The sequence below is a fragment of the Lissotriton helveticus genome, chromosome 4_1 (genome assembly GCF_964261635.1).
Source record: "Lissotriton helveticus chromosome 4_1, aLisHel1.1, whole genome shotgun sequence".
Taxonomy (NCBI): Eukaryota; Metazoa; Chordata; class Amphibia; order Caudata; family Salamandridae; genus Lissotriton; species Lissotriton helveticus.
The window spans coordinates 40,916,307-40,988,395 of record NC_136063.1 but is presented as its reverse complement, the minus strand read 5'-3'; positions in this window follow the sequence as shown (position 1 = coordinate 40,988,395).

The following is a 72,089-nucleotide window of genomic DNA, read 5'->3' as shown; positions in this document are numbered from 1 at the left end:
AATGCAACTGGTGCTCTGTAAAGCGCCCTTTTACCCAATACTGTTGGGTCAAGATCGCGCGATATAAAACTTCTTAAAATAAAAAAAATCAATCTATAATTTTTCGCCCACCATCCACCTCAGTTTGAACCCAACAATCTGCAGATCAGTCTTGCCCCTGTTCCAATGGGAATTGGGGACAGTCCAGCCAAAACTGCTGTGCCAGGCCAACCTTGTACTAGGCACAAGGCACCGAGGACTGGTTTTGCCTTTCTCAGTCCTCATCAGCTGGGTATAGCTTTGTTTTAGTGGTATAGAAAACAGGAGACCTCTCATCTCCAGTTCCATTGGGCAGCCAAGATGTAGCAAAATCTGAACTCTACTCTTCAAGGTTTCAGTTTAACCTTTTAGTTTAGCCATTAGCTTGAGAATGGAAACAAGAAGTCAATACTCGTTGGATGCCAAGGCTATTAAATAGGGATTTCCAAAATTTAGGGATGTACCAAGGACCGCGGTCAGAGACAATTTACACACCTAATCCATGAGGTCTGAATATGTTATAATAGAGGATCTCAGTCATTTCTTAGCCTGTTGTGGTGTTGGGTTCAAATCAGGCCTACATACTCTGCTAAACTCTCGAACGCCTTAGTATAGAAGTTGGCACGGACACTGGAAAAGGTAAAAGACAAGTTTATTAAGACCCCATGGGGTGGTGATACATTCCTACAGCACCCTTCGGCAGTGTAAGAAGTAGCACACCGAACATTGGTGTGCGACCTCTTTTATACAGTTTAATAGCAATAAAAAGATAGGCGGTTACAAGTTACACATTTTAGGTACATATAAGGTCATTTTTGGAACACAGCCAGCACGTGGGAGGAGTTCAACGGCACTGGTCAGTTAGTGTGAACATTCCTAAAGAGTGACCAGTTGATGCATAGTGCGCATGTGCGCTTGACCAGTACTAAAAATAGCCTGTTGCCGAGCAGAATAGTGACCATGGGTATCGAGAAAGGACGAAAGGGCACACTGACCACGAGGCAGCGTGTTCATAGGAAACGGAAGTCAGAGGGATTCAAAATGGCCCCCGTTCGTTTTGGTCAAGTTAACAGAAAAGACCGTGTAGCTGTGCTAAACGCTAACTCAGGAGCTGCCAAAACACGACAGACAGCCCTTTTAGCGTTTAGCAAAAGCTACCTCATAGTGGACGTAGTCAGAATGTTCATCTTCAATGTTAATAGCCATTATTTTCAATACTTCATCATTGATCAGTTTCTCTTGCTTATCAATAGCTCGTTTGGACGGAATACAGGCTGTGATACATACAGAACATAACGTAGGGCCACATTGAATACATAGACAAAGGAAAAATAGTACTCCAATAAAAACACAGAGAATCGTTAATAATTTCCAACCCCAAGTACTAAGCAGGGTCCAGAACCAACCAGAAAAGGTCCATGTTCCATTTTCTGGGTGGATCTCAGCAGCTATCTTATGTAATTTTGTAATCGAATCATATACAGAAGGTGAGTTATCTGGTACGTACACGCAACAACTACTTCCGATGACGCGGCATGCTCCGCCCCTGTCAGCTAGTATCACATCTAGAACCATTCGATTCTGGAGCGCCACAATTCTGGTAATTTGCAATTCCTCAGTAATATTCCCTAAAGCGGAGGCAGTTTCGTTAGCGACTGCTTCCACCACACGCGTAAGCCGCCTTATCTTCCTGCTATTCAGTGCAGCTCCTACGAATGAGAATAACCCCAAATTGAAATCTACATATTGTTGTAAAGTGGTATCAGTCTGGTCTATTTCATCAAGATCTACTGTTCGTTTGACCCTGTTTAGTATGAAATCATGGTACAGAACGTAATCATTGTGGTACATGGGAGGAGCAATAAATACAGGTGGTAATACAAAAGCTATATAACACGTTCCCAACCATCCCAATGGTAGACGATGGTATCCCTTATTTCCACAAATGAAATATGTGTTATGTGAAGCTACAAATGCAATTCCAATTGGTGTATCAAAGGTAAGTGTAATATTACATTCACTGCGGCCTACAGGGTTTGTACCTTTATTTCTAATACACAAATCTGCTTTTGTATCAATGACTGTTATCATATGCGAGCTCGTCACATTTATAAGTCTTTGATTCGTATATACATGAGGTGTAGAAACATTGTCCGGACGGTACTCTTCCCATTCAAACTTAGTTCCTTCAGCGTGTGGATAGCCGTCTTTGTCGTTATAACATATTTTATTCAACCGAAAAAAAAAGTAGTCCACCTTTCGTTGGCCATCGCAGAGTAAAAAGAAGAGTGTACCAAGCATGACAAGAACCATTATGAGAAAACGGGAGAGGAATGAGTGGTGTTCCTCCCTTCTTCTGATGTCCGGGCAACATTCCACATACCCAACAATTGGACGTGTTGGTCATGTTATGAGTATGATGCAAAATCTTAATAAAGCTGTTATTCAAATAAGTCTGCCTATGTCTTTCTTCGTGAAAAGGCAGAGTGAAATGAAAATGTTCAGATGGACTTGGAGTGGTGGGCAGCAAATGTTCTCGTACAGGAAACAACAGTTCTATAGTCCAAGCTAATACTGCGATCACCACTACGGTCAAGACAAACAAAACAACACCAAGAATTCTCCCTCTTCGTGTCGAAGGAGATGCCATAGTTCCCAAAACAATACTCTTCAAGAAAACAACACTAAGCGGGAAAAATAAAAACGATGGTTCTGAACCGAGGCTGCCGTTGATTTGTTCTCCGGGATTCAAGACGGGTGTCGCTACACTGGGCAGAACTGATCCCCCCCCCTTGATATTCCCGGCTTCCGTTTCACAAACCTCAGAGCGGTTACCAACCAGTTTCAAAAACACAAAAGGAATCTTATTTCCTGGGGCGTAGATTGTACTTCACTTTATCAGAAACAACGTGGTCCGGGAAGGCTCCCTCCAATTCATCAGGCGTGACAGCTGGGCTCTTTTCTGTATCCAAAATCTTTCTGTAGTCGGATAGCACCACAGGGCTCACCAGATCCGGAGAGACACGTCGGCAGTGCGTTGAATGTATCCACCGCTTCTTGTTAGTGACTCTCACAGCAGTTCGCGTAGCCAGCAGCACTTGCTCAGGGCCATGCCATCTCGGTTCCAAACTGCTGGATCGCTCAAATACTTTGACCATCACGTGGTCCCCAGGGCGGAGATCGTGAGCCTCACCAGTGGAGTTATCAGGGAGCGCCTCTCGAACCTGTTGATGGATAGAAAGCAAATCATTTGTTAATCGTGCCAAATAATCGTTCATCATTATACAAGGCATATCATGTATCAAACGAGGTTTTGGAACTCCCCAAATATTCATAGGCCTTCCAAACACCACTTCGTAGGGTGTGAGGCCAGATCGAGAATGTGGCACTGACCGAATGGACAGCAATGCCAGAGGCAAAGCGTCCGGCCATTTCAGAGATGTAGATGCCACTATCTTTGCTAGCTTCAGCTTCAGAGTTGCATTGTATCTCTCTACTAAACCTGCTGATTGCGGATGAAAGACAGCATGGAATCTTTGCTTGATTCCCAATCCTTTCAGGACGTATTCCACTACCTTTCCAATGAAATGAGGGCCATTATCACTCCACATAAGTTTACAAACACCGTAGCGCGGGAAGTACTCCTTGAGTAACACCTTACCTGTTGTCAATGCTGTATTGTCTTTCGTAGGGTAAGCCTCAATCCATTTGCTGAAGGCACACACCACTACTAGGACATACTTGAGATTATTACAGCGTTCCAGCTGGATGTAATCCATTTGTAGTACTTCGAATGGTGCAGTAGGTGGAACAAACCCTCCTTTAGGAGTATGAGTCCCTTGTCCAGGATTGTGCTGCAAACATATCAGACAGGTCTGCACTACTCTCTTAGCCGTGCTAGCAATGTCAGCATTTTCCCAAACTCGTGTAAGCAATTTAGTAATTGCGAGAGCTCCAATGTGTGCCAGCCCGTGTGTCATTTGCACCATTGTTTGTAAATAGGCCATGGGTAGTTTCCATCTCTCCATATCTTTACTACGCCAGCAACCCTCATCATCCAATACTCCTTCAGTGGCCCATTTCATACGTTCTGCCTCAGATGCTGACTTCTGTATATCTAGTATTTCTTCTCTAGCATCATGCCACCGCTCAGCTTGTGACTTCACCACATACATGGGGAAATTATTTTGCAGCATAGCGGTCTCTCTCGCAATGCGGTCTGCGAAAGCATTGCCTTGCCCTATTTTGTCCGTCACCTTTTTGTGTGCACTACACTTGACTATTGCAACTTTCTTTGGGCATAACAGTGCATTCAGGAGATCGCGTACCAACTCTCCATGCATGATGTGTACTCCGTGTGAAGTCAGGAATCCTCGTTCCTTCCAAAGTAGGCCAAAATCATGCACTACTCCAAAAGCGTAACGACTATCCGTGTAAATGTTCACACATAGCTCAGCACTTAACTCACATGCTTTCGTTAAGGCTATCAATTCAGCTGCTTGAGCCGATTTCTGGGGTATTCGTGCTGCTTCTACCACGGTCTTAAGTGTCGTGATCGCATAAGCTGCGGAAGTCGTACCATCTGGTAACCTCACACACGATCCATCAACCCACAGTTCCCCATCTACATCTGGGAATGGCGTATCCTGTAAATCGATACGACCCTTTGTCTGTTCCTCAGTCAGAAAAACACAATCATGTTGTTCTTCCTTCTGGGTCTCAGCAACAGGATCCGGCAGTAAAGTAGCAGGATTTAGTGTCGCACATCGCTTTAGTGTGATGTGCGGCGCCAACAATGTTAGCTCATATCCTGTCAAACGGGCACTGGTTAGATGCTGCGTTTTTGTTTGATTCAGTAACGCATCTACCGCATGGGGAACTAGCACCAACAATTTGTGTGACAAAACTATTCCCTCACTTTGTCGTATCGCAACTGCTGTTGCTGCAACTGCTCGAAAACATCCAGGCAATCCTCGAGCCACAGGGTCGAGTACCGCCGAGAAGCATGCACAAGGCCTCTGTTTGTCTCCGTGTGTCTGCACTAACATTGACAATGCGCACCCATCCTTCTCGTGTACATATAATGTAAAGATCTTCGTGTAATCAGGTGTACCCAACACTGGTGCAGAACAAAGAGCTTGTCTCAATTGCTCAAAAGCATTCTGACATTCATCCGTCCATTCAATGGGAATCGGTGTATCTTTAGACAACAATGCCAACAATGGTTTAACGATATGTGAAAAACCCAATATCCATTGCCTACAAAAAGACGTCAAACCTATAAAGGCGCGAACATCCTTCTGAGTGCGAGGGACTGGAGTATCTAGGATTGCTTGAATTCGATCTGGTGTCAATGCACGGCCCTCCTTAGACAAAAGATGACCGAGGTAGGTCACCTTTGGTCTACAATATTGTAGCTTTTTCTTCGAAACTTTATGATTATGTTTGGCCAGGAAGGAAAGCAAAGAAAAGGTACTCTTCTCACATTGTTCTGGCGTGTCTGCAGCAAGTAAGATATCGTCTACATATTGAATGAGAACCACTCCCTCTTGTAAGTCAAAGGAATCAAGCTGTCTTTTTAATGCCTGACTATAAATGCTAGGACTTTCAGTATAGCCTTGAGGAATTCGACAGAATCTGTACGATCTATTATTTAATGTAAAGCCGAATAGATATCGACTGTCAGGATGTACAGGGATCGAAAAGAAGGCATTCTTCAAATCGATGACTGTAAAAGTAGTTGCCGTCGATGGAACCAACGTAAGCAACGTGGTGATGTCAGACACCACCGGGTACTGAGGCACTACTATCTTGTTTATTTCCCTCAAATCAATAATGAAACGGTAAACCTTAGCATCTGTATCTCTTTTAAGAATCGGTAAAATTGGGCTATTGCAAACATTGTAGGGGACTTCCTCAACTACTCCTGCCAAAATCAAATCGTTCACAATGTGCATCAAAGCAAGTTCTCCTTCTCTGGAAATCTTATATTGTGGGACACGTGGTAGAGATACTCCTTCCTTTACAGTAATACGTACTGGAGGGATTAACATCTGCCCCACATCCGTGTCAGAAGTGGCCCACAACGTGTTTGGTAAGGAGGCCAATACTTCAGATTCATGGAGAAAACACACTCGCTCAAAGTCTGGGTAATTCTCATTCAACACAACTCGCACTCCTTCTGGGGCACAGCGAATAGTAGCTCGAAAGTGTTTTAACATATCGAGTCCAATAATATTATCTGGTGTATTTGGAGACAACAAAAAGGGACATGGGGCAGCAAATTTATCAACATGAAATGCAACTGGTTGAGACAATGGGCTAGAAGTAGGTGTTCCATCGAACCCTATTGCTGTAATTATCTCGCCAGACAGGGGAGCCCTTGGAACCAAGTATTTGGACAAAGCGCTACGAGTAGCTCCTGTATCGACCAGAAATTGATCAGTGGAACCCAGAACATGTGCTTCTATGTATGGACCCCTTTGATCAACTGGTACCTCAACCGATTCCACACCCCATCCTACGCAATCCTATGCATAATGCTCATCCCGTGGTTCAGCAGGACCACCCTCATTTATCTGATATTGATTGCGGTTATCAAACGTATTATAATCAGACTGACCACGACCCCTTGCTCCATATCCTCCACGATCATTCGTACCATAGCCTCCTCGATCATTCGTGCCATAACCTCCTCTTGACCCTCCATAATAATTCCTAGACCTTCCACTTCCTCGTCCCCTCAAATTACGCTGCTCTCGAAACACCGGACAGTCTGCAATCCAATGCCCAAACTGTTTGCAGTATGCACATTGATTCACAGAAATGTCAGAACGAGGGGGAGGAGCATTACTGTATGATCCTCGCCCTCCTCTGTTATTTCCTCTCGTAGCCTGAACCTGGGCTAACATTACCTTCGTCTTCAAATCCTTTGCTTTCTTTTCACTACTTTCTTTTGCCTCTAATTCCTGTCTTTCATAATATTGAGCCATAGTCAATAAAGAAGCAGGGGTTGCTGTGGTCCATGAACTTTCACTCGCTTTCAATCATTTCGCAATCTCCGGTAGGAGATTAGCCACATACTTATCAACGAATAAATGCCTGCCAGTATCTTCTGTCAATAATTGACCACTATAATCATGGAACGCTTCCTCGAAGCGAGAGAAAAAATCGGAAACTGATTCATCCGCTTTCTGCTTACAAGAGGCTAATATAGTCCAATCAATCTTTTTAGCGGGAGCAAGAGTCTTTAGTTTCGTTAGTATGGCCCCTGGAAGGTCTAATATTAATTGACACGGCTTACATGCTGGTTCTCTATCTAAATCAGCCTGAACAAGATCTTTCCAAGTGGCCCCGAGAGTCGTGAGGTCATCAAACCTACGAATCGCTCTCCACATATCAGGGGGCAATATCAACCCGAAAAATAGATCAATATCAACTAACGTCATGATACATGAAGAAATTGCACTTTCAACATTTTCATAAAAAGCCGCAGGGTTTTTACGGGGATCAGGTAAAGCATTCTTAAGCGCCATGACATCTGCTCTATTCCAAGGCGTATAAACCCAATTATATACAAAATACCCTTTCGCGTCTTTGGATCTTTTATCATCATCTGTGCCATCCCCTTTATGAGGGACATATAAAGGCGCAGCTTCTCGCATAGGTCTAACATTAATCGCAGCGATCTTATCTGTTTCAAAGATAGGGCATTCTTTGGATATCCCCGTCGCTCCGGACGTAGACGAATTCTTCGACTTTTCCAACTCCCGTAGTCGTGTCGCCTCATTACGCAGTTCAATCAAACGTTTGAAGAAGTCGTCCGCATCTGAAAGAACAAAAAGACCTTTACGAAAATTCTCACGACCCTTGGATATCTCCTTTGGTTCTAACTCGAGAGAATATTTTCTATACCGCTCAACAACTTCATCTCCAAAATGATCTAAAAAATACAGTCGTTCCTTATCAGGCCACTGTTCCATTTTTTCAGTAACGTCAGAAACAGTAACAGTATTAATATTTAGTTTTCGTGCAAATGAACGTAATTCCGCAGCTCGTTCCGCATGTAACCTGGTACGCTGTGTTCGATCACTATCCTCGTCCGAGTCCTCGTTCGGAGCCGTAGGTACGACGTACGGAGGCGGACAACGATCTAGTAATGAAAAATCATCTGTTTCATTAGTAAGGACTGGATAAAGAGGACGCCTGATAGGAAATTGACCATTAACCTGTAAATTGCGTTCTCGTCTCTCCCTCACTTTCTTTTCCTGTAATTCCTTCTCCTGTAGCTGTAAAGCTTTGTCATGTGCAGCCTTCCGCTGCACTTTCTCCGCCAAGGCTTCCTCACGCTTCGCTCGTTCACGCACCTCTTTCTCCCACATACGCACACAATCAAACATATCTTGTCTAGACCTTCGCTGAAACAAACACTGCTCTACATACTGTACCTTTCGAAGGTCAAACGACCCATATAGCGGCCACTGTAACTCACGATTAGTCTTAGTATACTTATGCCATAATGTACTATACATTATAGGTGGAATACCGAATTTGACATACATTTCACGATTGGGAGTCCCCTCTGGGGGAGCCGGCTGCTTTTCACTTAATCGATAATTGGTACCATTTTCAGAACAGCACATCCTACGGAGTGTGCTAAAAACAGGCATGTTCCAAAAAAGTACCACGAAAATGTGATACTACAAAATGTCACCTAACGCGGTGTACCGTTCAAATCAAATAAATCAGAGAAATATCCCTACATGCCTGCCTATGTGAGGTGCACTTCACATATTCAAATTCAAATTCAAAGATTCAAAACATCAGCTAACAAATTTCAAATTCAAATTCAAAGTTTCAAAAAGCCACAGTAAGTGTCAGTAGACTACCTCACCGCTCAAAAGCTTACCAAATATTTTCAAACGTCCAAAGTCCAACTGCCAAGTTCTGTGGTCAAATCAGCCAAAACGGCACATCACGACAATCCAAGATCAGAATCTCAGTCGAGGACCGGCGCCACCTGGAAGGTCAGATCGGAAGGAGGGGAAAACACACCGTGGGTGCCAAGACTCGGGTCACTCAGTGGCAGCGTACGCGTCCATGGCGAGTTTCCTGACCTTCGTCACGACCTCTCCTTCGGGCATCCGAGTCGCCGATGAGTCCCTTCGTGGTCGCCAATTGTGGTGTTGGGTTCAAATCAGGCCTACATACTCTGCTAAACTCTCGAACGCCTTAGTATAGAAGTTGGCACGGACACTGGAAAAGGTAAAAGACAAGTTTATTAAGACCCCATGGGGTGGTGATACATTCCTACAGCACCCTTCGGCAGTGTAAGAAGTAGCACACCAAACATTGGTGTGCGACCTCTTTTATACAGTTTAATAGCAATAAAAAGATAGGCGGTTACAAGTTACACATTTTAGGTACATATAAGGTCATTTTTGGAACACAGCCAGCACGTGGGAGGAGTTCAACGGCACTGGTCAGTTAGTGTGAACATTCCTAAAGAGTGACCAGTTGATGCATAGTGCGCATGTGCGCTTGACCAGTACTAAAAATAGCCTGTTGCCGAGCAGAATAGTGACCATGGGTATCGAGAAAGGACGAAAGGGCACACTGACCACGAGGCAGCGTGTTCATAGGAAACGGAAGTCAGAGGGATTCAAAATGGCCCCCGTTCGTTTTGGTCAAGTTAACAGAAAAGACCGTGTAGCTGTGCTAAACGCTAACTCAGGAGCTGCCAAAACACGACACTGTGGGTAGTTTGGGAAGAGTGGTGAAATTTTGAGATGGGTTAAATCCATAATAAATCAGTAAACATTCTTTCCCAAGAGGGATTTTTGGGTGTCATTATCAATCCTGCTTTTCTTTGTGTTACAGATACATTTTGGGCATAGACCTCATCAGATTGGACAGAGCTTGTGACATCATGATGCAAAGTTGGTCATTGGAGCCTTCAGTATATAAGTCTTCATCTTCCTCATCTCTGCATTCTTCCTGACCTCGTTTCAACCCTTCTACTCCTACTTTTACTCCATACCATGCTGCCTTCCACCCTTTTCCATTTTGCTTCTATTTCTTCACTTCACCTCCCTTCTCCATTCTCCTTTGGGGATTCTTTTTTCCACTGTAACTCCATCTACCTTCCTTCCCGTTTCTCTTCTTGTCTTTTTTACGTTCCCTCTTCTGCCCTGTATATATTTACTGTCCTATACTCTGCCTCATTCTTCCAGTATGTCTTTGTCTTTCCTTGTTTTCCCCTCCATTTGCTTCCTTTGTGTCTCGCCACTTGACACCTTCTATTATCCCCACATGCACACCTTACTCCCTCTATCTTCCACTGATTGTCCCATTCTATGCTGCATTTACTCCTTCCCCTCTCTTACTTCTCCTTATCAATTTTTTATTTTCGTATTTCTCCCCAGCACATTTGTATCCATTTACATCTAGTTAAATTTACTTTTGAATCTGGCCTCTGTCTCTCAAATCTCTAGGCTGTTATTTGTCATTTAACAGTCTTCATGTATACATTCATGTGGTAAGACAGAATATTGGAAATAAAAATAATGTGAGACAAAATGTTGTGTTAAGAATATCAAGGACTAAAATATTGTGAAGTTAAGTTTCTATAGGTAGGCAAAAGTTAACTATACTTTACTCTGCATTTATGTACCTTGATGATATATATATCTTCAAGGTACGCAGAATTAGAGTTAAAAACAGTAAATCAATACTTACCTATTCGCGCTTTCTTTCTTCATATTTTGGTCTTTGATTTTTTTTGACACACTATTCTGTCCACACAATATTTTTGTTTCTGATATTCAGTCGGTTATCCTTGATTTCACATTACCATCCTTCTCCCTTACCCATCCTATGCAAAACTCTACGCTCAATGTTTCATGCTCCATCCAGTCTCTGTTCTACTGTTTCTCACCAATCTTACCTTTACTGATTATCATACATTCCTCCACTTTGTCTTCCCTTTCCCTTTCCAACACTATCCCCCCCAATAAGGCTCAACCATAAGAGAGTAATTTCTTCCAGCTTTTACTTTGCATTCTGGTACTTGTAGTTGTGTTCATCCCATAATAAAATCGGGTATTAAAGTCCCAGAATTCAAGAAAAGCAAAACCCTGGACTTGCTATGCTAGTCATGTATGGCCACTTAGGAGCTCTGTAATTTCATGTTCTATCAATATCCATTAGTTGCTGCCAAGATTTTGTGAATCTTCTTCACAGTGCTGTGATTTTCAGGGCATAATTTATGTGGCCCTATAGCACTTTTTCGCCACCGGAACTTCACTTTTTTGACGTTCCGGTGCCATGGCATATTCACAATGCTACGTAAAGCCACTTTATGTGGCTTTTCATGGCCTTGTAATTATGTGCCCCTTTCATGCAGAACACTTCATGAAAAGGCCATTCCATGGGTTTTGCTGTGGGGTTCCCACGCAACACCCATGGAATCTGTAGCATTTCCATATTTATGAGAACTTGTAAACTTGAGAATGCCTCAAAATCTAAAGCCAACCCAAGGGTGGTGTTAGGGAGGTGCAACAATAAAAAATGTCTTCATTTCTCCTCGTTTTTTCCTTTTTCCATGTTTTCTGCATTTTACAGTTTCCATAGAAGAAGGAAACTCCCTGAATTCATTTATTTTGTGCAGGAAGGTGTCCCTTCGTGAAGAAAATCAATCAGACCCACAACGCAAGCAACTTTGCACCATGGTTCAAGAGTGCAGGGGAAAAGGAGAGGAATGTGCGGTATCTCATAGATATGCTGCATTCCTGCCCTTTTGACGTAGTGCAGCACAGAAAGATTCCTTGTGGTGTTGCCCTGCAACAAAACCTCACCTTTCAAAAGTGTGTCCTCATAGGGCCTCCGCTGCATGCTTTAACTTTTAATGTCCGAATCACCTGTCCTCCCATCTCTTCCCTGCACAGTGACTCCAGCACCCAGTGACAGCTCCTCAGCAGTGGAAATAAGGGAAAAAGAAATTATTATCATTTTATTTGTTCCTGCTGAGGCAGATTGGCGGGGCGGGGCTGCTCTGCTCTCCTGAGCAGAGAGAGGATTGGTAGGCACTCTGTAAAGTGCGCATGAATGTTTGGCCCGCCGTCTCGGGCTGGTCAAACGGGTCATGGGAATTTTGCATGTTCCCCACCGAGGCTGCATCACAGCCTGGGTCGAGAACATGCTCATGCTCCCATTCCCTTGTTGAGCATTAAACCTTCTTGTTGAACGATTTTGGGGTTTGTAGACGGAGGCGGTGGCTGTCCTGACATTAACCACTAGAACAGCAGTGGATCATCATTCACTGTGCTTCCATTTGTCCTCTTCGAAAGTATGTCTATCACAGGCAGGTTAATTGATCCTGTAAGTTTGCATTACGCATAATTATTGATACAGTAACCCTTCTCATACGCTTTACTTTCTCCCCCTTTTTTATTCCCCTTTTGTAGCACCCTTCCAGTGAATTTTATGGTAGAGCCTGATCTCTTTGTTTTCTCCTGCCTTCAGGTATATTGCATGCTTCCTTTTTTCATAAGTATTGTGTCCTTTCAGACACTGCAGCGCCCCATTGATCATTGATTCAATGTTCAATTGTGGTCTCATTTATTTCTCCACTCAGGAATATATTCTGAGTTATCCGGCTAGGCTTACCACATCTGGTTTTAAGAGCCGTCTCACTAGACAACATGGTTCAATAATATCATGGTGCCTGGCAACTACTAGATGTAATATACAGAAGGCTTAACATTAAAACCATCTCAGTATTACTGAGACCAGTAAAACCTTGCCGCGTAGGGTCTTTCAATGTCATAGTAATTTTACTGACACACTGTATCCCTTGCCTCCATCTATGGGACCTCACATTTTTTACGTCCTTTGGCCATCCAAGTGCGAATCTTGTGAAACCCTCAGCCATATCAAGTCATCATTACTCACTCTAGAGTATTGTTCTCCAATTGAAGGTAAACATCTAATGTATATTCTAGCATCTATTCGATTTGTTACAAGTAATGACATATTACCTAATTACATGTGGTATTATTCAGAGAACGAGGGGGCACGCAGAACTCAAACATTTCTATTCACGAAGTATCGTAGTACGGAGACTTCACTTTGAGCAATCCCTTAAACCGGTCACTCACTTAACCTCTTTCTCCCTCCTGGGGTACACTATAGGGTTTGACTACAGAGCTACCCCAAGAGGCTGAACGGTCCCCTGGGATAAGGTTACTCTCCGCAGTTTGGGTAAGAGAATATGTATTTATGTTTTTATGAGTGCAAACAGTACTTTTACAATGGCAGTCACAGCCTTGGAATTTTAAACCTCGCAATGGATATTGCAGATGTGATGACAGAGATTAATATATGGTTTTCTACACTTTGTAACACGCTCACTCTGGCATGCAGTTAGTGTCAGCATGCAAGCAAAATCGCCGCCACACAATAATCTGTCACGTAGCAATATTATGTACAGATATAGATGTATGTGGCACATGTTTGGACGAGATTGAACACTTCCACTTTGCACATTCACTGGGCATATGTTGGATCTGTCGCCATTCAAGGCACGTACATGGGAAACAGCATCATGGAAATACCACAATATGCTCATACAATGTTGTATGTTGTTTTTCTTGGTTCTCTTCACAAATGGAGAACCACAAAAGACAGATGAACTATCTTTCAAACACATAAGGAGCAGTTTCTCTCCCCTTTACTCACTGACAGGAAAGGGAACCCCCCTCTCAGTCCCCCAGGGTCGATGACCATTGCCCTGAAGAAAGTCCAGGACCTTCAAGGCAGCATATGGACCGAAACATGTTGGCACTAGGGCCATAGGATCATAATACTCCCATTTACCCATTTGTAAGATTTGTTTACTAACCCTGACAGACCCAAGAATAAAGGGAGAGCGGGGATATGTCAGAGGTTTTTTATCTTTAATGTCCCCCTGGTCTTGAACTATTCCAAATAGCTCCCAACACTATGATTCAGTCCATCCCGACTTATAGGCATCGGGGTGATCCGATGATGAAGCATGACAACACTAGGGTGTGTGAGGGTAACTAAACAAAAAGGAATTGCTTCCTTGCTCACCTTATGGTGAAGTTATAAACCTATCCTCATACTTCATACTTCGCCGCTACCCATTTAAGTGCAATTTGATTGACCACTATGTGGTCAGCTGGAGTAAGTTTTTGTGGTCTAATTATTCAGGAGAATCCATCAATTGTCGTGATTAGAAGTTTTATACGTCCCTTGAACATTGTCTTGACCCCCTCTTTTTTAGAAACATCACTCGACTCATTTGAGGTTCTTCGTCAAACATACAAGATAAGACCTTGACCGTCTAATATTTTTTTGACTATGTTCTTTATGGCCCTGTTACTTACACGGATAATTGTAGGATCTCTCTATATATCATTTAACTAGATAGCTTGGTATATCGAACTTATAGATAGTCCTCATGCATTGTATTTATGGAATCATCAGTACTACAGAACTGTTAAATAATATATGTATATCGGTCACAAGTGTGTCTCATTAGTAGAGACTTTGGATCCACCATCAATATCTGTTAGAAACGGGTAGCGTGGTGCAGTGGGCGGGCCAAACTCCGGAGGAAATGTGTAAAAAATCTGCGCAGCACACACAGGCGACACGCAAGGCACACTACAAAAAGAGGCTCCACGCCAGGTTAGGTGAAAAACAGTATGTGTATTGTAAAATAAACACATAAGAAGGGAATCACAGGTGCAGATAAATTGTGCCAGCTGGCACCGGATAAAAATTCACATGGGACTATTTAAAAGGCAGGAGCAATCGGGCCGCTGCTAGGATTATCACAAGGTACACAGATAAGTATAAGGAATAAATGTAAAGTCCATCAGCTTTAGATAAGTAACCGCCAGTAGCTACTGGCAAACCCAGGCATGTAGCATAAATTGTTTTAGGCCTATGTCAAATTCGCATTAGGCATGGAACGAAAACATCTCTGCCCCTCAGTTGGCATAAAACATATCTGGGTAAGAGTCATAAACTTAGACCATCATATCTAGACATTCGGCATAGAACGGAACATCACAGCCTGGTATCAGGCACCCACACATTTACCCCAAGCCTGAAATGGATACATCATGGCATGAATACATTAATAGCATGAAAGCATCATCTCAGGCTTCTACTTAGGGTAACAAGAGAACGTTATGCATAACCGTATTACCATAAATCACGTGGACATAAACATGAAGCACCATAACATCAGTATTCAGCATCAATCACCTTTGCCGTAGGCCTTGAAGGAAAACCAGCATGGCATAACATTAGGCAAGGTCACAAGCATTAGGCCTAAGTAACATTAACAGTACACTTTATGTAAATACACCTGGAATAGCTGCACCAAGGTTGCAGATTCGCTGCTGGCGCTACAGCGCATGGGGAGCCCCTACTCGGGGCTCTCAAATTATCAATGGCCCAAAATCAGGACTGCAAACCGGAGGGAAAAGCATTAGGTATCATCCTAGGTACAAATGCATTATGCAAGAAATCATATGGGGCAATAGGCCTAACCAGCATAAACATAGTTTACCCCAATCGAGGGCACAACACTATGAAACTTGCCCCAGGCCAATTGGCATCGCTCTGGGACTCAAATGCCTTATGTCCCGCAAAGTCAGAGCTGCCTGCAAAAACAGCAGAAGCAAAGTGCGTAAAGCACTGGGGGAGGGCAGGAGTGTCACACTCCTCTCTCTCTTCTCCTGAGGAGTACAATGCCCCCCAACCAGTGCTGAGCTTCCCACCCCTTGACAGTGACACCAGTGCCGAGCTTCCCATCCCCTGACAGTGACACCAGTGTTAAGCTTCCCATACCCTGACAGTGACACCAGTGCCAAGCTTCCCATCCACTGACAGTGACACCAGTGCTGAGCTTACCATCCCCTGACAGTGACACCAGTGCCAAGCTTCCCATCTCATGACAGTGACACCAGTGCCGAGCTTCCCACCCCCTGACAGTGACACCAGTGCCAAGCCTCCCATCCCCTGACAGTGACACCAGTGCCGAGCTTTCCATCCACTGACAATGACACCAGTGCCGAGCTTCCCATCCCCTGACAGTGACACCAGTGCCGAGCTTCCCATCCCCTGGAAGTGACACCAGTGCTGAGCTTCCCATCCCCTGACAGTGACACCAGTGCCAAGCTTCCCATCCTCTGACAGTGACACCAGTGCCGAGCTTCCCATCCCCTGACAGTGACACCAGTGCTGAGCTTCTCATCCCTGACAGTGACACCAGTGCTGAGCTTCCCACCCCGGACAGTGACACCAGTACCGAGCTCCCCATCCACTGACAATGACACCACTGCTGAGCATCCCGTCTCCTGACAGTGACACCAGTGCTGAGCTTCCCATCTCCTGTCAGTGACACCAGTACCGAGCTTCCCATCCACTTACAGTGACACCAGTGCTGAGCTTCCCATCTCCTGACAGTGACACTAGTACCGAGCTTCCCATCCACTGACAGTTACACCAGTGCTGAGCGTCCCATCTCCTGACAGTGACACCAGTGCTGAGCTTCCCATCCCCTGAGAGTGACACCAGTGCCGAGCTTCCCACCCGTGACAGTGACATCAGTGCCAAGCTTCTTATCCCTGACAGTGACACAAGTGCCGAGCTTCCCATCCCCTGATAGTGACACCAGCGCTCAGCTTTCCATCCTCTGACAGTGACACCAGTGCAGCGCTTCTCATCCCCTGACAGTGACACCAGTGCCGAGCTTCCCACCCCTGACAGTGACACCAGTACTGAGCTTCCCATCCACTGACAGTGACACCAGTGCTGAGCTTCCCATCTCCTGACAGTGACACCAGTACTGAGCTTCCCATCCACTGACAGTGACACCAGTGCTGAGCTTCCCATCTCCTGACAGTGACACCAGTACCAAGCTTCCCACCCCCTGACAGTGACACCAGTGCCAAGCTTTCCATCCGCTGATACTGACACCCGTGCCGAGCTTCCCATCCACTGACAATGACACCAGTGCCGAGCTTCCCATCCCCTGACAGTGACACCAGTGCCGAGCTTCCCATCCCCTGACAGTGACACCAGTGCTGAGCTTCCCATCCTCTGACAGTGACACCAGTGCCAAACTTCCTATCCTCTGACAGTGACACCAGTGCCGAGCTTCCCATCCCCTGACAGTGACACCAGTGCTGAGCTTCTCATCCACTGACAGTGACACCACTGCTGAGCGTCCCGTCTCCTGACAGTGACACCAGTGACGAGCATCCCACCCCGGACAGTGACACCAGTACCGAGCTCCCCATCCACTGACAGTGACACCACTGCCGAGCGTCCCGTCTCCTGACAGTGACACCAGTGCAGAGCTTCCCATCTCCTGACAGTGACACTAGTACCGAGCTTCCCATCCACTAACAGTGACACCAGTGCTGAGCTTCCCATCTCCTGACAGTGACACTAGTACCGAGCTTCCCATCCACTGACAGTGACACCAGTGCTGAGCGTCCCATCTCCTGACAGTGACACCAGTGCTGAGCTTCCCATCCCCTGAGAGTGACACCAGTGCCGAGCTTCCCACCCGTGACAGTGACATCAGTGCCAAGCTTCCCATCCCTGACAGTGACACCAGTGCCGAGCTTCCCATCCCCTGATAGTGACACCAGCGCTCAGCTTTCCATCCTCTGACAGTGACACCAGTGCAGCGCTTATCATCCCTGACAGTGACACCAGTGCCGAGCTTCCCACCCCTGACAGTGACACCAATACTGAGCTTCCCATCCACTGACAGTGGCACCAGTGCTGAGCTTCCCATCTCCTGACAGTGACACCAGTACTGAGCTTCCCATCCACTGACAGTGACACCAGTGCTGAGCTTCCCATCTCCTGACAGTGACACCAGTACCGAGCTTCCCACCCCCTGACAGTGACACCAGTGCCAAGCTTCCCATCCACTGACAATGACACCAGTGCCCAGCTTCCCATCCCCTGACAGTGACACCAGTGCCGAGCTTCCCATCCCCTGACAGTGACACCAGTGCTGAGCTTCCCATCCCCTGACAGTGACACCAGTGCCAAGCTTCCCATCCTCTGACAGTGACACCAGTGCCGAGCTTCCCATCCCCTGACAGTGACACCAGTGCTGAGCTTCTCATCCCTGACAGTGACACCAGTGCCGAGCTTCCCACCCCGGACAGTGACACCAGTACCGAGCTCCCCATCCACTGACAGTGACACCACTGCTGAGCGTCCCGTCTCCTGACAGTGGCACCAGTGCTGAGCTTCCCATCTCCTGACAGTGACACCAGTACCGAGCTTCCCATCCACTAACAGTGACACCAGTGCTGAGCTTCCCATCTCCTGACAGTGAGAGTAGTACCGAGCTTCCCATCCACTGACAGTGACACCAGTACCAAGCTTCCCACCCCCTGACAGTGACACCAGTGCCAAGCTTTCCATCCCCTGATACTGACACCCGTGCCGAGCTTCCCATCCACTGACAATGACACCAGTGCCGAGCTTCCCATCCCCTGACAGTGACACCAGTGCCGAGCTTCCCATCCCCTGACAGTGACACCAGTGCTGAGCTTCCCATCCTCTGACAGTGACACCAGTGCCAAACTTCCTATCCTCTGACAGTGACACCAGTGCCGAGCTTCCCATCCCCTGACAGTGACACCAGTGCTGAGCTTCTCATCCACTGACAGTGACACCACTGCTGAGCGTCCCGTCTCCTGACAGTGACACCAGTGACGAGCATCCCACCCCGGACAGTGACACCAGTACCGAGCTCCCCATCCACTGACAATGACACCACTGCTGAGCATCCCGTCTCCTGACAGTGACACCAGTGCTGAGCTTCCCATCTCCTGACAGTGACACCCGTACCGAGCTTCCCATCAACTTACAGTGACACCAGTGCTGAGCTTCCCATCTCCTGACAGTGACACTAGTACCGAGCTTCCCATCCACTGACAGTTACACCAGTGCTGAGCGTCCCATCTACTGACAGTGACACCAGTGCTGAGCTTCCCATCCCCTGAGAGTGACACCAGTGCCGAGCTTCCCACCCGTGACAGTGACATCAGTGCCAAGCTTCTCATCCCTGACAGTGACACAAGTGCCGAGCTTCCCATCCCCTGATAGTGACACCAGCGCTCAGCTTTCCATCCTCTGACAGTGACACCAGTGCAGCGCTTCTCATCCCCTGACAGTGACACCAGTGCCGAGCTTCCCACCCCTGACAGTGACCCCAGTACTGAGCTTCCAATCCACTGACAGTGACACCAGTGCTGAGCTTCCCATCTCCTGCCAGTGACACCAGTACTGAGCTTCCCATCCACTGACAGTGACACCAGTGCTGAGCTTCCCATCTCGTGACAGTGACACCAGTACCAAGCTTCCCACCCCCTGACAGTGACACCAGTGCCAAGCTTTCCATCCCCTGATACTGACACCCGTGCCGAGCTTCCCATCCACTGACAATGACACCAGTGCCGAGCTTCCCATCCCCTGACAGTGACACCAGTGCCGAACTTCCCATCCCCTGACAGTGACACCAGTGCTGAGCTTCCCATCCTCTGACAGTGACACCAGTGCCAAACTTCCCATCCTCTGACAGTGACACCAGTGCCGAGCTTCCCATCCCCTGACAGTGACACCAGTGCTGAGCTTCTCATCCCTGACAGTGACACCTGTGCCGAGCATCCCACCCCGGACAGTGACACCAGTACCGAGCTCCCCATCCACTGACAGTGACACCACTGCTGAGCGTCCCGTCTCCTGACAGTGACACCAGTGCTGAGCTTCCCATCTCCTGACAGTGACACCAGTACCGAGCTTCCCATCCACTAACAGTGACACCAGTGCTGAGCTTCCCATCTCCTGACAGTGACACTAGTACCGAGCTTCCCATCCACTGACAGTGACACCAGTGCTGAGCGTCCCATCTCCTGACAGTGACACCAGTGCTGAGCTTCCCATCCCCTGAGAGTGACACCAGTGCCGAGCTTCCCACCCGTGACAGTGACATCAGTGCCAAGCTTCCCATCCCTGACAGTGACACCAGTGCCGAGCTTCCCATCCCCTGATAGTGACACCAGCGCTCAGCTTTCCATCCTCTGACAGTGACACCAGTGCAGCGCTTCTCATCCCTGACAGTGACACCAGTGCCGAGCTTCCCACCCCTGACAGTGACACCAATACTGAGCTTCCCATCCACTGACAGTGACACCAGTGCTGAGCTACCCATCTCCTGACAGTGACACCTGTACTGAGCTTCCCATCCACTGACAGTGACACAAGTGCTGAGCTTCCCATCTCCTGACAGTGACACCAGTACCGAGCTTCCCACCCCCTGACAGTGACACCAGTGCCAAGCTTTCCATCCCCTGATACTGACACCCGTGCCGAGCTTCCCATCCACTGACAATGACACCAGTGCCGAGCTTCCCATCCCCTGACAGTGACTCCAGTGCCGAGCTTCCCATCCCCTGACAGTGACACCAGTGCTGAGCTTCCCATCCCCTGACAGTGACACAAGTGCCAAGCTTCCCATCCTCTGAAAGTGACACCAGTGCCGAGCTTCCCATCCCCTGACAGTGACACCAGTGCTGAGCTTCTCATCCCTGACAGTGACACCAGTGCCGAGCTTCCCACCCCGGACAGTGACACCAGTACCGAGCTCCCCATCCACTGACAGTGACACCACTGCTGAGCGTCCCATCTCCTGACAGTGACACCAGTGCTGAGCTTCCCATCTCCTGACAGTGACACCAGTACCGAGCTTCCCATCCACTAACAGTGACACCAGTGCTGAGCTTCCCATCTCCTGACAGTGACAGTAGTACCGAGCTTCCCATCCACTGACAGTGACACCAGTGCTGAGCGTCCCATCTCCTGACAGAGACACCAGTGCTGAGCTTCCCATACCCTGACAGTGACACCAGTGCCGAGCTTCCCACCCGTGACAGTGACACCAGTGCTGAGCTTCCCATCCCTGACAGTGACACCAGTGCCGAGCTTCCCATCCCCAGATAGTGACACCAGTGCTGAGCTTTCCATCCTCTGACAGTGACACCAGTGCATCGCTTCTCATCCCCTGACAGTGACACCAGTGCCGAGCTTCCCACCCCTGACAGTGACAACAGTACTGAGCTTGCCATCCACTGACAGTGACACCAGTGCTGAGCTTCCCATCTCCTGACAGTGACACCAGTACCGAGCTCCCCATCCACTGACAGTGACACCACTGCTGAGCGTCCCGTCTCCTGACAGTGACACCAGTGCTGAGCTTCCCATCTCCTGACAGTGACACCAGTACCGAGCTTCCCATCCATTAACAGTGACACCAGTGCTGAGCTTCCCATCTCCTGACAGTGACACTAGTACCGAGCTTCCCATCCACTGACAGTGACACCAGTGCTGAGCGTCCTATCTCCTGACAGTGACACCAGTGCTGAGCTTCCCATCCCCTGACAGTGACACCAGTGCCGAGCTTCCCACCCGTGACAGTGACACCAGTGCCGAGCTTCCCATCGATGACAGTGACACCAGTGCCGAGCTTCCCATCCCCTGATAGTGACACCAGTGATGAGCTTTCCATCCTCTGACAGTGACACCAGTGCAGCGCTTCTCATCCCCTGACAGTGACACCAGTGCCGAGCTTCCCATCCCCTGACAGTGACACCAGTGCCGAGCTTCCCATCCCCTGGAAGTGACACCAGTGCTGAGCTTCCCATCCCCTGACAGTGACACCAGTGCCAAGCTTCCCATCCTCTGACAGTGACACCAGTGCCAAGCTTCCCATCCCCTGACAGTGACACCAGTGCTGAGCTTCTCATCCATGACAGTGACACCAGTGCTGAGCTTCCCACCCCGGACAGTGACACCAGTACCGAGCTCCCCATCCACTGACAATGACACCACTGCTGAGCATCCCGTCTCCTGACAGTGACACCAGTGCTGAGCTTCCCATCTCCTGACAGTGACACCAGTACCGAGCTTCCGATCCACTTACAGTGACACCAGTGCTGAGCTTCCCATCTCCTGACAGTGACACTAGTACCGAGCTTCCCATCCACTGACAGTTACACCAGTGCTGAGCGTCCCATCTCCTGACAGTGACACCAGTGCTGAGCTTCCCATCCCCTGAGAGTGACACCAGTGCCGAGCTTCCCACCCGTGACAGTGACATCAGTGCCAAGCTTCTCATCCCTGACAGTGACACAAGTGCCGAGCTTCCCATCCCCTGATAGTGACACCAGCGCTCAGCTTTCCATCCTATGACAGTGACACCAGTGCAGCACTTCTCATCCCCTGACAGTGACACCAGTGCCGAGCTTCCCACCCCTGACAGTGACACCAGTACTGAGCTTCCCAACCACTGACAGTGACACCAGTGCTGAGCTTCCCATCTCCTGACAGTGACACCAGTACTGAGCTTCCCATCCACTGACAGTGACACCAGTGCTGAGCTTCCCATCTCGTGACAGTGACACCAGTACCAAGCTTCCCACCCCCTGACAGTGACACCAGTGCCAAGCTTTCCATCCCCTGATACTGACACCCGTGCCGAGCTTCCCATCCACTGACAATGACACCAGTGCCGAGCTTCCCATTCCCTGACAGTGACACCAGTGCCGAGCTTCCCATCCCCTGACAGTGACACCAGTGCTGAGCTTCCCATCCTCTGACAGTGACACCAGTGCCAAACTTCCCATCCTCTGACAGTGACACCAGTGCCGAGCTTCCCATCCCCTGACAGTGACACCAGTGCTGAGCTTCTCATCCCTGACAGTGACACCAGTGCCGAGCATCCAACCCCGGACAGTGACACCAGTACCGAGCTCCCCATCCACTGACAGTGACACCACTGCTGAGCGTCCCGTCTCCTGACAGTGACACCAGTGCTGAGCTTCCCATCTCCTGACAGTGACACCAGTACCGAGCTTCCCATCCACTAACAGTGACACCAGTGCTGAGCTTCCCATCTCCTGACAGTGACACTAGTACCGAGCTTCCCATCCACTGACAGTGACACCAGTGCTGAGCGTCCCATCTCCTGACAGTGACACCAGTGCTGAGCTTCCCATCCCCTGAGAGTGACACCAGTGCCGAGCTTCCCACCCGTGACAGTGACATCAGTGCCAAGCTTCCCATCCCTGACAGTGACACCAGTGCCGAGCTTCCCATCCCCTGATAGTGACACCAGCGCTCAGCTTTCCATCCTCTGACAGTGACACCAGTGCAGCGCTTCTCATCCCTGACAGTGACACCAGTGCCGAGCTTCCCACCCCTGACAGTGACACCAATACTGAGCTTCCCATCCACTGACAGTGACACCAGTGCTGAGCTTCCCATCTCCTGACAGTGACACCAGTACTGAGCTTCCCATCCACTGACAGTGACACCAGTGCTGAGCTTCCCATCTCCTGACAGTGACACCAGTACCGAGCTTCCCACCCCCTGACAGTGACACCAGTGCCAAGCTTTCCATCCCCTGATACTGACACCCGTGCCGAGCTTCCCATCCACTGACAATGACACCAGTGCCGAGCTTCCCATCCCCTGACAGTGACACCAGTGCTGAGCTTCCCATCCCCTGAGAGTGACACCAGTGCCGAGCTTCCCACCCGTGACAGTGACATCAGTGCCAAGCTTCTCATCCCTGACAGTGACACAAGTGCCGAGCTTCCCATCACCTGATAGTGACACCAGCGCTCAGCTTTCCATCCTCTGACAGTGACACCAGTGCAGCGCTTCTCATCCCCTGACAGTGACACCAGTGCCGAGCTTCCCACCCCTGACAGTGACCCCAGTACTGAGCTTCCAATCCACTGACAGTGACACCAGTGCTGAGCTTCCCATCTCCTGCCAGTGACACCAGTACTGAGCTTCCCATCCACTGACAGTGACACCAGTGCTGAGCTTCCCATCTCGTGACAGTGACACCAGTACCAAGCTTCCCACCCCCTGACAGTGACACCAGTGCCAAGCTTTCCATCCCCTGATACTGACACCCGTGCCGAGCTTCCCATCCACTGACAATGACACCAGTGCCGAGCTTCCCATCCCCTGACAGTGACACCAGTGCCGAACTTCCCATCCCCTGACAGTGACACCAGTGCTGAGCTTCCCATCCTCTGACAGTGACACCAGTGCCAAACTTCCCATCCTCTGACAGTGACACCAGTGCCGAGCTTCCCATCCCCTGACAGTGACACCAGTGCTGAGCTTCTCATCCCTGACAGTGACACCTGTGCCGAGCATCCCACCCCGGACAGTGACACCAGTACCGAGCTCCCCATCCACTGACAGTGACACCACTGCTGAGCGTCCCGTCTCCTGACAGTGACACCAGTGCTGAGCTTCCCATCTCCTGACAGTGACACCAGTACCGAGCTTCCCATCCACTAACAGTGACACCAGTGCTGAGCTTCCCATCTCCTGACAGTGACACTAGTACCGAGCTTCCCATCCACTGACAGTGACACCAGTGCTGAGCGTCCCATCTCCTGACAGTGACACCAGTGCTGAGCTTCCCATCCCCTGAGAGTGACACCAGTGCCGAGCTTCCCACCCGTGACAGTGACATCAGTGCCAAGCTTCCCATCCCTGACAGTGACACCAGTGCCGAGCTTCCCATCCCCTGATAGTGACACCAGCGCTCAGCTTTCCATCCTCTGACAGTGACACCAGTGCAGCGCTTCTCATCCCTGACAGTGACACCAGTGCCGAGCTTCCCACCCCTGACAGTGACACCAATACTGAGCTTCCCATCCACTGACAGTGACACCAGTGCTGAGCTACCCATCTCCTGACAGTGACACCTGTACTGAGCTTCCCATCCACTGACAGTGACACAAGTGCTGAGCTTCCCATCTCCTGACAGTGACACCAGTACCGAGCTTCCCACCCCCTGACAGTGACACCAGTGCCAAGCTTTCCATCCCCTGATACTGACACCCGTGCCGAGCTTCCCATCCACTGACAATGACACCAGTGCCGAGCTTCCCATCCCCTGACAGTGACTCCAGTGCCGAGCTTCCCATCCCCTGACAGTGACACCAGTGCTGAGCTTCCCATCCCCTGACAGTGACACAAGTGCCAAGCTTCCCATCCTCTGAAAGTGACACCAGTGCCGAGCTTCCCATCCCCTGACAGTGACACCAGTGCTGAGCTTCTCATCCCTGACAGTGACACCAGTGCCGAGCTTCCCACCCCGGACAGTGACACCAGTACCGAGCTCCCCATCCACTGACAGTGACACCACTGCTGAGCGTCCCATCTCCTGACAGTGACACCAGTGCTGAGCTTCCCATCTCCTGACAGTGACACCAGTACCGAGCTTCCCATCCACTAACAGTGACACCAGTGCTGAGCTTCCCATCTCCTGACAGTGACAGTAGTACCGAGCTTCCCATCCACTGACAGTGACACCAGTGCTGAGCGTCCCATCTCCTGACAGAGACACCAGTGCTGAGCTTCCCATACCCTGACAGTGACACCAGTGCCGAGCTTCCCACCCGTGACAGTGACACCAGTGCTGAGCTTCCCATCCCTGACAGTGACACCAGTGCCGAGCTTCCCATCCCCAGATAGTGACACCAGTGCTGAGCTTTCCATCCTCTGACAGTGACACCAGTGCATCGCTTCTCATCCCCTGACAGTGACACCAGTGCCGAGCTTCCCACCCCTGACAGTGACAACAGTACTGAGCTTGCCATCCACTGACAGTGACACCAGTGCTGAGCTTCCCATCTCCTGACAGTGACACCAGTACCGAGCTCCCCATCCACTGACAGTGACACCACTGCTGAGCGTCCCGTCTCCTGACAGTGACACCAGTGCTGAGCTTCCCATCTCCTGACAGTGACACCAGTACCGAGCTTCCCATCCATTAACAGTGACACCAGTGCTGAGCTTCCCATCTCCTGACAGTGACACTAGTACCGAGCTTCCCATCCACTGACAGTGACACCAGTGCTGAGCGTCCTATCTCCTGACAGTGACACCAGTGCTGAGCTTCCCATCCCCTGACAGTGACACCAGTGCCGAGCTTCCCACCCGTGACAGTGACACCAGTGCCGAGCTTCCCATCGATGACAGTGACACCAGTGCCGAGCTTCCCATCCCCTGATAGTGACACCAGTGATGAGCTTTCCATCCTCTGACAGTGACACCAGTGCAGCGCTTCTCATCCCCTGACAGTGACACCAGTGCCGAGCTTCCCATCCCCTGACAGTGACACCAGTGCCGAGCTTCCCATCCCCTGGAAGTGACACCAGTGCTGAGCTTCCCATCCCCTGACAGTGACACCAGTGCCAAGCTTCCCATCCTCTGACAGTGACACCAGTGCCAAGCTTCCCATCCCCTGACAGTGACACCAGTGCTGAGCTTCTCATCCATGACAGTGACACCAGTGCTGAGCTTCCCACCCCGGACAGTGACACCAGTACCGAGCTCCCCATCCACTGACAATGACACCACTGCTGAGCATCCCGTCTCCTGACAGTGACACCAGTGCTGAGCTTCCCATCTCCTGACAGTGACACCAGTACCGAGCTTCCGATCCACTTACAGTGACACCAGTGCTGAGCTTCCCATCTCCTGACAGTGACACTAGTACCGAGCTTCCCATCCACTGACAGTTACACCAGTGCTGAGCGTCCCATCTCCTGACAGTGACACCAGTGCTGAGCTTCCCATCCCCTGAGAGTGACACCAGTGCCGAGCTTCCCACCCGTGACAGTGACATCAGTGCCAAGCTTCTCATCCCTGACAGTGACACAAGTGCCGAGCTTCCCATCCCCTGATAGTGACACCAGCGCTCAGCTTTCCATCCTATGACAGTGACACCAGTGCAGCACTTCTCATCCCCTGACAGTGACACCAGTGCCGAGCTTCCCACCCCTGACAGTGACACCAGTACTGAGCTTCCCAACCACTGACAGTGACACCAGTGCTGAGCTTCCCATCTCCTGACAGTGACACCAGTACTGAGCTTCCCATCCACTGACAGTGACACCAGTGCTGAGCTTCCCATCTCGTGACAGTGACACCAGTACCAAGCTTCCCACCCCCTGACAGTGACACCAGTGCCAAGCTTTCCATCCCCTGATACTGACACCCGTGCCGAGCTTCCCATCCACTGACAATGACACCAGTGCCGAGCTTCCCATTCCCTGACAGTGACACCAGTGCCGAGCTTCCCATCCCCTGACAGTGACACCAGTGCTGAGCTTCCCATCCTCTGACAGTGACACCAGTGCCAAACTTCCCATCCTCTGACAGTGACACCAGTGCCGAGCTTCCCATCCCCTGACAGTGACACCAGTGCTGAGCTTCTCATCCCTGACAGTGACACCAGTGCCGAGCATCCAACCCCGGACAGTGACACCAGTACCGAGCTCCCCATCCACTGACAGTGACACCACTGCTGAGCGTCCCGTCTCCTGACAGTGACACCAGTGCTGAGCTTCCCATCTCCTGACAGTGACACCAGTACCGAGCTTCCCATCCACTAACAGTGACACCAGTGCTGAGCTTCCCATCTCCTGACAGTGACACTAGTACCGAGCTTCCCATCCACTGACAGTGACACCAGTGCTGAGCGTCCCATCTCCTGACAGTGACACCAGTGCTGAGCTTCCCATCCCCTGAGAGTGACACCAGTGCCGAGCTTCCCACCCGTGACAGTGACATCAGTGCCAAGCTTCCCATCCCTGACAGTGACACCAGTGCCGAGCTTCCCATCCCCTGATAGTGACACCAGCGCTCAGCTTTCCATCCTCTGACAGTGACACCAGTGCAGCGCTTCTCATCCCTGACAGTGACACCAGTGCCGAGCTTCCCACCCCTGACAGTGACACCAATACTGAGCTTCCCATCCACTGACAGTGACACCAGTGCTGAGCTTCCCATCTCCTGACAGTGACACCAGTACTGAGCTTCCCATCCACTGACAGTGACACCAGTGCTGAGCTTCCCATCTCCTGACAGTGACACCAGTACCGAGCTTCCCACCCCCTGACAGTGACACCAGTGCCAAGCTTTCCATCCCCTGATACTGACACCCGTGCCGAGCTTCCCATCCACTGACAATGACACCAGTGCCGAGCTTCCCATCCCCTGACAGTGACACCAGTGCCGAGCTTCCCATCCCCTGACAGTGACACCAGTGCTGAGCTTCCCATCCCCTGACAGTGACACCAGTGCCAAGCTTCCCATCTCCTGACAGTGACACCAGTGCCAAGCTTCCCATCCCCTGACAGTGACACCAGTACCGAGCTCCCCATCCACTGACAGTGACACCACTGCTGAGCGTCCCGTCTCCTGACAGTGACACCAGTGCTGAGCTTCCCATCTCCTGACAGTGACACCAGTACCGAGCTTCCCATCCACTAACAGTGACACCAGTGCTGAGCTTCCCATCTCCTGACAGTGACAGTAGTACCGAGCTTCCCATCCACTGACAGTGACACCGGTGCTGAGCGTCCCATCTCCTGACAGAGACACCAGTGCTGAGCTTCCCATACCCTGACAGTGACACCAGTGCCGAGCTTCCCACCCGTGACAGTGACACCAGTGCTGAGCTTCCCATCCCTGACAGTGACACCAGTGCCGAGCTTCCCATCCCCAGATAGTGACACCAGTGCTGAGCTTTCCATCCTCTGACAGTGACACCAGTGCATCGCTTCTCATCCCCTGACAGTGACACCAGTGCCGAGCTTCCCACCCCTGACAGTGACAACAGTACTGAGCTTGCCATCCACTGACAGTGACACCAGTGCTGAGCTTCCCATCTCCTGACAGTGACACCAGTACCGAGCTCCCCATCCACTGACAGTGACACCACTGCTGAGCGTCCCGTCTCCTGACAGTGACACCAGTGCTGAGCTTCCCATCTCCTGACAGTGACACCAGTACCGAGCTTCCCATCCACTAACAGTGACACCAGTGCTGAGCTTCCCATCTCCTGACAGTGACACTAGTACCGAGCTTCCCATCCACTGACAGTGACACCAGTGCTGAGCGTCCCATCTCCTGACAGTGACACCAGTGCTGAGCTTCCCATCCCCTGACAGTGACACCAGTGCCGAGCTTCCCACCCGTGACAGTGACACCAGTGCCGAGCTTCCCATCGCTGACAGTGACACCAGTGCCGAGCTTCCCATCCCCTGATAGTGACACCAGTGATGAGCTTTCCATCCTCTGACAGTGACACCAGTGCAGCGCTTCTCATCCCCTGACAGTGACAACAGTACTGAGCTTCCCATCCACTGACAGTGACACCAGTGCTGAGCTTCCCATCTCCTGACAGTGACACGAGTACTGAGCTTCCCATCCACTGACAGTGACACCAGTGCTGAGCTTCCCATCTCCTGACAGTGACACCAGTACCGAGCTTCCCATGAACTGACAGTGACACCAGTGCTGAGCTTCCCATCTCCTGACAGTAACACCAGTAACGAGCTTCCCATCCACTGACAGTGACACCAGTGCTGAGCTTCCATTCTCCTGACAGTGACACCAGTACCGAGCTTCCCATCCAGTGATAGTGACACCAGTGCTGAGCTTCCCGTCTCCTGACAGTGACACCAGTGCTGAGCATCCCATCCACTGACAGTGACACCAGTGCTGAGCTTCCCATCCACTGACAGTGACACCAGTGCTGAGCTTCCCATCCACTGACAGTGACACTAGTGCTGAGCTTTCCAATCCCTGACAGAGACACCATGGCTGGGCTTCCCATCCCCTGACAGTGACACCAGTGCCGAGCTACCCGTTCCCTGACAGTGACACCAGTGCTGAGCTTCCCACCCCTGACAGTGACACCAGTGCCGAGCTTCCCATCCACTGACAGTGACACCAGTGCCGAGCTTCCCATCCACTGACAGTGACACTAGTGCCGAGCTTCCCATACCCTGACAGTGACACCAGTGCCGAGCTTCCCATCTCCTGACAGTGACACCAGTGCTGAGCTTACCATTACCTGACAGTGACACCAGTGCCAAGCTTCCCATCTCCTGACAGTGACACCAGCACCGGGCTTCTCATCCCCTGACCCACAAGCAAGGGGCTGGTGAAGAAGGCCCCTCACCAAGGTCAATAGAGACTGCAGATAAGAAATGATCCCTGATTGGTAAAACTGCATACTGAATTTTTGCAATATGCAAAGATACACCTCCAGAACCATCAATGCTTAGGGTAGGGTAAGACCATGGCTGATAAACAGGTCATTGGGTTCCCAAATCTACAGAGAGAGTCCTTTCTTCAGATTTCCAGCCTTCTGAGTCTCCTGAGGTAAAGCTAATCGAGAAGTTCCTTCACATAAGTTGTGCCAAAGGAGATAACAGCCAAACAATGTGCAAGATGCACATTTGAAGTAACAGCAAAGTCTCCCTTGGATGTTGGACGCCATTTAGTAAAACATAAAGCAAACTGATCAACACAAGCAGTGTGAGAGAAGAAGTGGACATGCTCCCACAATAATTACAAAGCTGTGGTTTCTACTAGGATAATTACTAACAGTAAAACTACACTTTTAATTTATGAATAAAAAAAAGTAGTTAAGTTACTGCAGCAAGTGTAAACCTACTACAAAGTGTAAGTCAATCAATCAGCATTTGTAGAGCTTGTGGTGTCTGGATGCTGGGGTGTGAGGTGTTCATTTTGCTTAATTTTACAAGTGTGAATCAGGTCCAGAGAGCTGGATTCATAAATGTAAACCTACACCTTTTAGTAAGTTTACTACTGTTTTGATATTCACAAATTTCAAGTGTAATTTTACTACTAGTAACCTTACTAATAGTAAAATTACAGTACTATAGCAAAAAGTTGTTAAGTTACTACAGCAAGTATAAACTTACAAAAAAGTGTAAATTTACCTTTGTAAATCATGCCCTATATTTGCTAAGAGATGTAGCGACAGTGCACTGCACATTATTGAAAGCTATGGCACAAACCGCGATGACCCTGATATATACACAGAGGTGGAAGGATGGTATAGCACTTAGAGAAAGCAGACCCACTTTGAGGCACTGAAGACTCACACCAGTGAATCATGTATTCCCACATGTGTACTATTTCTGATTTTTGTGTAATAAAGTGCTCGCCCTTTATGAAGAGAAGCACTGAGCTGGAGATTTATCTTAATATGGCATGGTGGTGTTGAGTGTAAGCCCATGTAACTCCAAACTAACCTCTCTGAGATACCGACACTGCTGAAAATAGTTAGTACTGAGACTGAAATGCTGAAAAGGTTTTCTTAACCCAGTTGGCATAGCCACAGCAGGCCAGGCCCTGGGACAGCAGAGGCAAACATCTCCAGTATCCACATCTGTGGCCACTGGCATCTGCCTAGCTCTTGGCCTCCCGACCGGAGTCTGACAGCTGGCCTCACCCAGAGACTTCCTCAACTCCCACATCAGAGCCTGACGTTGTATCCCGCATCCCTACCATCCACCAGTTGGCAGTGCTCAGGGCAATGAACCAACATCTCATTGCATTTCTAAAGGCAACCATGTCTTCTCTGCTTGCTTCAGAGTTTGGGTTTGTCTTGCCTGTAGCTGTAGGAATGCAAACAAATACACTAGAACTAACCGCCCCCCCTTCCCAAAGCCGAAGAGTATTTAGGAAACCTACATTCGGCCTAAGCCTGAATTCTTCTGAGCATGTTGCACTACCTGCTGCACAGCATCCCTGCCCAAACCCTTTTAAAGATCTTATCATTGTATCTAAATACGTTTTTAGACAGTGACTGACTGGATGGAATTCACTGTGGTTCTGTATGGTGACCATGGGAACAAAAAGGATGCGGCTTTCCTCTTTGGTAGCCCTCATTAAGTCGTCTTGGAGTTTACATTTGAGGGTGCATGTGAAGATATCTGTAAATATGCTCCTCCTGTTCTCCAGAATTCTAGTTCTGTGTGTTTTCTGTCCAGCTTGATTGGCCTACTTTTACTTGTCACACAGCCTTTGATGTCTGTCTGTGCCGTCAGGTTTATCCGGAGACCTTCTAATTCTAATGATGTGAGTTCTTAAGGAACTTTCAAGATTCTTGATGCTAAGTTTGCTGCTATTTATTCTTGTGGGACACACACAATTAACATAGTAGCACTCTAATGGGGCCCCTCTTTGACTGGCTCGGGGCACGATGATATAACTGCTATCTGCTTTCTCGTGCCCACACGACCCATACTGGCAAATCCGTGTGGAAGAAGACCTGCTTATTGCCGGCTTACATAGTTGCTAAACAATGAGAGCGTTGGAAATATCATCAGCATCCTCGTTTCTCAGCGAGCATAAAAAATGTGTCCTGCACAGTGGTCGAAGTACGGAAACTGTGGTCGGAGAATCACAGGGCTGGCATAACTCGAAGATTGGTTCAGTGAGCTCAGTCAGAGGTGTGGCCAGATGCAAAAATCATCCCAATTTTTAGTATTTGTTTGGCATTTCACTGACTAGTTACAGATTTTTATGGTATTTAATTCAACCAATGGATACACATGATTATTTCAGGTTTAATATGAGTTATTGATATTAAAATACATTCACAAAGTGGGATCTTTTTTCAATCACAGAATGTCCCAAATACACTTATGTTGTAGGGATTCTGCACATACACAGAAGTATGCACAGGAAAGTGGGACCTCCGTGTATAGGGGCTGCCTTCCTACCGCATCAGTACCCACGAGCCTAAGACCGACTAGCTATAGTGTCTCATTTGCTCACCTTCTCACAAAAGGAAAAATAAATGATTAGACAACCCAGAACACAACACTGCCTGCTATCTCAGGAATCGTGGTAACAAAACACTCCATTTTGCTCTTTCTCTCGTACCTGTCCACAACAAGATCTGACAGAGTCACTGAATTAGTTTAGAATTTTTATTTCAACTAAAGTGCTCTAAAATGCAGAGTAATAATGCATAATACAAATAGTGTCATCATTGCAGCAAGTCCATACATTATGGAAGGAGGAGTCATTTTATGTCGACAATGGAGACATGTCTATATTGCCTATCCTCCCTCCCCATGGACCTAGGTCTTATTATATTATTATGTAATAGAAGATCTCTGGTGTTTCTCACCAGTCCCCATACCGTTAGGCTATAGATTGATTGTCTACATCACAGATGCGCACTGCTCTTGTCCCTGGAAAGGTCCCTCTACAAGTGTACATCTGTTCAACATGCATTCTCGAAATATCAAAAAGTGTGCATGTTTCACAAACAGCAGCTGCAGGGCATGTTTTGTCTATCTGCTACGGCCGGACCAGAACAGAATAACAAGAGGCATTGTTGATCGACCTTGCTTGCAGTGTTCAGACTAAACTCCAGGAATTAGCAGAGAACAATCTCAGCAGACAGTAAACAAGCATGCATAGGAGAAAGTGACTAGTAACGCATGCAAAACCAGCATCATGACTCCCTGGCTCATGGTAACTTAAAGTTGTGAACAGTGCCTATATCAACCATGTGACACGTAAAATTGAAATCACAAGCCATTTATCTCCAAGTCATGGAGTTTCTGTCATGAGCACTTCTCCTGTTTCCACAAGAGCCGTTCAAACAAAAATGGCAAAATATCCTAGTTTGCAAATGTTTTCTATATCATTAAAGCTCTGCCATATCACCACATAATACAACGTCTGCTGCATAATCTGACAATTTTAACCAATACATTGTTTGTAGATCAAATGGATCAAAAGTTACTAAAAACTGTGACTTGTGTTGCTGTGAAGTGGACAGCCCTTTACAAACTAATAAGGCAAAATCTTTCTAGAGACTGTTAGAATGTGTAAAAATAATATAGTATCAGAAAATATATTGCATTACGCTGCAGCCTTTTTCTGCTGCATCATTTAGTCAACACTGCAGCATAATTTCGCCCTCTTTTGCTGCATAATTCCAGGGGCCCAAAGCAGGCAGCACATGTTAAAAATGCTCGTGCATGATGCAGGGAATTTGTGAAGTTTGAGAACTTACCGCTATATGTATCAACAAACCATTTTGCATTTCCTAAATAGCGAATTTTAAGGAATCGCTATTTAGGAAATGCAAAACGGTATGTATGTACAAAATCGCTTTCCAATAGCGATTCCTTAGCATTCCTTAATTTGAGATTAGCAAATTGTCAATCGCAAATTACCCCTTCATTTCCATGGGCCAGGAGGCCCATAGGAATGAAAGTGCAATTTGCAATTAGCAATTTGCTGATCGCAAATTAGGGATGTTTCCAAGGGTGCAGGGGTGTCTCAAGAACACCCTGCTGCACCCCTGAAAAAGACATTTGGGGGCATATGGCGCACATACATGCCCTAAGGGCATGTATGGGCGTCATATGGCACCTTTGGTTTTTATCAAAAAAGATTTTTGATAAGAATTCGCAAATTACCACCAACTAGAAGTTGGTGGTAATTTGCCAATCCTTAATGGCATTTTTTGCATTTTATTTGTTTGATACATTGCATTTAAGGAATCGCAAAATTTGCAATTCCTTAAGTGCAATCGCAAAATAAGGATTAGCAAATTTTGCTATTCCTTATTTTGCATCAAACTAGTTTGATACATTCCATTTGTCTAATTAGCATTCGCAAAGGCCGAAATTCGCAGAATTTCGGCCTTTGCGAATGCTAAATAGCTTGATACATATAGCAGTTTGTTTGGTGTGCGTGCAAATCCTACATTGCCGATCCCTGGTGAGTTGCAGCAACTACTGCTGAAACAAGGCAAATGGAGGTACCAACGGGTGAGGAAGACTAGCCTCAAGGACAGGGAAGCTTTAGCGCCATTAGCACCCTGTGCAACAATGTTTGTTGGTGCCCCCAATGACCACCTCTACCACGGATTCCCTCACTAACACACTTTAACAGTGCCCCTTAAGTCTCCATAATGACACTTTCTCTAAGAGGCATTTAATTTGATTTACAGCACGACTAATACCAGTGTACACAGATAATCACTTATTTGTTTTTACATCACTGTATAGGAAATGTTACATAAGACAAAGGACTACAAGGTGTAGGAGTCACATGACAACCATACTATGCAGTATGGTCTAATAGCTCACTGTTCTATGTCAGGATTTTAAATTAGGAACTGCGAGTAACAAAAGGATCTCTCTGACAAAAACAGTAACACACTGACCTATTTGTACTATGTGCACTCCGATCTCCCTCTAGGAAGAAAATTAATCACAGGAGTTACCAGGATACATATATTATTACTGAAAATTTCTGGAGGCCAGGAAGGAGGCAGCAAGTCCTTTTAAAACCAGAATATACTTGCAAACACGACGCCTCCACCCAAAGTCAGCGCCGGGGATGGGCACACCGGTCGAACCTCCCTAGAGCCGGCCCTTCTCAAGGGTCATGTGACCTCAGTGACAGAGTCACTGTTGTGCCTGGGTATGCTGCTTTATAGGCCTGCCCGCAGGACTGGAGGTGAACTTCAGTATGGATTGTGGTGGACAAGCCTTGAAGGTTAACCTACACTTGCCACTGCTAGGATTCACCTGCTGGTTTTAGGACACCAGAGCTCCTAAGGTCTTGCGGGGCCTTCTAAGGTCTAGCATGGGAATGTTCTTCATTAGGAGAGTGGTCTGTGTCATGTCTGGAAAGCCCCCCAAGGATCACAGGAGGCTGGTGCTTGTTTGTAGGTACGTTTATTCTCATATCTGTGTACAGCATTAAGGATACGTCCTGCCCCTTGCCTTCTTGGTCATCTTCTGTCTTGCCCTGCTCCCCTGACCGGAAGTGGTATCCGGTGTCCCCCTTCCTACACCCCTGACCCTGGGTCCTAGTGCCCCTTTGTCTGGGCACGACATCTCTCCCTTTGTTGCAAACAAACATTTTCTGTGACACTGCCTGTTGTCACTGGTAGAGAACCAAAGAGAGAGGGAGAAAGAGATAGAGCGAGATAGAGAGGGATAGAGAGAGAGAGTGGGAGAGAGAGAGAGAGAGAGAGAGAGAGAGAGAAAGACTCTCACGGTGAGCCTCGTCCTCCTACATCTCTTCAATCAGTCTCTTTGGTTTCTTGCATTCCCTTCTCGGTCGTGTCTCCCCGTTGTCCATTTGTGCACCTTCGTCCTGTCTAGTTTCCTCCACTACTGGTGTCTGCTGTTCTTCTTTTTTGATCTTCAATTCCTTGAAGTGCGAGCTGTTTCTTGTGATGTGATACAACCCTGCTGATGCTGTTATCATGGGCCCTCTCACTTCCGTCACTGTCAGCGGATCCTTTGAGAACGGGATGTCTGACTTCCTCAGCTGTCTCTGTCTCACTACTACTGTGTCTCCTTCTTTTAGTTTCGCTTGAATGGTGTTCCTCCTCTTATCTGCGTACGCTTTCATTTTCGCTTTTGCTTCTGCGTCTTTGGCAGCTATGCAGCTTCGCTCCTCTCTTTGTGTCTCTTCCATCTGTGGTAGCCTTGTCCTGCTCGAGCGTCCTAACACTAGCTCGGCAGGGCACCTCCCTGTGGAGCTGTGAGGAGTGTTCCTGTAGTCTCCTAGTATCTGGCATAGTGCTTGCTCTATCGATATCTGCGTTATCTTAGCTCGTTGTACCACCTTCTTGATCGTTCCCATGAATCTTTCTGCCATCCCATTCGCCTGTGGCCATAAAGGTGTTATTTTCCGGTGGCGGATCCCTAGGTACTCTATGAATTTTCGGAATTCTTCTCCTGAAAATGCTTGGCCATTGTCAGTCTTAAGCGTTTGCGGAGAGCCCCAAGCTGCAAAAACATCATCCATGACTGGGAGTGTTGCATTTGCTGACGTTGACACTACTTGCCTTACAATGGGAAATCTGGAGAATTTGTCGATTATCACTAGCAGGTAGTTTCCTGTCTCCAGGGGCCCATAGAAATCTGCTGCCAATTCAATCCACACTGCTTTCGGTAGTTCCGACATCTGTGGCGGCTCCGGCTTCGACGGCTGTCCAGTCACTTGGCAGACATGACAGGATGTGACTGCTGCTTCAACCATGCTATTTAGTCCCGGAAACCACACTTTCTCCCTTAGCATTTTCTTTGTCGCTACCATGCCTCTGTGTGACTCATGCGCCAGGTCTACCGTCCGTCCCCTCAGTGTCCAGGGCATTACTATTCTTGTTCCTCTCATCATTATTCCATTTTTGGTCTCTGAAATCTCTTCATAAATCTTCTTAAATGCCAACAGTTCCTCTTTCATTACTCCTTCCAAGATGCTGTTGCTATTGACATGCCTCCACCTCTGTTGTCTGATTACCTTCTGGATTGCTTGCATTGTGGGGTCTCATTTTGTTGCTTGCTCCAGTTCTTCCATTGTTATTGATGCCGGGGTGTTGTGCTTCAGTATGAAGTTCAGGTATTCCTCAGCCATTGAGGCTGCCTCAACTGCATGTGGCGTAGGATGTCTTGACATGTAGTCCGCAGGGTTGTATTCCTTTCCTGGTTTATGTATGATCTTGAAGTTGTAGTCCATTAGTCTGATTCCCCACCTCTCTATTTGGGGCGGTATTTTTGCATTTGGATTTCCATAGATCGTTATGGTCAGTAATGATTGTGAATGATTTCCCATATATGAACATGTGGTAGTGTTCGCATGCCCATACTATTGCCAGACTCTCTTTCTGCGGTTGCGAGTATGCTCTTTCAATGTCAGACAGGCTCTTGCTTCCGTAGGCTACTACAATCCTTGGTGATTCCTTGCCGGGTCTGTGATGTGCTAGTATGGTGCCCAACCCCACTGGGCTGGCATCCACTGTCAGTTCGGTACAAAGTAACGGATCAAAGTATGCAAGGTGGTCTACTGCCGTCACTGCGTGCCTGATCGCCTCAAAGGCTTTACTGCATTCTTCTGTCCATTCAAAAGTCAGGCCTTGTTTAGTTAGCTCTCGCAGTGGTGCGCTTAGCGTGTCAAAGTCTTTTATGTACCTTGCGCAGTAGCTAGCAAGTCCGAGAAATGACCTCAATTCTGCAACTTCGCTCGGGTGTTTTGCTTTCTCTAGCATCTCCACTTTTCTGCTATCTGGTTGCATTCCTTTTTTGGAGAAGATATGTCCAAAGAACACCAGTTCATCTCACCCCAGTTCGCACTTGTCCTCATTTAGCGTCAGCCCCGCCTGCTCTAGTTGGGAGCGCACATCCGGCAGTGCCTTGTCATGTTCCTCATCTGACTTGCCGAACACCAGAATGTCGTCGCTGTAGTTCAGACTGTTTTTTACTGGCCTTATTACTTGCCGTATTGTTTCTTGAAATATTTCAGCAGCTAATGATATTCCAAAACTCAGACGTTTATATCGAAAGAGACCCAGGTGCGTGGAAAACGACGTGATATATCTGGACTGAGGGTCGAGTTCAAGCTGATGATATCCTTTGCATAGGTCTAGTTTGGAGAAACGTCTTGTGCCTGTAGGCAACTGATCAAATCATCGATGCGGGGTCCAGGGTGTCGTTCGCGTTCCATTGCTGTGTTCGGTACTCTCATGTCGACGCAGATGCGAATCTTGGACATGTTTTTCTTCGGCACTGCCACTATAGGTGATACCCGTTGCGTCGGTCCCTCGGATGGCTCTATGGTGTCCTGCTTGAGCAGCGCTTTGAGACAGCCCGTTCTCAAAGGATCTGCTGACAGTGACGGAAGTGAGAGGGCCCATAATAACAGCATCGGCTGGGCGGTATCACATCACAAGAAACAGCTCGCACTTCAAGGAATTGAAGATCAAAGAAGAACAGCAGACACCAGCGCTTCAATCTCTTCTTCTACCTGGCACTCGCCGGTGGTGTTGAGCTACTGGTTTTAATGCTTCGTTGATGTGTAGGGTTATTTGGCGTCCCTTCAAGTTCCCTAGTCCCTGTAGTAGTTCTGGATTTTCTTTCAGGATGCTTTTCTTCTCTGACATGTTGTATGTCATTTCGAGGAGGCCCATCACCTGCGCTGTGACATTTCTCAATAGGCATGGTGCCGGAATGTCACCTTTTAACACGTGAACCTCTTCCTTGAAGGTTTGGCCTTTGTATGTCAGATTCTCTGTGAACTTTCCCATGTACCTCAACTTTTGACGGCATCAGCACTGGCTTTACTTCCATCTTCTCATATTCTGACACGCACATGATATTACATGTTGCTCTGCTGTCTAGCACGAAGCGTGCCTTGTGTGGTCCCACCTCTATGGTCACGGACTCCGTCTTCTATATGTTGTTCTTGTTCACGAGGTGGATGCTTTCTCGATGACTACCTTCCTCTGTGGGCATGGCAGCAGTGTCGGACATGAGGTACAGTCATTCTACCTTTTCTTTCTCCTCTTCTTCTCCTGACTCCATCGAGGAGCTTCTGTTTACTGTGTCTACATGCCTGACATGTCTGCTCGTCGTCATCCGCGGTCTTCTGGGTCTTCCTCTTTCACTCCTGAACTGCAGTCACAGGCATGCACTGGCAAAATGGTTGCTTCTGTTGCATTTCCTGCATGTTTAGCCCATTGCCGGGCACGTGCCTTTGTGAGGAAATTCAAGCCCACATCTGCAGCAGGTTGATTCAGGTTTCTTCTTTGTCGCTTGTTCGCTGTGCCCTTTTTTCCAGCTGTTTGGGCGGTTGTTCTCTGCCATACAGTGTGCCTATTCGACTCGCCGTTCCTTTCCCCGTTCCATTTGCTTTGCTTGCGCCGTTGCTCTTGTCTTGGCCCATGCCAGTTACAGGATCTTCTCCAGCGAGGTTGGTTCCTTCAGGATTCTCGCGTGGAAGTCTGTGTCACAGCATCCTTCAATGATGCGCAAACTAATCGCTTGTTCGTTGTCGTAATTGTCGAATTCTCAGTGAGTTACTAATTTGCGCAGTGACTAGTGACTCATTCATGTGTTGAAATGCTATTGTGAAAGTGTATCGTTCAAAGTCAATGTTTCTCTGCTGATCAAATTTTGTTTGTGAGGCATTTTATTAGCCCTTTGTACGTCGACGTCTCTTCTGCTGGTAATGTTACTAGTAGATCATCCACTTCATCACCCACTAGATTCAGGAACAGACCCAGTTCTTTGGCCTCTGTCACATCTGTGGCAGTCATGTACCTCTCGAATCTCCTAATCCATAGCTCCCATCTGATTCCCACTTGCGGGTCTGATAGTTTGAATGGGAGAGGTCTGCGATATTGGGCGCTTTGCCATTCGCTTCTTGGTTCAGCCATTTTTGTTTGCGGCTCTTCTTAGATGTGCCTTCTTTCCTTTATTTGCTCTTAGCGGCACTTGTGCTTCCTCCTCTCTTTCCTTCCTTTGTCACTATTGTCTTCTATTTTCCTTTTACTTCACTAGTTTCCTTCTTTGCATCTCTTTGTGCTTCCTTTTTTATCTATTTTCCTCCTTTTGTTCTGTTAATTCTTTGTCTTTGCACTGCCTTGTTCTTGTTTTCTTTGCTTTAGTGCTCTTTTCTGCACTTTTTCCTTGTTTTTCTTATTCCGCCTGACCTCAAAATGGCCGCCGAGACTCTCAGCTCCCCGATTGGTTCGTTTTGCCTGACTTCAAAATGACCGCCGAGACTCTCGCGAGACTCCGGGGCCAATCCGAGCATTGCCTGGTTTTAAGATGGCCGCTTGATTTTCTCTAGCGCTGATTGGTCACTCTGCCTGATTTCAATATGGCCGCTCTCGCGAGACTTCGCGCATTATTTGGATCTTCGTGCTCGCTCTATTAATTTCGTCGGGTCTTACCGGCAAGTGGAGCTGCTTCTTTCCTAGCTGTTATTTGCGGTCGGGGTGGGCTCCCGCGCCGTTTCTTTTCCTGATCGCGTGGACCAGAGTGGGCACCTGGTCTCGCTGCTTCCGTCCCTTGTTACTCGACGTGACCCAGGGTGGGCTCCTGGTCTTGTTTTTCAGTTTCGCTTCTTCAACTCCACACGTGTGCTTCGTCAACCTTCGTCGCCAGTTGTCATGTCTGTAAAGCCCCCCAAGGGTCACAGGAGGCCGACGCTTGTTTGTAGGTACGTTTATTCTCTTATCTGTGTACAGCATTCAGGATACGTCCTGCGCCTTGCCTTCTTGGTCATCTTCTGTCCCGCCCTGCTCCCCTGACCGGATGTGGTGTCCGGTGTTCCCCTTCCCACACCCCTGACCCTGGGTCCTAGTGCCCCTTTGTCTGGGCACGAAATTCTGAGGAACTGGTCATAAAGGCTGAACCTGGTTCCCCAGTTCCAAATCCGGCAACTCCGACCAAAGTGATCCCACTGAACACCATACTACCCCACTGAGAGAAACTCACACTGCCTTCAACCATAATCTAAATGTGCCCTGCTATAAACACCTGAATGTGACTCAATTGAAATTATGCACTAGACAAGAGCAATATGCTGCCTAAAAAAAAGTGACAACATCCAGGAAAAAGCAAACACTCATAGGGAATGCAAGATTAAGTAAAGCATGTGAAATGTAAGCAGGAACAACATGGTTACCATAACTTTTTTGCACGCACTATTTAGAAATTAGTGAGTGCTTTTGCCTGAAACTTTAAGGACATGACTACAGGGCCCGGAAGGGACCCTTTTCAATGTCCATTGCTTATATCCAAACAAAATGTAAGCAGTATGGTTTAAAAAGAGCACATCCTTGTACACATTTTGTTTACCAATCGACCCATCAAGCAGGCATTGCAGTACCTACAGGATTGATGAACTTTCCCATTAAGGGAAAACAATGCTTTTAAAAAAAGACAAGAAAACAAAAGTAGCGCTTTACTAGCAAACTCTGGAAAGTGACGCTGATGTGTTTGGATGTGAATAAAAACAATCAGGCCACTTTACGACCGATCTGCCTTGATTTATTTAGTTCTTTATTTAATTTTCATATTTTGAACCTTTTATTCCTGAGGCTGCACTTTGGAATAGAAATTATTTTTAAAAGTCATTTCCAGCAAAAGTGTTTTTTTTGGGGGATCCATTTCACATGGGAACAAATAAACGAAAGGAGGGTGAATTGTTTCTTGAAGTAATGGTTTTCCATAAGAGAGGAGGAGCTAGACTGAAAGAGAGGGAAGAAGAGGCAGAAAGAGAGAGGGGGCAGCTTCCAGCGGCAGGGCAGGGGAAGTAGACGCTGTCCTCTGTTCAGGAAGGAAGGAAGGGAGACAGAGTAATTTTCCTTCTTTGCCCACCTGCCCATCCCCGAACGGCCATGAATGCCGAATGCTCAGCCTTATCAGTAGGCCTTGGCTATTTCTGCCATCCTGGGACGCATGTTTAAAATAAATTAGGGGAACGTAATCTACATAATTGATGAAGTAGGGGCACGCTGTGCCCTGCCGGTCATGCCCACTTCGACGACTGGTCCTGCGTGAGCACACAGACTACATGCGATGCTTCTGTTTCTGTCCAATCCCCTGTGGTACTGCCACTTACCTCAACATTGTTCTCGTGTCTGGCACTGATGCTGCCCCAATGCATTCATATCTCCTGCTTGTGGCATTGGCATTCTGTACCCCTGATTTTGCCGCTGCCGCTCAATTTCACCACACAGATCCTCAGTCGGCATGTCAACTGATCCTGGCACCACTCTGAGCCCGATATTACAGGGCTTCACTAAGCTTGTAAGTCCCTGCTATTGTAGGGCTTTTGACTTATTTACCAATGAGGGACAATATTAAAAAGCGTGAGACCACATACCCTGCACCTCCAACAGGATTTCTGGGCCCTCTTTTGCGCCACCTAAACCCACTTACCTGTCTTACGTGCTGGAAGATTCTGCACAGCAGAATTTTAAAAAAACAAGACGTAGGGTGGGTCGAGCTTCCTTTTATGGTACAGTTCATAGGAGGAGAAAGCAGATCATAATAAAAAGTAATGGGAAAGGCTAGAAAGCTGATTTTTGATTGGAGGGTTCTGTGGGGGGAGCTAAAGCTCACTGTGTGAATCTTGTAGCGAGAAAGACTGGTGAGGAGGTAATGATATATATTACTTTTTCCAAATGCAACAGCCCTCAATTTACAGCCCTAAGAGAGATGTAATGTGGAGTAGTTGTTGCTGGGAATCAAATTTATGATCTGTGGACCGCACCATATGTCAGGGGAGAGAGTTGAGGATGACTGAGACATGTCCTGCACCAGAACTGTGAGCATCAATGTGCTGCCACCCTGCTGACTCTTGATAGTGGTATGCCCTGTTCTCAAAATCCACCCTCCACTAGAAGGACAAACCATGAGGTAGGCTGCTCGGGGTGTGAATCTTGCAGGCCAGGAGAGGAATATTACTGCATGACGATCCTCCGGGGGCAACGCACATCGTAAGACCCTCCATGGATTATTTCATTTCAGTCAGAGGAATGGTAACTTGGGTGTGGGGGTGGGGTGGCAATAATCAACAGGGATGGGGTGGTGGGAAGGGGAATGAAGCAATACAAATGGAGGACAGGTGTGCAGGGACAGAGCGAGTGAAAACAAGAGCACTCATGTGGAGTTCCCAAACGCAACTAAAAAAGTAGCTCTAAAATCTGGAGCAGTGGATTGACACAACTACTTGGTTCATGCTCTAGGGGAGGGTTAAACACACGAAGAGGCATGAGGTATGCATGCTGTGGACAAACTAAATGAAGGATTACAGAGAAACTTCGAAGCAAACAAATGGTAAGCCTGTGGGCGGAATTTAGCCCCTGAAATGAAAACAACATTTCTCTTTGAGACAGGCAAGACCGAAAAAAGGATTCTATGCCGACGAAACTGGTACTAACGCCTTCCAACAGTCACATTTTGCGACAAAGACTGTTGGAAGGCGTTAGTACCAGTTTCGTCTGAATAGAATGGGGAAGACTCCTTAATTGAGGATCTATTAGAGGGTTGTGCATATCAGAGTACTCACCTCTACATACCGACGGGTGCAAGAAAATAAAGACTGTTTCAGACACCCTAGTGCTTAATCGACTATTGTGGTTGAATTGGTGTTGGGATAGAGTCGTCTTCCTCCTTTCTTCCTCCTTTATGGTTGTTGCACAGTATTTGTGTTTTAACAAGCTTAGCTGCTGCTTAACAAATCAGCTGTGGCATTTTCTGATGAGGTCGTAATCCACTTGAATTTTTCCTGCCCTGAGAAAGCCCACAACGGGCGAAACGCATTGGCTGTTTCGTGGCTGTTTCACTGGTCATCATACATTGAGATTCTTGGCTGTTTATCATCGTGTCAAGGAAAAAACTGATTAAAATTGGACCTTTTTCATATTCATGAAGGACATGTGTCTTAATTTGTCACATTGATACATTATCTTATAATTATTCTTGCTGCCTCTCCATATGCTTGTTTTGTATTCATCTAATAATAGTTCTGTGGCAGTGGACTAGGGAGGTGGGCAGCTGTTACTGTTTTTTGACATTGTACATGAGTGAATATTTAGGTTTGGCAACACTTAATCCCTTACTGCCATCCTCGTGCTGTTTCTTACGAGCAGGAACAAAAGGGGGTGGTGATGGACGGAGAATCTGAACAAATCAATCACTCACACCCAGTCAACACATCTGGGTGTAATCCATCACCGTTCTTTAGCCCACTCTGCCACCCCAGTTCAGACATGGCCGTATGCAAATCAGTCTGAACCTGTGCCTCACGGGAACAGTCCAGCCCGAACTGCCAAGCCATGCCTTCGCTGGACCGGAAACAAGCACCCGAGGACCTCTTTCTGGCATTTCAGCCGTCTTCAGCCCGACTTGCTTGAATCCAGTGGCAAAGTGAGCAAGGGACTCACGTCTGAGCATACCCTGCCAACTTATGGCGAACAAAATGGTACAAAAGGGGGTGGTTATGGACGGAGAATCTGAACCAATCAAACACTCACACCCAGTCAACAGATCTGGGTTTAATCAATCACTGTTCTTTAGCCCACTCTGCCACCCCAGTTCAGACATGGCCATATGCAAATCAGTCTGACCCTGTGCCTCATGGGAACAGTCCAGCCCGAACTGCCAAGCCATGCCTTCCCTGGACTGGAAACAAGCATCCGAGGACCGGTTTCTGGCATTTCAGCCGTCTTCAGCCCGGCTTGCTTGAATCCAGTGGCAAAGTGAGCAAGGGACTCACGTCTGAGCATACCCTGCCAACTTATGGCGAACAAAATGGTACAAAAGGGGGTGGTGATGGACGGAGAATCTGAACCAATAAAACACTCACGCCCAGTCAACAGATCTGGGTTTAATCCATCACCGTTCTTTAGCCCACTCTGCCACTCCAGTTCAGACATGGCCATATGCAAATCAGTCTGACCCTGTGCCTCATGGGAACAGTCCAGCCCGAACTGCCAAGCCATGCCTTCCCTGGACCGGAAACAAGCACCGAGGACCGGTTTCTGGCATTTCAGCCGTCTTCAGCCCGGCTTGCTTGAATCCAGTGGCAAAGTGAGCAAGGGACTCACGTCTGAGCATACCCTGCCAACTTATGGCAAACAAAATGGTACAAAAGGGGGTGGTGATGGACGGAGAATCTGAACCAATCAAACACTCACACCCAGTCAACAGATCTGGGTTTAATCAATCACCGTTCTTTAGCCCACTCTGCCACCCCAGTTCAGACATGGCCATATGCAAATCAGTCTGACCCTGTGCCTCATGGGAACAGTCCAGCCCGAACTGCCAAGCCATGCCTTCCCTGGACCGGAAACAAGCATCCGAGGACTGGTTTCTGGCATTTCAGCCGTCTTCAGCCCGGCTTGCTTGAATCCAGTGGCAAAGTGAGCAAGGGACTCACGTCTGAGCATACCATGCCAACTTATGGCGAACAAAATGGTACAAAAGGGGGTGGTGATGGACGGAGAATCTGAACCAATCAAACACTCACACCCAGTCAACAGATCTGGGTTTAATCCATCACCGTTCTTTAGCCCACTCTGCCACTCCAGTTCAGACATGGCCATATGCAAATCAGTCTGACCCTGTGCCGCATGGGAACAGTCCAGCCTGAACTGCCAAGCCATGCCTTCCCTGGACCGGAAACAAGCATCCAAGGACCGGTTTCTGGCATTTCAGCCGTCTTCAGCCCGGCTTGCTTGAATCCAGTGGCAAAGTGAGCAAGGGACTCACGTCTGAGCATACCCTGCCAACTAATGGCGAACAAAATGGTACAAAAGGGGGTAGTGATGGACAGAGAATCTGAACCAATCAAACACTCACACCCAGTCAACAGATCTGGGTTTAATCCATCACCGTTCTTTAGCCCACTTTGCCACCCCAGGTCAGACATGGCGCTATGCAAATCAGTCTGACCCTGTGCCTCATGGGAACAGTCCAGCCCGAACTGCCAAGCCATGCCTTCCCTGGACCGGAAACAAGCATCCGAGGACCGGTTTCTGGCATTTTAGCCGTCTTCAGCCTGGCTTGCTTGAATCCAGTGGCAAAGTGAGCAAGGGACTCATGTCAGAGCATACCCTGCCAACTTATGGCGAACAAAATGGTACAAAAGGGGGTGGTGATGGACGGAGAATCTGAACCAATCAAACACTCACACCCAGTCAACAACTCTGGGTTTAATCCATCACCGTTCTTTAGCCCTCTCTGCCACCCCAGTTCAGACATGGCCATATGCAAATCAGTCTGACCCTGTGCCTCATGGGAACAGTCCAGCCCGAACTGCCAAGCTATGCCTTCCCTGGACCGGAAACAAGCTTCCGAGGACCGGTTTCTGGCATTTTAGCCGTCTTCAGCCTGGCTTGCTTGAATCCAGTGGCAAAATGAGCAAGGGACTCATGTCTGAACATACCCTGCCAACTTATGGCGAACAAAATGGTACAAAAGGGGGTGGTGATGGACGGAGAATCTGAACCAATCAAACACTCACACCCAGTCAACAGATCTGGGTTTAATCCATCAACGTTCTTTAGCCCACTCTGCCACCCCAGTTCAGACATGGCCATATGCAAATCAGTCTGACCCTGTGCCTCATGGGAACAGTCCAGCCCGAACTTCCAAGCCATGCCTTCCCTGGACCGGAAACAAGCACCGAGGACCGGTTTCTGGCATTTCAGCCGTCTTCAGCCCGGCTTGCTTGAATCCAGTGGCAAAGTGAGCAAGGGACTCACGTCTGAGCATACCCTGCCAACTTATGGCAAACAAAATGGTACAAAAGGGGGTGGTGATGGACGGAGAATCTGAACCAATCAAACACTCACACCCAGTCAACAGATCTGGGTTTAATCAATCACCGTTCTTTAGCCCACTCTGCCACCCCAGTTCAGACATGGCCATATGCAAATCAGTCTGACCCTGTGCCTCATGGGAACAGTCCAGCCCGAACTGCCAAGCCATGCCTTCCCTGGACCGGAAACAAGCATCCGAGGACTGGTTTCTGGCATTTCAGCCGTCTTCAGCCCGGCTTGCTTGAATCCAGTGGCAAAGTGAGCAAAGGACTCACGTCTGAGCATACCATGCCAACTTATAGCGAACAAAATGGTACAAAAGGGGGTGGTGATGGACGGAGAATCTGAACCAATCAAACACTCACACCCAGTCAACAGATCTGGGTTTAATCCATCACCGTTCTTTAGCCCACTCTGCCACTCCAGTTCAGACATGGCCATATGCAAATCAGTCTGACCCTGTGCCGCATGGGAACAGTCCAGCCTGAACTGCCAAGCCATGCCTTCCCTGGACCGGAAACAAGCATCCAAGGACCGGTTTCTGGCATTTCAGCCGTCTTCAGCCCGGCTTGCTTGAATCCAGTGGCAAAGTGAGCAAGGGACTCACGTCTGAGCATACCCTGCCAACTAATGGCGAACAAAATGGTACAAAAGGGGGTGGTGATGGACAGAGAATCTGAACCAATCAAACACTCACACCCAGTCAACAGATCTGGGTTTAATCCATCACCGTTCTTTAGCCCACTTTGCCACCCCAGGTCAGACATGGCGCTATGCAAATCAGTCTGACCCTGTGCCTCATGGGAACAGTCCAGCCCGAACTGCCAAGCCATGCCTTCCCTGGACCGGAAACAAGCATCCGAGGACCGGTTTCTTGCATTTTAGCCGTCTTCAGCCTGGCTTGCTTGAATCCAGTGGCAAAGTGAGCAAGGGACTCATGTCAGAGCATACCCTGCCAACTTATGGCGAACAAAATGGTACAAAAGGGGGTGGTGATGGACGGAGAATCTGAACCAATCAAACACTCACACCCAGTCAACAACTCTGGGTTTAATCCATCACCGTTCTTTAGCCCTCTCTGCCACCCCAGTTCAGACATGGCCATATGCAAATCAGTCTGACCCTGTGCCTCATGGGAACAGTCCAGCCCGAACTGCCAAGCTATGCCTTCCCTGGACCGGAAACAAGCTTCCGAGGACCGGTTTCTGGCATTTTAGCCGTCTTCAGCCTGGCTTGCTTGAATCCAGTGGCAAAATGAGCAAGGGACTCATGTCTGAACATACCCTGCCAACTTATGGCGAACAAAATGGTACAAAAGGGGGTGGTGATGGACGGAGAATCTGAACCAATCAAACACTCACACCCAGTCAACAGATCTGGGTTTAATCCATCAACGTTCTTTAGCCCACTCTGCCACCCCAGTTCAGACATGGCCATATGCAAATCAGTCTGACCCTGTGCCTCATGGGAACAGTCCAGCCCGAACTTCCAAGCCATGCCTTCCCTGGACCGAAACAAGCATCCGAGGACCGGTTTCTGGCATTTCAGCTGTATTCAGCCCGGGTTGCTTGAATCCAGTGGCAAAGTGAGCAAGGGACTCATGTCAGAGCATACCCTGCCAACTTATGGCGAACAAAATGGTACAAAAGGGGGTGGTGATGGACGGAGAATCTGAACCAATCAAACACTCACACCCAGTCAACAGATCTGGGTTTAATCCATCACCGTTCTTTAGCCCACTCTGCCACTCCAGTTCAGACATGGCCATATGCAAATCAGTCTGACCCTGTGCCTCATGGGAACAGTCCAGCCCGAACTTCCAAGCCATGCCTTCCCTGGACCGAAACAAGCATCCGAGGACCGGTTTCTGGCATTTCAGCTGTATTCAGCCCGGGTTGCTTGAATCCAGTGGCAAAGTGAGCAAGGGACTCATGTCAGAGCATACCCTGCCAACTTATGGCGAACAAAATGGTACAAAAGGGGGTGGTGATGGACGGAGAATCTGAACCAATCAAACACTCACACCCAGTCAACAGATCTGGGTTTAATCCATCACCGTTCTTTAGCCCACTCTGCCACTCCAGTTCAGACATGGCCATATGCAAATCAGTCTGACCCTGTGCCGCATGGGAACAGTCCAGCCTGAACTGCCAAGCCATGCCTTCCCTGGACCGGAAACAAGCATCCAAGGACCGGTTTCTGGCATTTCAGCCGTCTTCAGCCCGGCTTGCTTGAATCCAGTGGCAAAGTGAGCAAGGGACTCACGTCTGAGCATACCCTGCCAACTAATGGCGAACAAAATGGTACAAAAGGGGGTGGTGATGGACAGAGAATCTGAACCAATCAAACACTCACACCCAGTCAACAGATCTGGGTTTAATCCATCACCGTTCTTTAGCCCACTTTGCCACCCCAGGTCAGACATGGCGCTATGCAAATCAGTCTGACCCTGTGCCTCATGGGAACAGTCCAGCCCGAACTGCCAAGCCATGCCTTCCCTGGACCGGAAACAAGCATCCGAGGACCGGTTTCTGGCATTTTAGCCGTCTTCAGCCTGGCTTGCTTGAATCCAGTGGCAAAGTGAGCAAGGGACTCATGTCAGAGCATACCCTGCCAACTTATGGCGAACAAAATGGTACAAAAGGGGGTGGTGATGGACGGAGAATCTGAACCAATCAAACACTCACACCCAGTCAACAACTCTGGGTTTAATCCATCACCGTTCTTTAGCCCTCTCTGCCACCCCAGTTCAGACATGGCCATATGCAAATCAGTCTGACCCTGTGCCTCATGGGAACAGTCCAGCCCGAACTGCCAAGCTATGCCTTCCCTGGACCGGAAACAAGCTTCCGAGGACCGGTTTCTGGCATTTTAGCCGTCTTCAGCCTGGCTTGCTTGAATCCAGTGGCAAAATGAGCAAGGGACTCATGTCTGAACATACCCTGCCAACTTATGGCGAACAAAATGGTACAAAAGGGGGTGGTGATGGACGGAGAATCTGAACCAATCAAACACTCACACCCAGTCAACAGATCTGGGTTTAATCCATCAACGTTCTTTAGCCCACTCTGCCACCCCAGTTCAGACATGGCCATATGCAAATCAGTCTGACCCTGTGCCTCATGGGAACAGTCCAGCCCGAACTTCCAAGCCATGCCTTCCCTGGACCGAAACAAGCATCCGAGGACCGGTTTCTGGCATTTCAGCTGTATTCAGCCCGGGTTGCTTGAATCCAGTGGCAAAGTGAGCAAGGGACTCACGTCTGAGCATACCCTGCCAACTTATGGCGAACAAAATAGTACAAAAGGGGGTGGTGATGGACGGAGAATCTGAACCAATCAAACACTCACACCCAGTCAACAGATCTGGGTTTCATCCATCACCCTGTGCCTCATGTGACCCTCCAGCGCCCCCCCCGTCCCCCCTGCTACCTGTGTGCACAGACCCTGGCCTGGCTGTAGGACAGAGTCCTGGGAAGACACTCAGAAAATGAACTGTTTCTGCCATAAACAACAAGTCTGGTGCAAACAAAGTTTAACATCTGCGTTCATGTGTAATAATACGTTTAACTGAAAAGTATGAGTCTAATCAACATTATTATTTTTTATGGATATTTCTTTAGATTCAGTGAACCCCCTTTACAGGGACACTTCCAGAGATTCCAAACTGTGCCCCCTTCCTTAATATCTGTCAGATTTCTTTTGAATTGCACAACTGCTCTTACATATTTGTAAAAGTACATTACTATATTGTAATTAACTTGATAATATGTACATTAGGCCTCTTCCTGGTACCATGTGAACGCACCTAAATTGAATTTAGGTGCACAGCTGCTCTTCGTACAAGTATAAAATGTATTTTGTTATTTAAAAGATATTACTTTACAAAGACAAATGGATTTACTCACTAGTGCACTTATGAGAGCATGGTGTCATTTGAAGTGTGTGAATATCTACACACAGTGGAAAGGAGTATGTGTTGTGATGCCTTGAAAGTAGCCAAACACCCATAAGTTGCTGATTTCTTGTGTGTGTTGCTCTACATATGATTGAAAGTAAATTCCAGCCTTGTGTAACGTCAAAGTTGTACGTCTGTGTAGGTAAGCGTGAGGAGAGACCATAGAAAACAACCTGCAGAGGTCAGTAAAATACCAGAATCACTTTAGCATTCTCTAAATTTCATTTTAACCTCTTCTGTTTCTTCCTCCCGTTCCTCCTCCCACATTCACTCTTCTAGAAGACCTCTATGCTCTGAAATAGAAATTGTTACAAAAATAAAAGCAGCCATCATGGCATACAAAGTACTAAACAATATTGCGCAGGCACCTCTTCTGTTTGCCTACTCCCATGGAGTACAAAAATGAACGAAAAAATCCAAACAATTTACTGTTGTCATTGGTACTATCCAGACCAGGTTGGGTTCTTCTGAATAAACATGGTTTTGTTTTAAGTAACAAAACTCCCATTATGTACTGTGACTATATTACTGTGTGGTTTAAGTACGAGTAAACAACTACCCAAGGGCATTAGTGAAACACAGAATAAACCAATGATACAATACATAACACACTGCTTCAATTTAAGAGGTAGATGTTTAATGAAATTTAAGCACACTTTTAAAGCATGTAAATAAAAAAAGGGTTCAACATAACTGGTTCAACATAAATGAGAAGCAGACTGTCTTTAAAAACCAATGATTTTATGAAACTAGCACTAAAAGCCATGTTGTTTCTTTTGCTCTCTTTTGAAATTCGAATCTCCCTCATATCATTCCGCCGTGTCTTTCCCAAAATGTACTCTCTCAATGATGTTCCTTAATCCTCTCTCGCCGTGCAATTCAATGTAATAAAAAGATGGGTAACTCTGGGCTGCACATGTCCAGTGTTAGATTTGGGGATCTCTGGTTGGCACAGGTAGGTACTTGTGACTAGCAAGGACCCACTCCTCTAGTCAGGACAAGGGGATTACACTCCTACAATAACCCCTGCTCAACCTCTAGGCTGTGTTGCGAGAGCAGTCAAGGCTTTATTTCAGAGGTGTTGTAAGGTAAGCAGGTGTGACCATATACAGTAACCCATTGACAACACTACAAATGGACACCACACAGGTTTAATATCAAAAATAAGTAGACTTTATATAGAGTTACCTCAAGACCATAAACAACAAAAATACACACTGATTACTTTTAGATGGTAAATTTAAGCTTAGTTCAGATCTTAGATGCAACACTCTGCGTCAAAGTACCATAGGTGGCGTTGAGCTTCCACGACAAGCAATGTCGCTGCGATGGGAAATGAGGCAGAGTTCAGGTGCAAAGAAATAAAGACGTGAAGATCTTCCAGATGCGGCATGCTTCTCGGGGATGCGAGGAATTCTCGGTCTGATTCCTGGACTACTGCGGCGGCATATACGATGTGACAGCAGCAGCTCCAGCAGCGATGCTCTCCTCCCTCAATGCGTGAAGCTTCTGCTAGATGCGACAACTACGGCGGCGACATCCAAGGCGTGCTTCTCGGGGATGTGAGGTGCTGTTTGTCGATACGGTGCAGTGCGACAGTCCCAGCGGCGACACCTTCCTTCGGAGTTGTGACGGCAGGCACAGCGCCGGCGACACGCTCCAACCTCTTTGCGAGATTCGTCTCCTGATGCGGTGCAGTGCGATAGCTCCAGCGGCGACACCCTCCCTCTTCGGAGTTGCGACAGCAGCTGCAGCGACGGCGACACGCTTCCTCTTCGTTGCAGCACGCTTCTCTCCGATGCGGTTCAGTGCGACACTTCCAGCAGTGATACCCTCCTTTCTCCGGAGTTGCGAAGGCAGGCACAGTGACGGCGACACGCTTCTTCTCGTTGAGTCACGCTTCCAGCTCCTTGCGACACGCAGTCCCTCAGAAGGTCCAAAAGAGCCGCAGGCATTTCTAAAAGAACTTTGGGGAGCTGGGGTGTGATGTCTGTTGTCCCTGAGACTTCTAAACAACAAAACAACTGCCAATACCAGATATCGCTTGATTAATTTGGAAGTAACCTATATGAGAAAAACATAAAGGTCAGTTTTTTGATTTGCGTCACTAGTTTATTTATTTATTTTAACACTAGTGGAAAATGTATTTTCATGAATAATCAACTTATTTTCACTTAGTGCTCTAGACTAGGGTCTGACAAATAAACCAAATAGCCAAACATGGAACCACTGATTCATACATTTATTTTTATTTTTATGTAGGAAGTTTTGTACAGCGCTAGACAGACCGCAAGGTATCGGAGCGCTTCACATTATTACAGAGCGGTGTAAAAGAAAGCAAACAAAGCAGAGCAAAGTACAATACAGTGCAACAAGACATTCAGGGTACGAATCACAGTAGGAGGAAGAGGGAGAGATCCGTTGCATGGTTTTGGCCATCCCCGTCTGGGCGGGGAGCAGAATCTCCTTGGACACTCCAGGCTGATCCTATCTGATAGTTAAGGAGTGATCAAGGAACAGGATTTTGAGCTGACTTTTGAATTTAGGGAAAGAAGGAATAGTTCTGATGTGGGGGGGTAGAGTTCCAAATTTTGGGCGCATTCCCGGGAAATGACCGGTCCCTGTTTTTTTGTTTTCGAGTTTTTAGTGGGACCAGAAGTAAGGTGTTAGAGCTTCTAAGGTTCCTGTTCTGCCCTCCTTTTCTAAGTTTGGCCACCAGACATTCAGATTTGCCTGTGTGAAGGGCTTTGTGGGTGAGGCAGGATGTTCTAAAATTCACCCGCAATTCTATTGGTACCCATTTGATTTCTTTTAGTGCCGGAGAGATGTGGTCAAAACACCAGCAAACATACATGAGGCAACAGCAAAAATGGAAGGGAGACCAAGGTGCCAGGTCTAACATCCAGTAAACTGAAAAATGGGACAATTTATTCGGCGATACATGTATTTTGGTGAACTTTGCTGTGGAAGTTCAGACTCAAGCTAGACCTGGACTCCTCTCTGTGCTGCAGCCTCTTGTGACCACAGTGACAAGAGGCCAACTATGTGAGGGGTACTGGCCATTAAATGTGCATGTCACCTCCCTGCTCAATTCTTGCCTCCAAGGCTGCTCCTCGCTAATTCACTCTCCCTCACCATGCCAAGTAGTCAGTCAGAAGAGACAATACAACCACGCAATATGCTAACATCACCATCACAGACAACAACGTTGTTAAACCTGAGCTGTTCAGGGCACACCATGTGTTGCAGCACTCTTCCCCAAGCCTGCCATTTAATCAATGGGGCGAGGAGTACGATTTTTCTTTCAAACAACATCTGGCACCAGTGTCTTACTCTGGTGTGTGCAGGGGTGACGCATTCCTGCACAGCAGTGGCGGTGTAGTGTTTAAGGTCATGTCCTTTGAACCGAGCAGCCATTGTCTTTCACTCTATGTAGAAATCAATGAAGTCTCGTAAACAGCTCTTGAACTTGATGGTTTATTTTTCAAGTACAGCTTAGTTCCAATGTAAGCCCCACCAGGAGCAGCCTCCTGCTTGCTCAGCCCATCTTCTCCAACTGCCACCCTTCAAGTACAAACATCCATAACATTCCAAATTACATCATATAGCTAGAGCAACAGGAAGAGAACCAGGGCAAGGAAGATGCATTACATAAGAAGCAGATTACTACACCCTTCATTTTCCGAACCCATCTGAAGGGAATACAAGCCCTTCCTTGCAAGCAGTTAATCACAGTACCTGTTTACAATGACAGCAAGCCACTGTTTAGGGACGCGTACAATCACCAGCAAAAAAGATGGCGGCCACAGCAGTAATAAATGGTCATCAAACTGCTCAGATTGATGTGTGCATTTATTGTTCTGCCCTTCGTTTAATTTTGACTGCATGGGTATTGGTCGGCCTAATAATTATCTCTATGAAACAAACTAGTACGAGCCGTTCCAGGAATCAAATCAAAGTGAGGCCTCTACTTAGACATGTGTAATCTAACAATATCAAACCGGTTTTGGACTAATTAAAATAGAATTCTGAAGGTGCTTCCAAACCTGCACAAATAAATCATAAAAGCCCATTGTTGCGCCAAGTATATTATTTTAATTGCTTTTAAAAATTATTCTCCAGAAGCCATTCTGCAGGATTTAATCTTTAAAAAAAAAAAGTATCTTCAGCCTAATAGAAACAAAGAAAAAAATGTTTTTGGCAATGTCGATGCCAGGGCACGCTATTATTATTATAAACTTTATTGTTTAGTTAATTAAAACCGTAACAAAACGAGCAAGTGAAAATTGTCTTTTGCAGTAAAAAACAAGTAAAATTCTTCAGAATACATTTTAAACATGAAATTTAAAAAGGATATAACTTTTATCAGGTTACGCATCAGTAAGACAATTAATAATATAGAAAACCTTATTGTTTTAAAATTTCATATTGCTTTCAAGCGCTTTCAAAGGCTGTCAAGAACTTTATCAGCTTGCAGTTGATTATAGGGGCTGTTGGGTCCAGAGCGCCAATAATAGAAGACCTGCAGGTACGTAGCCTCTTAATCCTAAAAATGTTCTTTGAAAAGTGCGTGCGCTCCTTGTTCAGAATCTTACAGTGGCATTTGATGTGGATTAAATTCTCTTTTGTAGTGCCACATAACCGACAGGCGTGTGAGTCTGAACGTTTCCAGGTCGGTTCGTCTGCCAGAGTTGGTAATTTAGCGAATCTCAGGGCCATCAGCCTTTTTTTAATGAAGACCGAATATGTTGTTTCAAGATACGCAGCCGGGGAGAGTTTTTTGTAACTGTTAATCACAGACCAGGAATGGGAGCGGTCTGAAAAGATCGCTTTATCAGTAATCAGCGAGTGAAATTTGGCCGCCTTATTTAGTGCCTGTTTAAAGGAAGTGAATGGCAGGCTTTTTTCTCACAGGTTGGCGGTACATGTTTGCTCCAGAGCACAAGTTAGATATTTTTTAGCTGCTGAGTTTTGTTGGCTTTCTAATTTCTGCCATAAGAATCTGTTTATAGTATTGTTTGTTGAGTTCATTTTAATTCGGTACCATACTCTGATGCTTGTGTAGAGTCTTCCCAGTGACTCATTCGTTAGACCAAGTTCTAGTCGCATCTGAGCTGGTGCAGATGAGCTCGGGAGTTGTACAACCTTCTTATAGATTTTTGTAATGAGATTGTTTAAGATGATTGCATCCTTGCCCTGCATTGCAACACTAGCATACGATAAAGTAGGAAGTACTTTGGTGGCCATCACTTTCAATAGGGGTTTAAATGAGGGGCCTTCCAGTTTTTTTGACAGTGTACTTAATGCAAATGTTAAGGCTCCAGCTCTTTGCTTCATGTAGTTTTTTTGGGCGTTTAAGGTGAGTTTGTCGTCGATATAGTATCCTAGATATTTATAATTTGATACTTTTTCCAGTTGTTTTCCTTCAAGCATGATCTTAAGATGCGCCGAACGACGGTTGGTTATTAACATTGTTTTTGTCTTGGACAGATTGAGAGCCAGGTTGTTTCTCGCCAGGAATTCTGTCATTACTGCGAGTAGTCTAGACAGGCCCACTTTAGTTAAACTCAGAAGCACAATGTCATCAGCGTAAGCCATGTGAGTAAGCAAGAGGTTGGCAAGTTTCGGTGCATGAGCATTACAGTCGTTTAATTTGCCCGAAAGGTCAGAAATGAATAGGTTAAATAGTTGTGGTGCTAAAACGCAACCCTGTTTTAATCCGATCGATGTATATACTCTTCTTGATAGATGTGAGCCGTCCCCTATCTTGATTTGTGTCCAGTTGTCAGAGTAGAATAAGAGTAGGCCCCTAAGTATGTTCTCCGGTATGGCCCATGCTATCAGCTTTGCCCATAATAGCTTGCAATCAACACTGTCAAATGCCGCCTTCAGGTCAATGAAACACAGGTTCAGCTCCTGTTTAGCGCGCTGGCATTTCTCTGCTATCATGGTTATTGACAATATGTTCGACGTTGTTTTGATACCGGGTCTAAATCCAATTTGATTGATTGGAATCAATGCTTTGTCTTCTGCCCAATTTACCAGGTCTTTTAGGAGGAGAGAAACAAAGTATTTAGCTTCTATGTCCTGGAGTGTTATTAGACGATAATTTAGAGGGTTTCCTCATTTATATATAGGCGTGATGATAGAGCCTTTCCAGCTTTCGGGAATGCGATTACAGTTTTGAACATCTGCAAAAAGTTTTTCGAGAGGTGGGCCCCAAAATTCGGGCGCGTGTTTGAAGGCAGTTTGCGGGATACCGTTCGCGCCCGATGCTCCGTTGCTTTTACCCTTATTAATGATGGTTATTATCTCATCAGCCGAGTAGCAACCGTCTGTGGTTTTAAGGTATGCAGTATTCCTTGGGACCATTGTTGTTAGGTGGCTACAACGGTGTTCTTCGCTGCTGTTTTTTTGCGGATCCGCTGGAAGGAATTGCTGCCCAAGAGCCTTCTTTGAGTTTTCTATCAATTTTGCCAACAGAAAAGTTGCCCATTCAGTTTCTTGGATGTTCGATGTTAATATGTTTCGCGGTCTTATTAGCTGGTTTATTATTTTCCAAAATTTGCTTGAGTCCTGGAGCTTAGAGCTGGCCAACAGATTGATCCAGAATTCGTCGTTCGTCTCCTTTTTATATTCCCAAATCCTTTTTTTATATAACTTTCTTTGAGCAAGGAAAGTATCCAAGTAGCGCCGGTCATTAGCTTTTAGTAGCAGGATTTTTTTACTTCTGCGTAAAACCCTTCTTAGTTCTTGTAGCTCCAGCAGCAGTTTCTTTGTTGTGTGCTTTCTCTTAGCCACTGTTTTGAATGGTTTCATTTTTGTCTTGAATTTCTCTAAAAAAAGGGACCATGCTTGTGTCATGTCCGTTGTAGTACTACCCAATTCTTGCAGTGTGGCCTCTATTATTGAGATCCACGTCCCTTTATTGGAGCTATTCCAGTATATTCATTTTAGGTTAGTTGTGCCTAGTTGGCCCTCTAGGGAGTATGCAGGTTGCAGTGTTTCTGCAAAAAAGTTAAGTTTAAGATGTTGCATGCCGTGATCACTCATTGGTGTGTATTCAATGTAGAAGGTGAGTAATGGTGGGATCAATGGTAGGCTTACAATGGTAAAGTCCAGTATTGATTGATTGTAAGGTCCATAGTAAGTTTTTTTCGGTGGTCTGTCTTCCTCTGTCCTGCCATTCAATACTCTCATACCTAGGTACTCTAGCTCCGTTACTAAGTGTATGCCTAAGATGTCCTTTCGACTCCTTGTCGCTCCATGTGACTGCTCAGGGACATTCCAGTGCGTGTTCTCTGTGGTTAATATCTCGTCTTCCTCTGGTGTGTATATCAGGTTGGAGTTGAAGTCTCCAGTTAATATAATGTTCCATGTTGGCTCTGTACTTTGTAGATATAATATTTCCTTGCATAACAGATCGTTTTTTATCTTTTTCGCTTGAAGATTTGGTTGAATATAGTAATTAATCAGAATTGTCGTTTTATGGTCGTATGGGTTTTGTCCTGATAGTTTGATTAGCTGGATGCTTGGATCTGGAGATTTAAGTTGCTCTGTATCGATTTTAAAGCAGTAGAAACATAAACTGAAAGACCTCCAATAGATCGACCATAGGTTTTGCATTTTTTCGCGGGTACCGTGTAGTGAATGAATCCGGCCAATGCGATGTCTTCCTGCAGCCATGTCTCCTGCAGGGCAATTATGTCGGCGTTGTCCCATTCGTCCAAAGCGAGACCATCCTCCAGCAATCTTTTTGCAACGGCTATATTCCATGAAATTATATGTATATTGTTATTTACTGCTTTGTTTCTTTCTGGATCGTTCGGTCAATTCATCCGTTTATTATTTAACATGCTGGGAAGCCATTTCCAGGCATCAGGTGGCGTTAAAAAATCCCCCGCTCTCTCCATGTCAGGTGCTTTGCGTATAATATCTGCCTCACTTCTGCCTTTGGCGTTGTGTAAAATAGAATATACTGTTTTTTCGGGGCAAGATCCACCAATCTCCCTGTGAGTTGCGGCCAGCTGTTTTTCTTTAGATGAAGCGGGTATCTTGGCGAAGTTGGCTGCGATAGTTGGATACCCCACGTTTGAAATATGTCCGATTTCCCTAGTATTGATTGCACTAACGCGGCGGTTTTCCAGGTTGTCATTGTTTGTTCGTTCGCTGTTTCGTTGGGGCTACTTAGGAATTGAACCTGAACTAAGTCGGACAATGTAATGGCACTCAGATCCTTAATTTCCGCCATCAGTTTTAAGATATTACTCCTGTTTAGGATATTGTGTCGGCCTTGAGTCAGGTACTCCGGAGTGAAAATAATTTGGAAACTGACGTCATCTAGCTTAGTGCTGTCTAACATTGGCTTTGTTGCCGCTTCATGGTTTGATTGCGTGTTTTCGTTATTAACAACGCAGAAGCTCAGTTTTGTATGGACCGGATTGCGCCGAGTGGCTGTTGTTGTATTGTGAGGGATTCTCCCGGAATTTTGAGGAGTGACTTGTATTCCCCATTGGGAAGCTGTTTTCGGATTATTAGCTTTCAAGCCCGGGTTTTCCGCTTCGCTCTGTGTGGGCTTTTGCGCATTCTTGTGCCTATTTGTTTCCCTCGTGATGTGCTGCAGATTGAGCGTTTTGGGGTATTGATTTTGGTGGTGTGTTGATCGAATAAGTGTGCCATGCCACGTTTTTTGATACCAGGACTGGCGCCAGGTCTTGAGATATCAACCCGTTTGAGGTGGTCTTAGACTGATCTATATCCTCTTGATCGGTAGTATTGATGTTATCCCTTATCGCGGGTATTTTATATTCTATCCCTTTTGCCGGCAGGCTGATCAGTTTTACGGCAGTGTTTTGCTTGGTTATTGACATCTGTGGGCTGTTTGTCGGACTTCCTGGTAAACATGGGGCCTTGGGATCCTTTACTGATGACGTATTATTAGTAGGGTGCCTACTGGCTCCTGCTATTGGGTCTTGACTAATTCCCCTTGGCCAGGCTCCGAAGGTTTTTGTGTGTGTTGGTTTGAAAATATCGGATACATACTGGGACGTAGGTGAGTGACTTTTTCGTTTTTTTTGTTTCTCGCTTTCTGTTCTTTTTTCCTTTGTCTTTTCGTTAGTATTTGTTTTATTGGCAACGCAGTGGTAGGCTCCGTCGTTGATTCTTCCAAGGTATCGTCGCTATTTATATTGTTCGCGTATTTAGATGGCTGTTCTTCGATAATTTTTTTCAAGCAGGACTTGTTACTGCCTGTTTGTTGATCGTCGGATATGGCGATGTTTGGGCAGTCTTGCCTCTTTCATGGCTAATAGCTTGTTTGTTTAGATTAATGATCTGTTCTAGAACCTTTGGTAGGGTGCTCATTTTGTCATGGATTGGGCCGCAGGGGCAAGATGGTTTCAATTTGGTGGTATTAGCTTGGGCTCTTTTAATTAGGGTGTTCAGGTTATCTAATTTAGTATTCATCCCAGCTACATAGAAGGCAATTATATTCATTAAGTCAATTTGGATGTCCAGCTTGTCGGATTGCATTATGAGCGTTTGTAGTGCATGCAGGAGGGGAGCTATGAGGATCGAGGAACCTTCGTCTTTGCATGGAGTAATGACTGCTTCACTTGTTGAAGGTTTATTATGCCGCATTGCAGTTTCTACTGGGGCATATATTCCGGCAGGGATCGTTAATCCGTGTGAGAGTATGTTATTACTCAGAGCTGGTGAGTGTAATGCCTCGTCCTCCTTGAGCTCTACGGGCTCTGCGGTGTGCGCTACCTGATTCAACCGTTGGTCAGGGCCTGTTTCAGCCTGTTGATCTCTCTCTTTAGGTTTTTCATGCAATTTGCTAGTGTCAGACCATAGTTGTGATAGCTCGTCAAGGCTTGAGTGGAGTAAATGAGTATGATTTTGTTGTGTTATATCCCTTGTATCCGTACTTAGGCTGAGAAGTTCTTTTTTTTGGTTGTTGAGGGTTTTGTTGTTTGGAGGCATCTAAGTCATCTGCGCGGGAAGTGTGTATTAATGCTGATGTGGTTAAACTTGTTTTTCTGTTAGGCGTTTTTTTTTTTTGAGCGCTGTTTAATTGGTGATCTTGAACTTTTATGGCAAGGCCGTCTTCGCTAGCTTGAGCAAGTAGAATCACAGGCGGTGGCATGCTCCCTTCGTCTACCGTCTGATTGTTAGCTTCATGTTCTTTAGCTGGGTCCAGTGGAGTTAATAATCCCTCAACATCGGCTGGTGAGAAAAACAGTGCTGAGCCCGGATCTTTCAAGAAGTTGAAACGTAAGCCTTGTAAAGAATTTTAATTCGCTATTGATTTTTCAAAGAGGGTTGCAATTGGTGAAATTATGTTTTTTTTTAAGGTATAATAACCTTATTTGCAGTTGGTTTTTCAAGTCTTCTCCGTTTCGCTGTACCCTTCAATGATGTTGATTTCTCGCCAGGGGCTTTTCTAATTTTGCCGGACCTCATGTTTAGGCTGGGGCCCGCTACGGCTAGCGGCTCCTCGACTCCGCCGTACCTCGGCTAGTCCTGGCGACTTTCACCCTGCTTCCCCCTGCTTTTTTTTTTTTTTGGTTTGTGGATACTCTCTGAAGCTATGAGCTTCAGTCCTATGGGCAGCGGCAGTGTTATTCTCGCAGCGCTGAACTCAGCGCTCACACCTGCGCTCAGCCTGCCTCCTCTGGTCTCCTCTCCTCTGGTCTTTTTTTACTCAATCGCTCGCTCGAGCGGACCGGTCTCGGGCCGTAAGTCCCTCGTCCCTCAGAGAATGCGTAGAGAGTACATGACCACTGATGTAGCCAAGGATTTGAGCAACCACTTCACTTTCAACCTTTAGACACGGGAGCTCCAAGTATCTATTCCTCCTCGGCTTTGCTCCCCGCACGCCCTCCCAAGCCTGTCTGCCCCACAAAGGCAGGCCAGCTGCTGTCAGGGAGGGAGCGGATGTAGATGTTGAGGTCACTCGGCGATGTGTGTGTCTATGTGACAGCTCTCTTTTGTGTTATAACGGCTGTTGAAGGACTGCTTAACCGGGTATACGATGGAGCTCAGATGGAGCTAAGTCCCACTAGCGTAGGCTGCTAAACCGCTGTTAGTTTATTGTTTAATTAGATTTGGCTAGGCTTGGCTGGGCTCTGCTTCTCCTCTTCCTTATGTCGAACTTCAGTGACCGTCCTCAGCCTCCGCCTCAGCCCTTGCTTTCACCTGATCCCTGACCCCTCGTGCAGCTAGGGTGGGGACCTCCTGAGAGCCCCCTGAGAGCCCCTGCGAGATATTTAATCTCGGGGACGTGTGTAATGTCTGACAGGCATTGGCGGTAGGTACTATCTTCCTCTCAGCCGCCGTAGCACTCCGCGGCGCACTGCTAGCCAAAAACAGCCAAAAACAGCGCCACTTAGTGAGTCTCTGTGCTCCCCGCGACACCCCCCGTGGCTCTCAGTGGTTCTTAGCAGCAGCGGAGGCAGGACTCGTGCAGGTCGCTCGGCACCGTTGTCGGCCGCGTCTCGCGGCTCTCAGCTTGCCTGTAACCCTCTGTAGACCGCTGTGTGATATCGTGCTCCTCGCTTGGGGGCCGTCGCGTGGGTGCTGCCGCTACGGCTGTCTCTTTTGGCGTCGGTGCCGGCATCGGCGGAGGCGTATGCGGCTGCAGCTTGCCCTGCTGCAGGTTTAGGTGTGACTTCTCAGACCGCTCTGACCGTTGTGTCCTCCTTACCGCTCTGCTGCTGTCTGGTGCTCACTGCACGCGTAATACTTTGTTTTACTGAGAGTCACGGCCAGCATGACAGGTGTGTTGGGAATGGGGTCATCGCTGGGTGATGCGGGGGAGATGGGAGGGGTTTGATAATTAAAATAAAACTCACCTTCCCATTCCGCCTCAGGTCCTGGCCAGGTCCTGATTCGCGCTTTTTCTGCTGGTCTCCGACCTCAAGGGGAAGGAGCCACCCACAGGCAGTCTCCCTCCCCTCTGCCAATCACAACGCTGCCATGGCAGCGTTCTGATTGGTGCGGTGCAGGTGCACAGCACCCTAGCCGGGTTCTCCAACGAGCCATGACTGACATCGCTGGAGTCATGACGCAGAGAGAAGAACACCTGTCCACTCGGAGAGGCTCCAGCAATACCAGCCGTGAGCTGGCACACATGCGGAGGCTCATGGAGAACAGGGTGTGGATGGAGGTGGAAATGATGGCAGCCACCACTGAACATCTGCGGAATGTAGCAAGGATCTACCATGCACTGCAGATCGTCATCATGGCATTGCTGTCACAAGGCGTGGCGATGTTGAATGCTGCTGCCTCCACACCATCCACATTTCTGCTCCCTGGTGTGGCTAAGCCACCCTGTGCGGCAGGCCCAACACCTTCAGCACCTGATGTGTCAGTGGCACACAGTGCGGACGATAAATCCACCTGAAGTGTGGCAGTTGATCCACCTCTGGCATCTGAGGATACAGTGCCACACAGTGCCCCAGCCGGTACAGCAACACCCACAGGTGGGGCAGGGCACATATCAGGAGACGAGTAGGTGAATGGCCCTGTGATCAGAAGGGCTCAGTAGCATTAATTTCCTCCACCTGGCCTGTTCCTTGCTGGTCCTGCACATGGCCTCATGATCTTCCACTGACCCCCGAATCACTCAGATGTACTCACCTTGGACAGCGACATGGACCGCTGCATCATTTTTGATGACATGGCTACAAGACTGCAGACTGCACTCCTCCTCTTGTGAAGTACTTGTCTTCCACAGATGGACTCTGGCTGGCCCTCCATGGGCCCATATTGTGTGGTGTATTCAGCAGTGCCCTGTACCGCTCCAGCTGAGGAACAGCACTGTATGTGCAATACACATCCAGTGATGCACTGCTGTGTCATTTCTTTCCTCATTCATGTATGTATGTGTGGATGAATGTAGGGACAGTGATTTCCCTAGCATCAATGATGCTCATCCTGGGGATGCCATTCAGAGGTTGCTACATGTCAAATTGGGTCATAGGACCCATGGACACCACAACAGGGACACAGGCACCAGCACTTTCTTGTCCAGACATGGACTGATCAACACCCATTGCCCACGAGTCATCTTTGCAAGCCCTGCCCTGTTCCGGCATACAGAAGGCCAGACCACTCCGCTCACGCTCCCAAGGGGGCCTCATTGCTACCCGTCGCAGGTGTACTCACTGGTTGTGTGCAGGTCACTCGTCTAGTTGTCAGCACGTCACAGCCACTCCCTGAGGGCAGGTTTGCATGCACACCACACCCACCCAGCACATGCGTCACAGGCATGTGACCCCGCAAATATAAGGGGCCGATGACATCATATACCCCTCTGCGGCTGTGGACTGGATGACTGACCCGAGGCCTTGAGGCCAGCATGGGCCTACCGCCACATGCCCTGACTGGGGTTGAACAGGGTTTGTGGCACCCGAGGCCTTGAGGCCGGCACAGGCGTGCCACGGGACGTTGACTGAGGATGGACAGGGTTTGTGGCAGACACTGCATTGAGGCCGGCACAGGCACCCCAGCACGGGACGCTGACTGGAGTTGGACAGGATTTGTGGCAGAAGCTACATTTAGGCCGACACAGGCACCCCACCATGGGGCGGGGCTTAGGGTGCACTGAGTTATTGGCACCTTGAGCTGCTGAGCTGGTGTACAGCCTGGGATGATGGCCCGTCCTGTCGGTCCAGATTGCTTAGTATTTATGTGCCTTGCTGGACCGCAGTGTAGGCTGCACCAGTTGCCGGCACGGGCCTACCACCACGTGGCCCCGCTTCCGGGGTCACAGAGTTAGTGGCACACATTGGGCTGAGCCGCTGAGCCGCTGTGCAGGCGGCGATGTTGCCGGGTGTCCTGGTATGTCCTATTCCATTGTGTGATCAAGTTCCAGCACCAGACGTGTGACCTGGTGGCCTGCGCAACGTGGATGCATGGTGTGGAGAGTGCCATGTCTGCAGGCCCCGGGCTTGTGGCTTGCATCGGCATGTGGTGGGACCTGCAGTCTACAGGCCGGTGGCAGAAGGTGAGCAGTGTTACCTGGGTGTTCATGGGCGGGCATGCTCCGATGAGCGGCGAGAGGGCTTGGGATGCCTTTGGCTGTGTGTGCATGGGCGTGCGGCTGACATTGTCCTGTGCAAGTGTGTGTACTGTGCCAATCATGTCCCTGGACTCTGTTTCAGATGACAGCTGTACCTCAGATGTGTGACCTGGTGTGCTGCTATACGTACCAGCATGTGATTGGAGACACTGCTGGCAGCAGGTGAGCAGTGTGCCCTGAGTGCACTGGGTCGGCTCTCTCTCTCTCCCTCTCTCCCCCTCTCTTCTTCTCTCTCTCTCTCTCCCCCTCTTTTCTTCTCTCTCCCCCTCTCTTCTCTCTCTCTCTCTCCCCCTCTCTTCTTCTCTTCTTCTCTCTCCCCCTCTATTCTTCTCTCTCCCTCTCTTCTTCTCTCTCTCTTTCTCTCCCCCCTCTCTTCTTCTCTCTCTCTCTCCCTCCCTCTCTTCTTCTCTCTCTCTCTCCTCGCACTCTCTTTGTCCTTTGCTGTGTGCAAGACACACCTTCTCATGTTTTTTCTCTTCCAGGCTGTGACCTACGGATTGTGTTGAGGGGAGTGGCCATGTCTCTTAATTTCTGTGTTGTCTCAATAAAGTTTCTTTGTTTGCTTCGAAAGTGAATGTGTAATGGTCATTTCTGTGCCAACACATGCCTGTCACCTGTTGTGATTGTGCGACACCGGGAGGATTATTTTGTACATGTTTCGGTGTAGCTGATTGGCATGTCTTTGCCCGGGGGTGGTCCTGGGAGTGGTGTCGCTGGGTGTTGTGGCCCTCTTGGGTGTCCGTGCTGCATGTTCAGTTGCTCCATGGCATCTGTTGCCCTTCTGATGACGCCCTGGGCAGGGTTCCCTATTGTGGTACAGCCTGCTGTCTGACTTTACACCAGGTCAGAGCAGGTGTAAAATTCCTGCAGCTAACTCACCTTGTTGTGTGTTTTGAGAGCTCATCGCTGATCTGTGTGGTCTGTGTGAATGTTGAGGTTTTTTGTGGTTGCTTTTGTCACGGGAACACCTACTCTGCATCTCATTAGCGATAGTTGCGGGGGTCCTCTCTGCCGCTGTTTTTAGCGGTTGCTAGCGCGGGAAAACTGGTGCTGTGGGCTATTAACGCAAGCTTGTGAATAGTGGGGTAAATTTATCACAACTTTGTATGTGATAAAGTGCTGTTAATTCCGCAATAGCTGCTTGTGAATATGCCCCTTAAAGAATAATTCCTGTACAAAAACCTATGACTTAAAGGACTCTCACATTATTGTGTTATGGTGTAAGGATAAGTGCATTAGCATATGGCTGACAAAAGTGCATCAGTGATGGGGGACAGAAGAAATTAGTGATCTTTCCACACTTTCCGAGTATTTTTCCCTCTTCTCCCTTTAACGCAAGTCAGCTCAGAAGCTTTGACTGCTCTGCTGTGTTGCATCAAAGCAAATCTATGCCTCAATGTGTGAAATGTTTGGAGGAATAAAAGAATTCTCCATCCTTTTGCCTGCCTCCATGAAGTGTTATGTTTTAAGTGAAGCGAAGTGTAACAATATTTGTAGATCAGCGTCAAAGCTGAGGTCCTTGGCCTGGACTGGCTGCGTTTCACCAATGCACCCACACCCCCTCGGGCCAAAGCACCTCGAACTGCCACCGACTCTAAAAAAAGGATTTGCCGCACTTTACACCACTTGGTTTGTTATCAACTCGGCAGTGAAATCTCTCCTTCATGAAAGGTTTCATGTCTCTTCATGAGTGACGTGTGATTCTGGGCGGGGCCTTCTGGGCAGTATTAATGTTGTGGAATCTGCCGGGCCGGTGCTGTGACATTGTCGGCAGTTCATGTGTTGCAGCCTCCAGCGGGTTCCATGTAATTAAAGACAATGCACAATGCCTGAGGTGGCATTGTGCTGTCACTCTGCTTTGAGGCGCTAAACAACCTTGTCACAGGACTCGCTTTGATTTGTTATGCTTTGGAATGCTAAGAATGGCCACCTCTTGGCAGCGATGTTTCACTTACAGTTTGTGTTAAAGTTCACACCCTGATGTCACGCACACAAGAACAATGTGTAGATATTTAGCGCCCCCAAGTGGCTAAATCCATAATTTGTGGCACAGTCCTCTAAGATGCACAATATAGATTCATCTCTCACACTATGTAAAGGTCTAGGACTATTTTTCTCCATTAGATAGATTCTCAGAGTTACTGCCACAAGGCGCTTTGCCTGACTGTGCAGCAACCGTGGCAAGGAAGGCTGGACTTAGAATAATGAGGGTCACCGGTAAGTAATCAGGTCATTTCAGAGTATCTGGAGTTGGGTCCCATACTGAGCCACTGGTACTTACTCGGACACATCCCAAACCATCGTGAATGTGCACACCATGACACCCTAGCAGGGAACCAGCCACGGAAAAACCGTCTCCAACAGTAACAGCCCCGCCCAAGCTACCAATTCCAATTCACTTGATTGATTTAGACCTCAACAATTTAAAAAGAAAGAGAAAACAATACATTGTTAGAAATATAACAAGTCATATACGTAACTTATTTTAAAATAGTGATAAAAAAGATTTTTAAAATGCAAACAAATTGTAACAAATAAATGTATTTGGGAGTGATCTAGTCAGTGTGAAGAGGTCATTGATAGGCTATAGATTATATCTAAAACATATACGTTTTAAAAAATGATGCCGAGCTTCCACAGGACTTTGTATGGACAAATATATAACACATGGGCTAAATGTTGAAATCCTCCTCTGCATAGTTCACATAATCCTATTTTGTCACCTGTGTCACTCCAGTGTGTTTTGTCGGTCTTTATTGGTAATATCCCTAAATGAAGCCTAACAATGCAAAATCGAACATCCTGGGTAAATCTTAAATATTTTTGATCAGTCTAAAATTCCAGCATAACTGTAAAAGACCTATAGTGTGTTAACTGGGAATAGGAGTCGCTGAGTCATGTTTTAAAACAAAATATCTTCAAATGTGCAGGTGACCAAGTTGTGGCTCCTTATAGTAATTTTTTGGAGTAATGTTTCTTCATTTGTATTCAGAATATGCCATTTGTTTATGGAAATGTATTCTAATGCATATGACAAGGTAGGGGGAATTTTAGAGCGATAAATATCAAGGAGGGATTGAAAATGTCTCTTTCCAGAGGAAAAATAAAATCTCATTGAAAGTTTATATGAGCTGCAGCCTTAACTACCATATTCTGGAAATGGTAAGTAGTTGCAAGGGTCTGTGAAAAAACTCTCCCTAGGTAGGTATAGACTTTTACTACTTAAAGAGGACATTCACCCAATTTCCAATCAAATTGAATATGATATGTGTTCCCCTAAACGGTACCACTTTTATTTTGTAAATATTTACTTTTTAAAAATGTGCTTCAGTACAACTCAAAAGAACATCTATGTTACGCTGTAAACAGATTGGTGTAAGCTCAAAAATGACCACAATGTCTGCATACATTTGAATATGTATGTTGTGTGAAGCTATTTTGGAAAGAAATGTATTTATTTTTAAAAACAGTCTGGTAGATCAATTAGAAATAAGGAAAACAAAATAGAGGCTAGTAAACATCCCGCCTCCAGACCGTTCTGAGAGAGTATCTTCTGGATCAGTTCCTTGACCCCTTGCCCCCCCCCCCTTTCTGAACCCTGCACCAAGTTGATGTATGTAGGGTGCTGATTAGGATCAGGAGAGCTTCTAGATTCTCAATTTTCATTCATTTTCTCTACATGGTAGGTTTATCAACCCTACTGAAGGCTGATGAAAAGTCTACAAAGACATCTGCATGGGGTGTGGGTATTTCTCGATCCTTCTCTCTCTCGACCTGCTACCTTCTGTATTCTGGTCCAAAACCGTTTCAGGCAGCAGGTGGCAGCAACTGATTGTTCATTGAAGGAGTGATTCGCTGATGGCTCCTTGAGCTGGAAAACCGCTAATGTATCAATGTCATTTATAGGTCGAGCATGAGCCAGTGCGCAAGCGCCGCTCTGCCAAGAGCTGTGGTAGTTCATTACAGAGAGAGTACTGAGAGAAGCTCCGTCCATCCTCCACCCATATTTTTCATTAGCTTGCATGTTTGTCCTTAGTAAATGCTGTTTTCTGAATCATTATGAGGCTTGTTAGTCACTCCTTAGTACAGCCATGTCGTCCTTTGTAATGTCCCATGGCTACTGGCCCCTTTACTTCATTGTTACACCATAGGTGTACTTATTTTCAGCTTCCTGCTCCGGCGCCCCTCCAGTTCCCTTCGCTTCTGCGACCCTCTCCTGCTGTCCGTTGCCTCGCAGCTCGTGGGAGCCGTGGACGCACGCTTGTTTGAAACAGTGGTCAGCCGCTTTAGCTTCACCAGTGGCAGCTGCACGGCTCAATGTTATTCCTCCTCTTACAGCACTGCGCTTACTTTAATAGCAACACGGGCAGCACTTTATACTTCAGCATGGCATCCTCTTACAGCACTGCGCTTACTTTAATAGCAACACGGGCAGCACTTTATACTTCAGCATGGCACCCTCTTAAAGCACGGTGCTTACTTTAATAGCAATACGGGCAGCACTTTATACTTCAGCATGGCACCCTCTTACAGCACGGCGCTTACTTTAATAGCAACACGGGCAGCACTTTATACTTCAGCATGGCACCCTCTTACAGCACGGTGCTTACTTTAATAGCAACACGGGCAGCACTTTATAATTCAGCATGGCATCCTCTTACAGCACTGCGCTTACTTTAATAGCAACACGGGCAGCACTTTATACTTCAGCATGGCACCCTCTTACAGCACGGCGCTTACTTTAATAGCAATACGGGCAGCACTTTATAATTCAGCATGGCATCCTCTTACAGCACTGCGCTTACTTTAATAGCAACACAGGCAGCACTTTATAATTCAGCATGGCACCCTCTTACAGCACGGCGCTTACTTTAATAGCAACACGGGCAGCACTTTATACTTCAGCATGGCACTCTCTTACAGCACGGCGCTTACTTTAATAGCAACACGGGCAGCACTTTATACTTCAGCATGGCACTCTCTTACAGCACTGCGCTTACTTTAATAGCAACACGGGCAGCACTTTATACTTCAGCATGGCACTCTCTTACAGCACTGCGCTTACTTTAATAGCAACACGGGTAGCACTTAATACTTCAGCACGGCATCCTCTTACAGCACTGCGCTTACTTTAATAGCAACACGGGTAGCACTTAATACTTCAGCACGGCGCCCGCTTGCATATATCAACAAGGATGTCTCAGTTGTGAATTCAGATTCGTCAGAGAGAACTTTGCGGGCGCTGAATCGCTAACAGTGAGTTGGGTATTCGAGTGGTTCTTGACTGTAATTTATTTGATAGAAGTTTCCCCAACCGCTTTTATTTCTTTACAGGTTACTCTTCCTTATGATGTTGTTCCTGAATAACAACCCTTCCACCTTCACTCATCCTCTAAACGAGGGCTTTCAACAGATTTGTCAACATACGTCTCCATGGAGTAGCTGAAAGAGCCTGCTTTCTTTGTGCCCGTCTGCATTTTGCAATCCTTATTTAGTTCCCTTTCTTCCCAGTGAGCACCTCGTGCTTCCAAGGGAGGATAAGAAATGGGCGCAGGAGAAGTCAGTGAGCCATCATTATTTAATGGGAAGCAGAATGCATACATATCGTCAGTCCCTCCCTGAAGGGCCAGCATAAGCAACTACAAAGTGCTCTGGCTCGTCTTTCAATCTCTCGCCTTGATAGGAGGCGGCCGCTTGCTGGCATGTGGTGAGACAAGGCCGGCATGCAGGCCCGGACTGGCCGTTGTGGGCACCGGGCAATCCCCCGGTGTGGTTCTGAAATTCTGGACCCTACTGTTATCACGATATCAAGATCCAATACCCGTGCCACAAAATATCAATATCCCATGACGAATTTGGTATCAACAGACCGGTAATGATTAGGACATCATCCCTATGCATTTGCGTCACGATCGAGGGATGCAAACGCCATTAAACCGTAGTTTCCGTCCCGAACCCTTAGACTCCATTTTGTAAACGGCATCCATCTTGTGTCTTGCCCTCATGATAAGTCAATTGAGTAAGGTCGAGCTTGATCTAAAAGGACACGTCCACCTCTCCCTGACTCCCCCCCTGACCTGTCCTAACTGACTCCATTGCCTCCAGCCAAACCTGTTTGGGCAGCTCCTCGCCCAGTGGCCGAATACGATAGCATCTATGCATAACATGCCACAAACCATTCACTACGTACAAATCATGTTTTCTACACACACACGCACCTGTCCACGTTCCTTGTTTATGGCCAGTTTTATGACTAGGAGGTGCCCTTCTTTATTGGCGTTTCATCGATATCTGATGGGAGTTCCGGGCCTGGCCGGGTAATCTATCACGAACTGGACATCTAAAATGTGGGCTTGCTTACATGACTTCGCTCTTTGTATTATTGTAGAAATATGTGTACAGCCATATCATAAACTCAAGAATTCTTGCTTGCAGCTATTATTTCTGTATATAAGGAGAAGGCTGGTTCTGTAAAAACGAACAGTCTCCTGAGAACACACGACCCGTGTTGTCGTGCTTCTAGGACACATGTTACTTGGTAGCTGCCAATAAAACTTGATCTCTGACTGCGACTAGAAGACTCAGTGTTTCTGTGGTCCGGAACAAGGGAGAACTCAGAGGTCTTCGGGTGTTATCCCCTGGCACCATCGGGTTCCTAAAAACCCGTTACCTCAGTTGGCGCCCAACTCGGGGCGGTATCAAGCGGCGACGGTCCAAGCCAGATGTTCGTGAGGAGCTTCGTGTGAAAATTCCAGAGGACGGCCAGCCACTTCAGCGACCCCTGATGGCGACGTGGTTCCGAAGGTCTTTGCTACGAGGTTCCCCGCATCCCGACGGCTACGAAGGACTGCTGCCCTGACTATCGCCTTGTTTTGGACCCAGTGATCCTTGGTAGAGCGAAACGATAGACGAGTCTTCTAGCGACGTCATTGATCT